The sequence below is a fragment of the Zalophus californianus genome, chromosome 16, assembly GCF_009762305.2.
Source record: "Zalophus californianus isolate mZalCal1 chromosome 16, mZalCal1.pri.v2, whole genome shotgun sequence".
Classification (NCBI taxonomy): Eukaryota; Metazoa; Chordata; class Mammalia; order Carnivora; family Otariidae; genus Zalophus; species Zalophus californianus.
In genome coordinates, this window is record NC_045610.1 from 29,265,073 (window position 1) to 29,335,891 (window position 70,819).

Sequence of the window (70,819 nt, forward strand, 5' to 3'; positions counted from 1 at the left end):
GCCCTGGAGGGTACACAGCAGCCTGAGGGCCACACCTGGAGGTCAGGGATAAAGAGAGTGCAGCAGACCCGGGATCCGGCCTTTTCTGGGCTGAGGATGGGGGCCTCGGGCTTCGTGAGTTCACTCTTTATTGGTGAATATAAAGCAAAGTTCTGAAGATCTAATGCACTGCATAGCGGTTACAGTCAATTGTACTATAAAGTTCAAAGTTGCTAAGAAACTAGATCTTAACCGTTTTCACCACACAAAAATTTGTGACATGACAGAGGTGTTGGTTAACGTTGTGCTGGTAAGCATAGTGCGATATATAAATGTATCAAATCAACACGATGTACGCCTAAAGCTTACACAATATTGCTTATCAATTATATCTCGATGAAAAAAAGAAAAGGAAAAACTTTAAAAAATCAAACATAAGAGTGAGAATTAGAGCACTGGAAGGGAAAGACAGGGTCCCCCACGTGGCCAGTTATGTAGGTCACCCAGGGCTCTCTAAAAGGGGAACTTCATGGATGGGGCGGCCTGGTTCTCTATCCATGTGTGTAGCTGGTGGTACGTTTATTGGACACGGATGTCTTTCAGAGGGATGCCCTGGCAATCCAAGGCTCAGTTAATGGCAGGCACTTGTGTTACGGTCTAAAAAGCTAACTGCCAGGCACTGACTATAGTATCATACAAAGTTTAGTGCAGGAAACAGAAAGCTCTCTAGATGTTTTGGGCAGAAAAGGATTTACCAGGTATTCATGCTTACATCATTGGAAAGACTGGAAAGAGGCTCAAGGATAAGGTCTCCAGGGGTGACATCAGAAGCCCAGAAGAAATGGCCCATGAGGGGGGAGCTGTACCATCTCTGAGCCCTCCGCTGGACTACTGACTGAACGCAGACCCCCACAGTTGCAAGTCAGGGACCCGGAGACCTTAGTCAAGAAGCTGCCACATCAGCCTGTTGATATGCGCCAAAGATGGGCGCTGGAAGGTTGCTGCAGAAAAATCTCATGTTTCCACACCCTGACTTGCCGGCAACGATAACAAAAATCAAAAGGGGCCACCATCAAATTTGCACCTATTTCCAACCGGAACCCTAGCTACAAAGGAGTCTGTGACTACAGTTTTTGGCTTTCTGACCTCTGCAGTCAGGACGGTGTCTTGGAGGGTGGGCTGGAGGTTGGAAGAGCTGGGCCACAGTACTCATCACAGCGGGCACACACACTAGCCTACATTTCTTGACTGGGTAGATCCAATCTGGCACAGGTCCTGGATCTCAGGATTCGGTTTTTCTTTTTCTCTCTCTACTGGGATGAGTGGGAGGCAGTGTCTGCCCTACACACGCCTACCTTTCCCTTAGATGGTTTGGTCCAAGGTCAAGATTGGGGATAGGGGATTTTGACTCAAACACTGAGCTATGTCTTCCAATCTATTTCAGTTTTCTTACCTGCTGACTTTGTTTGTTTGTTTGTTTTTCCAATTGTTTCGGAAGGTGGGTAGGGAAGAATACAATTTATAGGATCCTCCCAAAAATCCCATCTTCTAATATGCTGCAGTGCAAAGAGCTAGGAGTAGAGAGACACCAAATGAGACTGAGGAGGATGATTCTATTAGGCCTTCTGGGTTTACCTAAGTGTTGTGGATTTGAACATAAGGCCATGAGAAAGCCATTAGAGAAGCATATTTGAAGGGACAGTCCTAAAGTTAAAATGTATTAAATGAACAAAGAAGCAAAACAAGGAAAAAACCATTGCAGGAAGTACAATGAGTTGAGAAACAAATGTTTTCTTTATTCTGCACCTCGTGGGCTGTGTGAGCTCTGCTTCTCAGTTTCTTCATCTGTAAACTGGGCATATTTAAACCCTTCTCTCAGGAGAACAAAAAGGGAAAACTGCCCAGGATGGTGCTTGCCAGAAAAAGGTTGAATCTGAATCCAAATCCAACATTGTAATCACTAATGAAGCAAGTTCACAAAATGAATTGGGATGAAAAGAAAGTAACCTAGGCGCCTGGGTGGTTCAGTTGGTTAAGCGACTGCCTTTGGCCCAGGTCATTATTCTGGAGTCCCTGGATCAAGTCCCACATCGGGCTCCCTGCTCAGCGGGGAGTCTGCTTCTCCCTCTGACCCTCCTCCCTCTCATGTGCTCTCTCTCTCTCTCTCAAATAAATAAATAAAATCTTAGGAAAAAAAAAAAGAAAGTAACCTAAAGCACCCTCTCTCTGAAACCAAACCCCAAACAACGAGTTTGCTTGAGAGTATTTGAAACTTTATATGGTGGTTACACACTTACATTCCAGATTTGCCACTCATAGCTATCGGACCCCGGCCAAGTTACGTGATCTTTCCAAGCCTAGGTTTTCGGTCCTTTAAAATGGCAACAAATTATTGTACTTGACTTCAGAAGCCTTCAGGAATGAGATGTGAAAATCCACACAAAGCATCTAGTATAGAATAAATGCCCAAAGGCTGTGACACGGTGTTCATGTTATCTGTTGTTCCTCTGGACCAAACTATCAGAGGAGAAGCAGGTGTGAGACCCAGCTCCTCCCTTCAAGGCAGGAATGCAGTGTGGTATAAAGTGAGTGCAAGCAATTCTTAAGGGTTGCGCTACTATTCCTCCCACTTTTAAGATGGACTTCGAGTCGGGCAGGTGTCAGGACACACGGAAAACAGCCTGGTGAGCTCACTCTTCCACTACAGGAGTGTGGGGAGTGAGGAGAGCCCACAAGGCCACATGTCACCATGCTTTCTCCACGGACCCTGTTCCGGACAAGAAGAGATCTGAGGTGAGGGAAGACAGAAGCAAATACAAGAAGACCGAGTGTCGACCCACCATGACAGCTGGCTTCTAAATGATTCCTGATGACAGTCCAGCTCCTGGTACTCATGCCCTTCTGTAATGTCTTCTGCTTGAGTGTGGGCTGGACATGCTGACTTGCTCCTAAAGAACAGAATAGGCCAAGGTGATGAGAATGCACTTTTGAGATCTAAGATGGGGACCTTGATCTTGTCTGAACTCTGACTCCTCTCTTGCTTGCTCTGATGAATCAAGCTGCCACACTGTGAGCTGCCCTAGGGAGAGTTTCCCAGGGCAAGTAACTGGGGGAGGCCCTCAGTCCAACAGCCTGGGAGGAACTGAATCTCGCAGACAACCTCCTGGATGAGCTTGGAAGCAGGTCCTTCCCCACTGGAGCCTTGGGGTCTCAACTGCAGCCCCGGCCAACACCTCGCTGGCAGCCTTGGGAGACCCTCAAGTACAGGACCCAGGTAAGCTATACCCACGTTCTTGACCTACATAAGCTACCAGATAATAAATGTTGTAAGTCACAGTTTATGGGTACCTTATTATGCAGCAATACATAACTAATACGCCCAGCAAATAAGGAGTCCCTAGGTCTCTCGACTTTGCTTCTTTACCAAAGTGGTTGGTCCATCCTGAAGCAGGAAATACAACAAAATCTGAGTGTTTCTGCTGTTAGTGATCCACAGGGAATACGTTCCCAGTAATTACTGCCCAACCTGCTAGCATCCACCTTCCTCAGGCAGCAGAAAGACTAAATGGATCATATAGATCCACAACATCCAATTTTCCTGAATAAGAACTCAGTGAACAATCTAAGAAATAACCAGATGAACCGGAAAGGGAATTAGGATTCCCATAACCACCCTCATTCAAACAGACGTAGGCAAACACACGAACATGAAAAACACACACAAAAGCCGAAACTCAAGAAGTTAACACGAGATACAAAAGGTAGATGAGGAACATTCCTTCGAAGTTTTGTACTAGGAAAGTCTAAATACTTTGCTCCCTTTTAAGGAGATTAGAGCAAACACGGAGTCCAGGAAATAGGAAATGAAGAAGCAGACGAGGAGACTTCAGTCAGAAGGCGCAACACCAGTTGGCATAACGGGAAAATAAGGAGACACATAATTACAGAAAATAAAAGCACTTTAGAAATGTCAAATGACCAAATTTGGGGCACCTGGCTGGCTCAGCTGGACGAGCGTATGACTCTTGATCTCAGGGTTGTGAGTTCAAGCCACACGTTGGGTGTAGATATGACTTAAATAAATAAAACTTAGGAGCACCTGGGTGGCTCAGTCGATTAAGCATCTGCCTTCGGCTCAGGTCATGATCCCCAGGTCCTGGGATCGAGGCCCACGTTGGGCAACCTGCTCAAGCAGGGAGCCTGCTTCTCTCTCTCTCTCTCCCTCTCCTGCTCCCGCTGCTTGTGCTCTCTCTGGCTCTCTCAAACAAATAAAATCTTAATAAATAAATCTTTTAAAAAATTGACCAGAGTTTACCAAAAACTGAAGTAGTGATGCTAATGTAGTCTTGTTTTTCCCAGCTTTTTTTGAGATACAATTGACACATTGTGTGAATTTCAGGTGTACATTTGATACATGTATAAATTGCAAAATGATTAGCACCATAGTGTTAGCTACTACCTGCTGATGGCAGTCTTGGTTAAAAGTACCCTGAATGGGGGCGCCTGGGTGGCTCAGTTGGTTAAGTGTACAATTCTTGATTTCAGCTCATGTCATGATGTCAAGGTTGTGAGATCGCGACCCCTGTCGGGATCTGTGCTCAGCACGGACATTGCTTGAGATTCTCTCACTCCCTCTCCCTCTGCCCCTCCCTCTTCACCCTCTCTCTCTCAAAAACAAAACAAAACAAAACAAAACAAAACAAAAAACAACTCACTAAAGAAAACCACAAAAAGCTCACTAAATATCAAGCAAAATTAATTAAAAACTAGAAACATCGGGGCACCTGGGTGGCTCAGTTGATAAGCGTCTGCCTTCAGCTCAGGTCATGATCCCAGGGTCCTGGGATGGAGCCCTGCATCGGGCTCCCTGCTCAGCCGGGAGCCTGCTTCTAACTCTCCCGCTACCCCCTGCTTGTGTTCCCTTCTCTAGCTGTCACTCTCTCTCTCTATCGAATAAATAAATAAAATCTTAAAAAAAAAAACTGCAAACATCAATGTGCCACCTGAAGTTACCAATCTATAAGATTAAACAAAGAAGTGTACAGCATCAAGGTATCAAAATTAAGTGTTTATAAAAGTAAAACAAACAAACAAAAAACCCAAAGTCAAGTTGGTTTCAAATTTCTCGGCAACAGTTGATGCCCACAGTGAAGGCGAGATGTGACCCAGGGCTCTGCATCTGATTAAGTTGCTGCTCAATGTATAGAACAGAAAGGCATTGTCATACATGCAGATTCCGGTTGTGGGGAACTCTGCATCCATTAAAGAATAACTGAATCTAATTTATGGTATCAGTCAGGATTCAATCAGAGAAGTGGAACTCTGTGCATGCACGTGCATGTGTGCGCATACGCATGTGTAGGGATTGGACTCATGCAGTGTAGGAGCTGGGTGGGCAGTCCTCCTCAGGCTGGTGCCTTCAAAATGTGATGCTGGGGATTGAGGGACAGAGGGCCGGAAGTCAGAAAGGGACAGTAGAGATAAAGTAGAGAAAGAAGAGCAGTCTGAATCCCGTGAGCTAGAGTCCATGAGGACAGTCCACGGGACAGAAACTCATGCTAGCTGGGTCCTCATCACAGAGCTAAGCACACTCACCTGGCCCAAGAGGCAGAGATGCTCCAGGAGGATCCAAGGGAAGGTGGAGCCGTGGCAGGCCTGGCTGCTAATGGGCTGAGCAGGCAGATAGATGACAGCATGTTTGAGCTAAAATTGGCCGCTGTCTCATTTCCATCCTCCAAATCTCCATGAGAATCTCTAGTCTTGTGGGCCGTTCTAATCAGAAACATACAGGAAAGGTAATTCTGGAAAATATAATTTGGCCTAGGCAAGTGGAAACATTACAAAGACCTCACCGTCCATCCCTTTTCAACTTGGCACCTGTACAGATTGCCCTAAACCAGACTCACTCTCCAAATAAAGACAGTAACAAAATCACGCTTCTGCGCAACACGATACAAAATCCCCCGTACGGCCAAAACCACACTGACCTCCCCAGAGACCCTTGTTTGTCTTTGGAGAATGTGCATTCTTTTCCGAGCTGGTTCATACTCCTCTTATAACTTAAATACTTACACATAAAGTCATTTATTATGAGCACATCTTAAATTAGAAGATAAAGCGTTGAGAGAAGAGATTTAAAAAATTTGGCTAATATTTATTAAAATATATTCGAATCACAATAAGGAAGAAATACTCGTAACTATTACAGTCTTTGTTCTGCAACAGGTCATGAGGTCCTAGCTAGTATTTATAACTACCATCATTCGCTACTTATTTCTTTTGTCCTCAGCAAGCACCTCGGTCATAGTTCCTCGCCTGGTGGAATGACCCAAACCTTTGTGGAGGGTGTAGGCCATTACCAGTATAAATTGGGTTATTATCGTTTTCCTTTGACTTTAATCAGAGGCTATGCGAGTACTATAAGGTACCACAAAGGATCTCTGGCATTCTCTTGACTTATCCCCGCTATGTAGTAACAACCCAAATTCCCTTTGATAGTCAGGATCACCCCAGCCAGTACTTTTGCCTGTTTATTCAGTGCCCAAACACTCCAGATGGCAGCCTCAAGCTCCATTTCAAGACCATCTTTGCTGTGTCTCCTGGTGAAGGCATTTTTCCCTTTGTAACTAAGACTTCTAGACTCGCAGAGGCTAAAGTTGCAGGAATGGGAAGCAAAAATTTCACTGTTGGATCAACAGGGCTGATACGGAGAGGAGTGACTTTCATTTTTATGCCTTGATTCCTGGGCTCCTGGATCCAGGGTGTGGGAGAAGCACAATGCTGATTTAGATCATATACCACATGCTGAAGGATATCGCCTCAGCCCTGCAAGGTATCGCCACCTAGCTGGTACTGTAACCTAATCTTCAAAAACTCATTCAACCATGTGTCAGGGCAGTTGCTTCAAGTTGATGGGGGAACATGGTAAGACCAGTGAATGCCAAGAGCATGAACCCACTTCTGCATTCCGTGTGCTGTGAATACCGTGATGGCAGATGACACATTCTCTAAGGCCACAGATGGCAGTTTTGGCAGAAGCACTGTGGGCAGGGAAGGCAAATCTATGTCCAGAGCAAGTGTCAATTCCAATAAGAACAACTTGCTGCCTTTTTCATAATGAAAGTGGTCCAATGTAATCAACCTAACACCAGGTAGCTGGCTGATCCCTTCGGGCGATGACACCATATCAGGGGCTCAGTGTTGTCTCTTGTGCTGGCAGATTAGGTACTCAGCAGCAGCTGTGGCCAGGTCACTCTTGGTGAGCACAAGTCCATGTCCAAGAGCAAATGTATAACCTCCATTGCTGTCAATATGGCTACTTCGGTTGGCATTGAGTCCCCAGGAGTTGCTGGGGAAGGAGGCTGGCCGATGTCTACAGAATGGGTCGTTCTATCCATTTGATTAGTAAAATCTTCCTCTACCCTTTGGTGAGCATTCACGTGGAACACAAGGTAGCTTCATATTCTGCCATTCAAAGGTCTAACCTCATACCTCTTCCTCAGGCCTTTGGATTTTTCACTTGTGTTCTTTCCAAGTCCAACTACCCAGCCAAATGATGATTTGGTATGGACCCTTTCTTCTGACCATCTCTCCTTCCAGGCAAAATGAACAAATAGGTACCTTGTCCCAAGTTCTGTCCCCCGGGAGGATTTCCACTCTGTCCACTCTCAGGTGATGCATGCCCACCAGTGCAGAACTATTGGTAAACTAAGCCCCAGACTTCATCCCCACGTGAACTGATCACAGGGAACGTCCCATGAAGGCCTGGGTGTGGATTGAGAGTGAATGTAATGTAGGGGGAAGAGGGCTTTGGGCATCTTGGAATTGGTGACAGGAGGAGATTGACTTCCTTGGGCAGGGATGGAAGGGCTGCTTCTAGTGGCAAAAAACGTTTGAGGAATCTGGAATTCACTGGAATCTGCCCATGTGGCCATCCTAATGTTCAAACTCAGATTCCTTCCCAACTAGTACCCTAACTTCCTTTTTTTTTTAAATTAGGCTCTACACCCAGCATGGGGCTTAAACTCAGACCGTAAGATCCAGAGTCACATACTCTACCAACTGAGCCAGCCAGGTGCCCCCTAACACCCTAACTTCTAATGAAAGAGACACTGTGAGGTTGGGAATTCAAATGTGTTGTAGTTCAATGCCAGAAGGACTCACAAGACCCGGTAAGGAGTCATACTCGTGGCTAAATTTTCTTCCAGCAAAGGACACCCCGCAGAAGCAACAGGAGAACAATATGCACTGGTGGGGGGTCCAGCGGGATCCAGCATAAGACTGTCATGTTTTTCCATATCCAGGGGCACACAGGAATGCTTTCTCCCCAATAGCGAACCACAGGTAAGTGCAGGGTGCCTCTGCCCAAGAAGCCTGCTTTAGTCTCAGGTCCGAGGGGGATGGTCATGTAGACATAACCCACTATCTTTTTTTAAATTTAAATTCGATTAGCCAACATATAGCACATTATTAGTTTCAGATGCATAACCCACTATTAACACTCTCCTCAAAAAACAAATAAACAAACCAAAAAAACCCACTCTCCTCACGTTCCACGGGAAGACCTGGGCTTGGTTTTTAATAACTGAGCCCCACAACCACAAGACACAGTGTTTCTTTCAGGGGCATCATAGAAATTATGACATCCCTTCTGCAGACCGTGGGCTGCAAATGAAAACTTAGAAGTCCTGATTTTTAAATTAAAGACATCATTTCAATTTTTAAAGAGAAGCTGTCATTCTTTGACTAAACCATTGTGCCTTTAGGAATTTGCTGTAAGAAAATAAGAAGGATGTGTATAAAATAGAACTGTCAGGATGAATCACCAGAGCACTTTCTACAGCAGACACACTAGACATTGCTCACATGAAACAGTTGCGCATTGTGGTACATCCACAAAATGGAATGCTCAGCAGCTATTAAAAATGTTACAGGAGAATATTTATTGACATGAAGAGGTGTTTAGGGCAAACTGATATGTGAGCCAGGTAGTCAAACAACATACAGTAATGATTCCATTTTTGTAAAAAATATATAGGCATATATAGCAAAAAAAAAAAAAAGGCTTGCAAGGATGGACACTAAACTGATAACAGCTTGTCCCAGGGAAGGGAGGAAAAGGGTGTTTACTTTGTTGACCTGTATTTCTTTTTCTCCCCATACATCACATCCTTTACTTTTGTCATACCAAAATGTCAACCTATTTCAGCTCTTCATTTTGATTAAAGCAAATCCGTTGGAAAAAAAAATGGGGGTTTTTCAGAAGCAGAGATGATTTCCAAGTTGCCACGGAGGCAGCGAGTCTGTTCTCTGGACACACGGGCAGGAACCTTCACGGGTACAGGCAGCTGGGTTCGCGGGAGACCGGTGCTTCCCGGGTCCTCACTCTGGGCCCCCAAGCCCTAGAGCCCAGCAAGTCACCGCCAGGCCGTGCTACTCCTGCTGAGTCACCATTCTCATCATCTTCAGAGCCATGTCCCCTTGGTCAGAAGGAACCTAGAACCAAACAGTATCCGAGTCCACACTCCACGTTCTGGGTTCAGGGGCGACATCCTGAGACCCTGCTCCCAGGAGGAGTGCTGGCTCCACGACACGGCCTAGGAGGACATCTGCACCTGAATGCACCCCTTACGGGAGGGTCCCATCTGAGAAATGACCCCTGCACGGGACAGAAGCCAGGTTGCAGGGGTCTAAAGTAGTCAGCATTTAGGAAAGAACCTACCATTCCATTTGGGGCTGATCTGTTGATTGATTGATCGATTGATTTTTAGAGAGAGAGAGAGAGAGAGAGAGAGAGAGCGAGCACGAGTGGGGGGGGAGGGAGAGAGAGAATCCCAAGCAGACTCCCCACTGAGGGCAGAGCCCGACCCAAGGCTTGGTCCCATGACCCTGAGATCATGACCTGAGCCAAAATCAAGAGTCGGACACTCAACTGACTGAGCCCCCCAAGGCGTCCCTGTTGATTGCCTTAGAAGACCTGTGCTTACGTTACCAGGACCTAGCCTGTTCAAGGAAGAGGGGAGATTCTAAACATTTTAAAGGATTCTCTGGGAATGGAGTACAAAATAGAGGGAAGCTAATAGCAAATCTGTCAACAGATACAACAAACGAACAAGATGCTTTGTTTGGGTGGCACCCCATTTTGGTATTATTATTACTCAATTTTCTTTTGTTTTTCCTTTAAATTTTTCAAATAGGTTCCACATCCAACGCGGGGCTTGAACTCATGACCCTGAGATCAAGAGTCACACGCCCTACTGCCTGAGCCAGCCAAGCACCCCATCCCTTAGATTTTTCAAGTAATTCCTTTATAAACCCCCTTCCCACACACCATCGGAAAGGGGAAGGACAGAGGCCTCAGTTTCTCCTCCATAAAGATGGGCATCCAGTTGACGGCCCCAAATTCTGAAAGCCCATGGGTCCATGATTCTCTATGGCACACTGCTGTCCCCAGTCCTCTTGCCCAGCAAGGTCCCCTGGAGGCACAGGCACAGTGGAGTATACCAAAAAGACATTTCATCAACTAAAGGGGAGGTGGTTGGGGATAATTTAATACCAGTTTCCAGGAGCTATTTTAAGGCTGCCCCAACTGATGTCTCGGTTCTCTCCGTGACAAGCCAGAGGAAACGGGCCTGAACTCCAGCATATGAGCAAGAGCATGTGCTCTCCTTCCCCTCCCCTTCCTCCCTCCCCTCCCACTTGCCCCTGCGGGGACCCTTCTCACAGCACTGTGCCCTAAGACTTCCTACTAGCTTCCTCCCTAGTTGATACCGAGGGTACTCAGAATACTTAAAGCCCCAACAGGGAGTTGCCTGGGTGGCTCAGTCGTTAAGCGTCTGCCTTCAGCTCAGGTCATGATCCCAGGGCCCTGGGATCGAGCCCCGCATCAGGCTCCCTGCTCCACGGGGAGTCTGCTTCTGCTCCTCCTCCTCCTCCTGCTCATGCGTGCACACACACGCTCTCTCTGTCTCTCCCTCTGTCTCTGTCTTCAATAAATAAATAAAATCTTAAAAAAAAAAAAAAAAAAGCAAGCCCTAACAAAATGCCCTCCTAACCCTGGGTCCTGCTGCCTTGTTCATGGTCTCTTCAGATGAAGTTTCTTAAAAGGGCAGATTCCTCCTCCTTCCGGTTCCTGAGGGGAAGTTGTCTTCCCTCCCTCACTGCCCATTCATCTACTGCACCCTTTCCGTGCTGGCTTCCAGGCCTGCCACTGCACCGAAAGCGCTTGCCACGAGCACTACGGATACCACTGTGCCCGAATCACTGCTGGCACTTCGCTCCTTTATCTGAGATGGTGGCAGCTTGCGACACCACTGGCCCCTGGCGACTGTGGATACCCACGTCCCTGGTCTCCCTCCTCCTTTTCTGGCTGCCCTCTCTCAAGTCTCATTTGTAGGTCCTTCTTTCACTTCCTGCCTCTTAAATACAGGTCTGTCCCTGGCCTTTTTCACATTCGACTCCCAAATCTCTCCAAGAGCAAAAATTTGACTCTGGACCATATATACACAGTGTATATATTCAGTTGCCTTATGAGCATCCTACACGGCGGTTCTACCGGCGAACAGGTATCAAGTCCGGCCAGTTCTCCCTTCTGACACTATCAAATTCCTCTACTTCTCTCCCTCCTCGATTACTATAAGAGCATCTTAGAGGGGCGCCTGGGTGGCTCAGTCAGCTGAGCGTCTGCCTTCCTCTCAGGTCATGATCCCAGGGTCCTGGGATTGAGCCCCGAATCGGGCTCCCCCTGCTCAGCAGGAAGCCTGCTTCTCCCTCTCCCTCTGCTGCCGCTCCCCCTGCTTGTGCTCTCTCTGTCAAATAAATAAAAAAAATCTTAAAAAAAAAAAAAAGCGATTTAAATCGGCTATTTGCCCCGGTCTCATCCCCTGTGGGGGCGCCCCATCAGTTGGGGAAGCAGACCAAACCTTTGTTGCTAGAATGCCATTTCTTAGACAAATCTGGCAATTTCACTCCTTTGCTGTAAGACCCTCAATGGCACGCCGTTGCTTTCGGGATACGTGTGAGCTCCCTAACAAGGCGTCCCCGGCCTCATCTCTCCCCAGGGCCCCTCCTGAGGCTCCGTTGGACCTGCCAATGCTGTTTTTCTTGCTCCTACACCTCCTCCTTGCCTAGATAATACCCCTAAGGAGTGGTTTCTGGAGAGGGCACTTTAGTTCCTGCTGAAATCTCTCTTAGCATCTCCTCGGCCATCCAAGTAAACACGCTATATGTGCTTGATGTACAAACGGAGCTTAAAGACCAGTTTTCTAGCCAGACCACCACCCCTCAGCCCCTTCTCTATGGAGATTCTGTCCTAAGCACCAGGGGACCAAGTGGAGAGAGCCGCCCACAGGGCACCTTACCACCCCTCCCAGTGAATCTCCTCCAGGAAAGCACTGTCCTGGGAAGAAGAGAGAACCTGCATGTAAGTGGCCAGACCAAAGCCTAACTGTGAGGGAAGCACCCAACCCCTTGGGCGCCTTTGCAGGTGTCTGCGTGCGTATGTGCACACACGTGTGTGTTTACAGTGGATTTATCCCTCCAGAATCTCCCTTAGCCCATGGATAGCCACTCAGTCAACCTACGACCTAAGGGGAGACAGTGTGTTCGCTTATCAAGTGCAGGAGTGAGACAACCTCATCTTTGCACACAAAGCCTCTTCCAAACTGGAAATCTGGAAGCTACTGCTGCTCGAACACTCCCCCTACCTTGTACCATGCACTGCGACTCAGCTTTCCAGAGCGCTAACTTTGGTTTTCGCTCCCCAAAAATGTTAGGGAAAGACAATTTCTCCCTTCTTCCCCCAAGACAAATGATTAAGAGGAAAGTAACATTAAACTCATTTAAGCTAAAGAGTAAAAGATAGAGCCCAGCTTAATGCTCTCAGAAGGATTTAGTTTTAAATGAGGATCTCTAGATTCAAAGGACTGAAGCACTAATAGCAGGATTTCATTAGAGAACTGGAAACACTCCCTAAAACAAATCACTTCTTCTAAGGCCAGTCCAGGCAGTGCACTCAGCGCATAATCAACTGCCCATGGCTTCACCCTCAGAGCAGCTGAGAGCCTGCCACAAAGGCTGAGGGACGCGGCCTCACCATGTGCCCGGCTCTGAGGATCCAGTAGAAAGCCAGGTTCTTGTAGGACTTGACGAAAGCAGACGTTTCTGAAGACTTCGGGTCACTGTACAAGGCCTTCCACTTCAGCTGATTGAATTTGGGCAGCTCTGCCCACTTCAGTTTCCGCACCCAGGCCTCCTGACCTGGCGAGAGGGAAAGAGCAGGGCCTGGCATCAATAGCTGGGTGGGGTAGAAACAAAAATCTAGATCCCATCACTTCGCGCCCGTTCCCAAACTGTGATGCGCATAGAACCCATCCCGAGATCTGGTTAAAATGCGAATTCAGAGTTGGTAGGTCTGGGTGGGGCCTGAGACTGCCTTTGCAGCAAACTCCCAGTGATGCCCAAAGATACCTGGGAGAAACCTAAACGCTGAGAAGCTTGACTGCTTTTGCCTCTGCCTTTCCCACCGCCGTTCGCGCTGAAGCAAGGCAAGTGGGGACCTCTGGAGGTGGCAGGACTCTCCGGAGGACTGAGAGGTCTCAGGGTCGGAAGGTGCTAACGTGGATCACTGGGCAGGTCATGGAAGAAACACAGAACCATTTCAAAGTGGCCTTAGTGCCCTTGGCTTACAAGTGGCGGAAATATTCAATCCCGGTGACCTCAAGAGGTGCATCATACCTGTCAGACTGTGTGCCTCGATTTACCTGCTGGTTCTGAGAACCTGCCTCTCAGTCTTTACCTAGTCTTACTGAAACAGAACCCCAAAGGCCATTTCCCCTGGGTCCTCACGTGTAGAATCTGCAGGGTTTAGTTTCAATTCAGCTTGCAGAGCTTACCACCTACTGGGACAGTGACAAAAACTCAACTCAACAGTGCATTGACCCCATGGCCAGGAAAAGGTCTCCTTTTCTATTTGTGGTGGGAGTAGGTGTTGTGCATTTCTTAATCATACGTAAGGGACTCAAAATCTGGCAGGCCCAGGCTTCTCTAAGGGGTCACCATGATGAGGGCGCAGAAGGCTAGCTGAGGGCAAGCACAAGCTGACACCCTGCAAACTGGCCCCCTACCCCCAGGTGGGATCTGTGTGACATTCCTCAGGTACTCCCCGCTGCCCTAAAGCTAAGGGAAGGAAAAACAAATGTTTAACTAACAGAGATCACAGTCTAGCAAGACCAGCGCCTCCCTCAGTTTACAAATGTCTTCATGATTTACAAGAAAAAAAGCATTCTTATCAATCACCTAACTTGCAGAAGGAAACTCCCAACTGTTTTAAAATTATTGCTTTACCAGAGGGAGAAACCACCTTAACTTGACAATGGCAAGGCCTCCAGTATGTTGTAGGTCCTCTTTAGCATACAAAAGTTCTTTTGAAAACCTCCCTTTTTCCTTACCCCCAACTCCAGCGTATATAATCAGTCACCCCTCACAACCCTGAAGCAGCAGCTCTTTCTGCCCACAGGGCCTGTTCCTGTGCTTTCATAAAACCACCTTTTTGCACCAAAGACGTCTCAAGAATTCTTTCTTGAAAAAAACAAAAAACAAAAAAGAATTCTTTCTTGGCCGTCAGCTCCGGACCTCACCCCATCAAACCTCACCTACATTCAACAACTGCCTCAAAAGCTCCGTCCTCTTCAAAGAGGTCAAGGTCGGGGCAGATGAACGTAACAGGAAATGGCCTTCCTCCAGGCATTTCAATGTCCACAGCCCCAAGACTGGCATGTCTGGCCAGGGCCAGTTCCCTTCCAGCTCACCCCACGGAACTGCCTCCAGGTGCCCCTCGGAGCGTGTTCCTTACCTATGGTGTCCACGATGAGATCGAGTTGTCCATTATAAATGGTCACATTGACCCCTGCTTCCAGCAGCTCATCCACAATGCTGATGACCGGCTTCATGAAGTCCCCCTCCATGTTCTGGAAGACACTGGCAGACTGGCCTGCACGTGAGGAAAGAGAAAGAGGTAAGAGCCTTCAATCTGCCAGAACACGGGGCACCTTTCAGACCAGAGCCTCCTGGGCTCTGGCACCCAAAGTAACCACTGTGCTTCACCAACAGGTACCGACCACCCAGAAATCCAGGCCCGGAGCCAGTCTCCTGAAGGCTAATGGCCAAGCAAACAGGGAGCCTCACAAAATACTCGTTAGGCCGGTCCTCTCAGGGAACAATCTCTGCATTGGGGCAGGTGTTAGTTTTCCTCCTTTGCTAAGTAACACCAGGGCCACAAGTGGGGCTACCCTAGTGATAAACCAAATCAGACCTAAACCGGTGCAGAGCTAGCCCTCAGGAAAGCCACGGGGAGGATGAGGCCGATAAGCCCCAGGCAAGAGAAGATGGTCGGCACCGCACCCCTGGCGGATTCCTGACTGTCATCACCGTGACACTGAACCCCACAATAACAGTAGCTACTAGGGACGCCTGGGTGGCTCAGTCGGTTAAGCGGCTGCCTTCAGCTCAGGTCATGATCCCAGTGTCCTGGGATCGAGTCCTGCATCGGGCTCCCTGCTCGGTGGAGAGCCTGCTTCTCCCTCTGCCTGCAGCTCCCCCTGCTTGTACTCTCGCTCACTCTTTCTCGCCTATGCTCTCTCTCTCTAGCAAATAAATAAATAAAATCTCAAAAACAAACAAACAAACAAAAAAACAGTAGCTACTATTCATTTCTGTCCGCAAGCACTTTACAAACAAGATCGCATTTCCTTGTCATCAAGGATATATACTCCCTCTATATGCTCTGGAGTTGGGGGTAAGGAAAAAGGGAGGTTTCCAAAAGAACTTTTGTACACTAAAGAGGACCTACAAGATACTGGAGGCCTTGCCATTGTCAAGTTAAGGTGGTTTCTCCCTCTAGTAAACTGGGAGGTACAGAGTCCTAACATGTGCAGTTAGGTTAAAGCGAATGAGGCTCCGAGAGGCTGAGATACATGGCCAGGGTGAACGAGCCAGTCAGTGGCAGGCGGGGTGTGAGCACGGACCGGCGGGCTCCACGTGCGGAGGCTTAACTGCACGCTGGAGCTCAAGCCCTGGGTATCGGCCGGCAAGTTTGTCCTTTCCGGACCAGACACAGCTGGGGCCACGGAGCTTTCTCTATCAGTCATGGTCTGCCAAACCATGGGTAAGGGGACTACACTGGGCAGTGCCCCTTGCCCCCCACAATTCCTAATATGGTCCCCAGAACAGAATACAGTAGACCCTGGAACTACATCCAGCATCAGGATTGGGGGGGAGCCGGGCTGGGGAGCTGGTCAAAACCTGCCCCAAAGGACCTTGGTCTGGAAGTCATACCCATAACCAACTGTGGCTTTGGGCGTGACTTTTTTTAATCTTGATTTTTTTTTTTATTATGGAAAACCTCAAACTGATAACAAGTCAGAAGAGTAAGAGGATTCCCAAGTGCCCATAACCTGGCTGCAACAAGATTTATCAACACCTAACCCATCATTTCATTTCCCTCCCCACCCACTTCCCTACCAACCTCTTATTCTGAACCAATTTGGGCACATTATGTTTGCTCATCTATAAAATGTGGCCAGTAATGCTGTCCTACCAGCAACCTATCATCACCACCGCCAAAACCCATCATTCTTCAAACTTAGGCCTTTGAACTGGCCCCTCTACTGCCCTGCAACCCCACAAATGGCCCTTAATTAGGTCACAGAAGTACCTCCCCAGGAGCAATCCTCAGGAATAATTTTGAGCTTCTTTCTGATGGGACCGTTCATGAGCTGACTTAAGGTATTCTGTTGTAGGTGTCTCACGTGGCGCTGGTAAAGGTGAACTGAAACAAACTGGTACCCAGTGAGTCAAAGGACTGGAAATACGACCAAGAGCACACCTTTCCCAAGCGGTCGGGAAAGATAGTGTCTAAGAGGGAGGTTTTCAGCTGGAAAACGAAAAGCGTCACCTTCGTTCACCCCAGATGGAGGAAGAAAGCCAGAAAGACATTGAAAGTGGAGATGCTTTATTAATTTTGATTGCTGCACTTTATGTACTTTGGGGCCATTGAGATTATCCAGCACGGCCAAAGGAAATCAGCTGAGAAGTGGAATCTAGAGGCTCCTGAAGCCTTTACAGGCCTCCTACGGAGGGAGGACACCAGGCATTCAGCATCCACGGTGAAGCTGGGTCAGCTGAAAGACAGCTCAATCCAGCCTTCAGAAGGACTGTAACGTGTAATGTGCAGAAGGTGGTTTCCAAACTTCAAAAACACTATGGTAAGCGAAAGAAGCCAGATGCAAAAGACCACCTGCTGCATGGTTCCATTTATATGAAACGTCCGTATCTAGAAACACAGATTAGTGACTGCCTGGGGCTGGGCGTGGGAACGGAAACTGACTGCCAGGGGACACGGGATCTTTCTGGCATGGTGGAAATTTCTAGAGCTGGATTGTGGTAATGGCTGTGCAGCTTTGTGAATGCACTAAAACCACGGAATCATACACTTAAAATGGGTGAGTTTTGTGGTATGTAAATTATGTCAATAAAGCTAAAAGAACTGATTCCCTCTTGCATGGAGACAGAGACGGGGTCTAGCAACGTCAAGGTTCACTTACCTAGGGGGCTCTGGGTGAATTCTAGGCTCGACTTCACTGCAGATGTGGGAGTGCTTTTAGTTAAGATGTTATAGAAGTTCACCCCATCCGTGTTCTGAAATACAGAATGATATTTGGCTGTTTGTTTTATTTATCCATTATCAAAGCTGCCTAACAGAAAGGCGACAGGCTCTCCATCTTATCCAAGGACAGCTTTAACTTTGTAAATGTGCCTGGACCAGAAAGAAATGCAGCTCTGAGACCAGCTGTCAGCCCGATCTCGGGGGGTGGGGGTGGGTAGTGAGCAGCTCGTCCAAGTGGATCTCAGATGCTGGAGAAAACCAAGGGCCCACGTGTTAATTTACAGGGAGAAGAGGGCTAAGCAGGGTCCTGCACACTCGTCCTCGACTGTGCATTCTTCCCTCCTGGCTCACTGCGGACATGTTGCCTGGTGAGGATTCAAACATTTCCTTCTGCAAGACATATTGTTTCTTATAGTGTCCATACATTTGGTCAAGGGACAAGTGGGTCTTGCAGGCCTGGGCCGGCTTTCTGAGCTTGTCACTGCTCAGACTCGTCGGCTTTATCATTTAGCACGTGATCATTTTCAGATCTGAGGGGAGTCTCAGGAGAGACCCAAGCCCTGACAGCACCAACCAGGGGACCCTGGCTCCACGGGAACACGGCAAGCGGGCTGCCCCCGAGCGTGTCTCCTTACCTGTTCAATGACCATTTCTGCTTTCCCCCACAGCTGGGTGGCCTCTTTGTAGAGCCCCTTATTCACAGCATCCAGGACATCCTCTGCAACCTGAGACACCTCTGCCAGGCCTTGGTCGTCGAGAAGCGACTGGAATGCAAACCAAGAACGAAAAGCTCCACATTGCTCAGAGACACAGATCTGGCATCACCACAGCCGGGGACGGGTGAGAGAGAGTGGGAGGGTAAAGACCTATAGGTGAAAGTGTACGGTCAGTCACGTTGTCACTGGTGAAAGAAATAGAGCAAAACGTGAGCGGAGGCCAGATGGTGGGTATATGGGTGTTCACAGGGATCTTTCAACTTTTCTGCACAGGTGAAAATTTTTATCATAAAAAGTTGGGGAGACTTTAAACATTGTGTTTCTTAGACCCAGAGCAATGGGGAACTGGGCTGACGGTTCATTAAATTTGCCCACAGGGAGCAGTGTCAACCTCCTAGGCAAACCCAGCTAGGCTGTTTGTCCTGGGCACAGAGCCAGGAGAGATCAGCTGCGCGGCTTACCACGGAGGGTGCAGAGGTGGGAACTCATCTACTCACCATGCTGTACAGGAAAGGTCCCCAGGAGAGCACCGAATCTAAAGGAAACCACAGGTGTACAAAATAAGTCCGCAGTGGCTCTGTCCTCCCAAAGAAAAACCAAACTAGCTTCCCTCCCAAAGCGGAGACAGAAGCAAGAAAGCTGGTGGCTTCAGGTCTATAGGCTCCTCCCCTCACTGATGTCCCTGCAGGGCTGACGGCTCAGTGGCCAGGAGGTGGGATGATGTGGGGGCCTTTCTGTTGACTCAGGGCTAATGACACGTTAATTTGGCCTGATACTGGAGCAGCGAGTGTGTGTGTGTGTGTGTGTGTGTGTGTGTGCGCGCGCGCACGTGTGCACACAGTGAAAATTCCTGTTAGACCTCTAGGCTTTTTGACAGCTTAGAATATTTCCCCTGCCCTCACATTTCTGCTCTGTATTTGCTCCTCCAGTTTGGGGACACTTGCTTCTGCCAAGGAGCTAATTAAGGAAGGAGACTAAGGATTTTGTAATTCAAGTGCCTATGACTATACTGTCAACCAATTCTTTTTTTTTTTTAAAGACTTTATTTATTTGACAGAGACAGACACAGCAGAAAAGGGAACACAAGCAGGGGGAGTGGGAGAGGGAGAAGCAGGCTTCCTGCCGAGTCGGGGGCTCGATCCCAGGACCCTGGGCTCATGACCTGAGCTGAAGGCAGACGCTTAACGACTGAGCCACCCAGGTGCCCCTCAACCAATTCTTTTCTATTCCACAAACATACTGAAAATTTACAAAGCGTCTGAAGCCAGCAAGGAGTTAGAGCGATACAAATGAGTAAAACAATGCCTGCCTCAAAGAGAATAGTTGCACTCGGTTTGACAGATTCGTAATTCCCGTAACTCTAGGTAAGGCTAGGACCACTGAGATGTGCCAACAAAGTATCAAGGACCGCAACTTGCACATTTGAATATGTCACTCCTTTGCTTAAAAGTCTTCAATCGTTCCCTAAGGCCAAGCATCTCAAAGTGTGTTTCAAGTAACCTCAGTACTGCAGGAGGTAAGCCTAGGTATTAGAGAAGAAAAAATGATTCTTCAGTTAAATATCTTTGAGGCTATGCAAAACAGAATATTTCTCCCCCCCCGCAGGACTTCCCAGAGCCTTTAACATGCCTGTGAAAGCTTGAGGTCTTTTGTGGTATGTAATTATGTCAATAAAGCTAAAAGAACTGATTCTTTTAGTATTTAGCCAGTATTCACCAGTATTTAGCCCTGGCAACTTATTTAACTACGAAGCCCTTTGTACAGCACCTGTTTTGGTGTGGTATTCGTCAGGGTACGCTCGGAGACATGCAGGCATACCAGGTCCTCCGGAACCTTGCTATCGTTCACCTCTCCAACTTAACTATCAAGCTTGTGCCTTAGTTTCTTGAAATAGAGAATCGTCTGCAATTCTCCAATGCACCCCATTCCCTGCTTGATCTAGACCAGGGAGGGACAAAACTTTTCTATAAAGGAACAAACAGTAAACATTTTTAGCTTTGCAGGCCAGGCGGCCTCTGTTGCAACTACTCGACTCTGTTGTGGCAGCCTCCAGGCAGCCACAGACAACATGTAAATGAATGGGCATGACTGTGTCCCAGTAAAAAAACTTCTCTACCAAAGGAGGGTGGCAGATGGGGCGCCTTGGGTGGCTCAGTCGTTAAGGGTCTGCCTTCGGCTCAGGTCATGATCCCAGGGTCCTGGGATCGAGCCCTACATCGGGCTCCCTGCTCCGCGGGAAGCCTGCTTCTCCCTCTCCCACTCCCCCTGCTTCTGTTCCCTCTCTCACTGTGTCTCTCTCTGTCAAATAAATAAAATCTTAAAAAAAAAAAAAAGGAGGGTGGCAGGACAGACTCAACTTGTAGGTTGTAGTTTGCCAACCTCCGGTGTGCAACAGAACTTTCTGTAATGATGGAAATACTCTCTATCTATGGGGTCCAGAACAAGTCAATAATCACATGTGGTCACTGGGTACTTGAAATGTGGATAGTGCAATTGAAAGAGTTAAATCTTTATTGTATTTTAATTAATTTAAATTTAGTGGCATACGGCTATGGCTACCATCTTGAACTGTGCAGATCTTCTTGAAGACACGGAGCATGCCTGTGCATCTTTCCTAGCCCCTAGCACAATGCCTACTACCTAGCAAATAATAATTGTTCATATAAATTAACAGTATCTCTCTCTCAAAAAAGGAGTATTCCTGGGGTGAAGGGGTAGAACTTAAGTGGTTCTGAAAGGAGGGATTCAGATCTGGGCAGAAGATTTCTTTTTTTCTTTTTTCTTTTTTTTAATTGAGAGAGTGCACATGCGCAAACAGGAAGTGGGGGTTGGGGGCGGGGAGGGAGGGGCAGAAGGAGAGGGAGAAAGAGAATCGTAAGCAGGCTCCACACCCAGCGTGGAGCCCGACATGGGGCTCGATCTCACGACCCTGAGATCATGACCAGAGCTGCAATCAAGAGTCGGACACTCAACTGACTGAGCCACCCAGGCACTCCTGGGTAGGAGGATTTCTAAGGGGAAGTTGGTCACAGTAAGGTGAAGAAAGGTAGATTTTACAGACAGATGAATAGCACTTGCGAAGCCTTGTGTCTTGCGCAGGCAGTGAGGTGTACTGGGTGAGCGCAGAGATTATGGAGCCTGCTTCCTGGAGATGAATGCTGACTCTAGCTGTGTTGACTTTAGGAAAATTGCTTAACCTCTCTGAGTCTCAGTTTCATCATCTCCAAAACTGTGATGATGATAGCAGCCATCCCATGGAGCTGTCGTAAGCATTAAATGAAGGTAACATATGCAAAGTGTTGAGTGCTGTTAGGAAACTGTGATGAGACCCCAGAAGGCAGCATGAGGCCCATGGCTGTGATTTTGAGTGAGCCAGGGGGACTCACGCCTCTGATCGAGGCTTCTGAAGCTTCATGATGTCCTGGGAGGTCCACCCAGGAAGGAAAAACAAAGAGGAGCCTTTCTCCCAGTGCTAACTCAAGAGCTCCCACTTATGCCATTTCAGCCCCGGGTGATGCCAAGAATAAGGGCAAGAAATACCATTCCCAGTAGCATCGGAATATCCCAAATCCATTACGGACATGGCTCTGTACCAAACTGAATCCCTATCTTTTAGGGGAAAAATATTACTTTATATAAATTACTATTTTTAAAAACTGAGGCATCATCATCCATCAGAAATCATACAGGCAAACTGAGACATTTTGATGAATGCATATACCCATGTAACGACCAGCCCAATGAAGATACAGAGCATACACAGCCTAGAAAGTTCCTTGGTACCCCTTTCTGGCTCATTCCCCTCCCTCCTCCAGAGGTAACTTCTCTTCTGATTTCCTACTCTGTAGTTTGGTTTTGCCTGTGAAAAGTCACCTTCTGTTAAGTTCGAGTGGTTCTCAACCAGGGACATCTGGAGGAGTCTGTGTGCCACACCAGAGTGGGTATACTGGCATCTAAAGGGTAGAGACGCTGCTAACATCCTACAACGTGCAGGACAGCTCCCCCAACAAAGAATTATGTGGCTTAAAATGTCAGTAGCCCCGAGACTTAGAAATCCTGTGTTAGAGTTAACCCCACCAACGTGACTATCTCAGATGTCAGAAGCCACACCCCAGATGTCTGCATCACAAACAACTTTGATCTGTACTCCCAAAGAGGACACTCTGGTTATGAAACTATGAACCTGAGCGGCAGGACCTAATGGTAACCTTGTCTCATCACCACGGTGAGTAACACACGGCAATTTCCTCCCAAATGCTCATTCTAGTGGCGGTGACAAATAACCAACAGACTGGGGTTTGAATCCTGACCAGGCCACTCATGCTGTGTGTCAGAGGGCAAATTCCATCACCTCCCTGGTCTTTAAAATGTTTTCATTCTCCCTCTCCCACTCCCCCTGCTTGTGTTCCCTCTCTCGCTGTGTCTCTCTCTGTCAAATAAATAAATAAAATCTTTTAAAAAATAATAATAAAAAAATAAAATGTTTTCAACTGTAGGGGTGCCTGGGTGGCTCAGTCGGTTAGGTGTCGAAATCTTGATTTTGGCACAGGTCATGATCTCAGGCTTGTGAGATCGAGCCCTGCCTTGGGCTTGTGTTGGGCAGGGAGCCTGCTTAAGACTGTCGGGGTGCCTGAGTGGCTCAGTCGTTAGGCATCTGCCTTCGGCTCAGGTCATGATCCTAGGGTCCTGGGATCAAGCCCCGCATCTGGCTCCCTGCTCTGCAGGAAGCCTGCTTCTCCCTCTCCCACTCCCCCTGCTTGTGTTCCCTCTCTCGCTGTCTCTCTCTCTCTGTCAAATAAATAAATAAAACCTTTAAAAAAAAAAAGAAAGACTCTCTTTCCCCCTCTGCCCTTCCCACTCTTAAAAAAAAAAAAAAAAAGTCTTCAACTGTAAAATGTGATTCTTTTGGTGTGAGAATCAAATAAGAGAATTCAGTCTGGCCAGCAGCAGTCCATGGTAGGGGCTCTATAAATGAGTTCTCATCCCCAAATTTCTTGGACAGTCCTGGGGTAAACACTTTCTGTGTTGACATCTCTAAGGACCCAGAAAATTCTGTTTCCCTGTTTTCTGATCTGGACCACACAGCCCAAAGTCCCAGGCAAGGATGGAGAAAAGGAGTAAAGAAGTATCTGAGGATTGTGTCCTTACCAACAGGGGAGATCCACGAGTCACCCAAAGCGATGCCGGCGAAGTTGCACTGGATGGTTCCTTGCTGAATGGCCTGAAAGAAGAGCCCAGAAACATTCTTGCCAAGGGAACCCAGGGACCTCCGTCCCTTCTTCAGCAGGAGGGAGCCAAGCCTTTAGGCACCACCTCTCCCAACCATAGAGAACTTCTGCCCATCCTTTCTAAGACTCCCTGGGTATCCGAAAACCAAGAGACCCAGTAAAGAGCAAGAGTAACTCTTTCCTGCTGCCATTTGCAAAACGAAGAACAGCTCAAGTTTTTCTCTACTGTTTTTAAGAGTGCTGGCACGATGTGCATGGGGTCTGGTGCAGCCCTCGCTTCTTTCCCAGGGTCACTGGCACTCTTTCCCCTGAGGTCTGGGATTTCTAACAAGGTGCTGGGGGGTTGAGTCGGCGGGGGGAGGACCAGGGTACAACGCTCACTGTCCACATGGCAGTCACTGAAGGGTGGCGGGCCTCCTCAGGAGGTCCTTGAGGGAGAGATGGACGCCTCAGGACTATACTATCATTTGTATAAAATGAGAAAAAAGAATATATAGTGGACCCCTGAACACAGGTTGGAACTGCACGGGTTCACTTATACACTGATTTTTTTCCAACAAATACAATACAGTAATGTAAATGTATTTCTCTTCCTTACGTTTTTCTTAATAGCATTTTATTTTCTAGCTTACTTAATTGTAAGAATACAGTATGTAATACACATAACATACAAAATATGTGAATCGACTGTTTTATGTTCTCAGTAAGGCTTCTGGTCAACAGTAGGCTATTAGTAGGTAAGTCTGGGGAGAGTCAAAAGTTATATTTGTATTTTCCATGGCATAACTTATATAGAGAACGTGAATCATATGATACACGCCTGAAACTAATGTAACATTGTGCATCAACTGTCCTCAAACAAAAAAAAGTGTTTAAAAAAGATGTATGTGTTGGCGCCTGGGTGGCTCTGTCATTAAGCATCTGCCTTTGGCTCAGGTCATGATCCCAGGGTCCGGGGATCGAGCCCCGCATCGGGCTCCCTGCTCCGCGGGAAGCCTGCTTCTCCCTCTCCCACTCCCCCTGCTTGTGTTCCCTCTCTCGCTCTCTCTCTCTCTCTCTGTCAAACAAATAAAAAACCTTGGGGCGCCTGGGTGGCTCAGTCGTTAAGCGTCTGCCTTCAGCTCAGGTCATGATCCCACTGTCCGGGGATCGAGCCCCGCATCGGGCTCCCTGCTCCGCGGGAAGCCTGCTTCTCCCTCTCCCACTCCCCCTGCTTGTGTTCCCTCTCTCGCTGTCTCTCTCTCTCTCTGTCAAACAAATAAAAAACCTTGGGGCGCCTGGGTGGCTCAGTCGTTAAGCGTCTGCCTTCAGCTCAGGTCATGATCCCACTGTCCGGGGATCGAGCCCCGCATCGGGCTCCCTGCTCCGCGGGAAGCCTGCTTCTCCCTCTCCCACTCCCCCTGCTTGTGTTCCCTCTCTCACTGTCTCTCTCTCTGTCAAATAAATAAAATCTTAAAAAAAAAAAAAAAGATGTGTGTAGGGGCACCTGGGTGGCTCAGTTGGTTAAGCGTCTGCCTCTGGCTCAGGTCAGGATTTCAGGGTCCTGGGATGGAGCGCTGCGTCAGGCTCTGCGTTCAGTGGGGAGTCTGCTTGTCCGTCTCCCTCTGGCCCTCCCCGCCCCGCACCGCTCCTGCTTTGTCTCTCTCTCAAATAATCAAAATCTTTAAAAAAAATAAGTATATGTGGATTTTCCACTGAGCAGGAGGTGATAGCTCCTAACCCCCACGTTGGATTAGTTTATGGAGGCATGGAATACCTCTGGAATGATACGGAAGCAACTAATATCAGAGGCTGCCTTAGAGGAGGCGGACAGAGGCAAGAGGGAGATTTTTTACAGAACACCTTTTTCATTTTTTGAATTTTAAATTATGTACCTGCACAAACTAGAGATCTAAAACGAAACTACCTGGCTTGGAGCATCAGTAATTATAGAGAAGGAATTATGCATTTATCTGGGTTTTCCAGAAGGAACTTAGTTCTTTTCATTTGTTTTATTTTTAAAATTTAGGTGACTTCTACACCCAATGTGGGGCTCAAACTCAGAACCTGGAGATCAAGAGTCACACACTCCTCTGACTGAGCAAGCCAGGTGCCCCCAGGAACTTATTTCATAAGTGACCTAAGAAGTCCAGACGATGAGGGAAAGTTCCACTTTATAGAAGAATACCAGCTAATGGGTGTGAACAAAAAGATAGGAGGAGAAAACCAACATTTTGAAACTCCTAATGAACTTACGGACTTACAGGAGAATTAAAAATGATGCTAAAGCCATCAGGTGAAAGATGGATGAACTGGACATCCATACAGGGTTAAGAGAACACGACTCATAACTTTCTGCCCAGACAAAGGGTGAGACAGTCCAGTGGAAAAATCAGACTAGATCTAGATACTATGTCCTTTCTGATTTGAAGCACAATGAAGTGCACAACATCACGGATTATTAGAGGCTGGCAATTTATTCTATAAAGGGCCAGAATTTAAAATATTTTAAGCTTTCTAGACCAGTCTATGTTGTAATTACTCAGCTCTGCCACTGTAAGGCTAGAGCAGTTATAGGCAGTATGTAAACAAATGAAGAGTTCTAATAAAACTTTATTTGTGGACACTGAAATCTGAGTTTCATATAACTTTCATGCATCATGAAATATTATTCTGCTTCTAATCCCCTCCCCGCACCCCCACCACTTAAAAATGTAAAAGCCATTCTTAGCTCACAGGTTGTATGTAAACAGGTGGTGAGCTGGATTTGACCTCTGGGCCATAGTTTCCCCAAACCTGACCTATTATAATATATGCTATCCAAAACTTTTACCTTGAATGTATTAGACCATTATATATAACTGATAGTTTCATAGGAAACGCAATAAAGAGAGAAATAAACAAAATAAATAAACACCATGAAGACGTTACCAAAGCCTGAAAAGGAAACAAGCCAAGTGGTCTGGTTTCTTCACCAAATCAGAGTCATAATAAAGGGGCTGTGCTAGATGGAAACAGACTTTAGGGACACCGCAGCCAGACGAATTCCTGCATCTGGTCTGATTAATGGCTTAGACTAACCAGCTATCAAGGACATGCCGGGATCATTAAAGAAATCTGCATATTTGAGACGAAAATGTACTGAAATGGGAAGGTGAGGACTAGTGACTGAAGAAAGCAGGCTGCAGACATTATGTCTAAGATCATCTCATATTGGTTTAAAAAAGCCTTTTATAAAAGTGCAGGAAAAGATGTAAAGGCCATCCACTGAGGCGTTAGGGAGCTCTCCAGCTGCTGGGAAGGTGACATTTTCAGCTTTAATTTGTACTTGCCGTATTTTCTAATTTTCTGTTATGCACATGTACTATTTCTTATGAAAGGTTTTTTTTAAAGAACTTATAAATCTTAAAAAAGTAAAGGGGGGCGCCTGGCTGGCTCAGTCGTTAAGCGTCTGCCTTCGGCTCAGGTCATGATCCCAGGGTCCTGGGATCGAGCCCCACATCGGGCTCCCTGCTCGGCAGGAAGCCTGCTTCTCCCTCTCCCACTCCCCCTGCTTGTGTTCCTGCTCTCGCTATCTCTCTCTCTGTCAAATAAATAAATAAAATCTTTAAAAAAAAAAGATTCTCAGGCGCCTGGGTGGCTCAGTCGGTTAAGCGACTGCCTTCGGCTCAGGTCATGATCCTGGAGTCCCGGGATCGAGTCCCGCATCGGGCTCCCTGCTCAGCAGGGAGTCTGCCTCTCCCTCTGACCCTCTTCCCTCTCGTGCTCTCTATCTCTCATTCTCTCTCTCTCAAATAAATAAATAAAATCTAAAAAAAAAAATTAAAAAAAGATTCTCTCTCCTCCCTCTGCTCCCCCACCATCCCACACTCTCATTGACTCTCTCAAATAAATAAATAAAAGTTTTTAAAAAAAATCCTCTGACACACACACACTTAAGAATGCCCAAGGACGGGTTCCTGGAACTGAAATTATTGGGTCCAAGGGCATATAGATTTTAAAAGTTGACAGAGACTGCCTAATTGCTCTTTTAAAATGACTTAGCAATCTCCATTCCCATCAAGAGTGTAGGAGAGCACTTATTTCCCTGACTTCTTACCAAAACTGGGTGTCATCAATCTCTAAATATTTATAAGCCTTACAGATTTAGCTACTAACAAAAGTTGAGGGCTCCTGAGTGGCTCAGTCGGTTGAGCGACTGCCTTCGGCTCAGGTCATGGTCCTGGAGTCCCGGGATCGAGTCCCGCATCAGGCTCCCTGCTCGGCGGGGAGTCTGCTTCTCCCTCTGACCCTCCCCCCCTCTTATGTGCTCTCTGTCTCTCATTCTCTCTCTCTCTCAAATAAATAAATAAAATCTTTAAAAAAAAAAGTGGAGCATTTATCTTATCTTCACGGGCTGTTTATTTTTTTCTATAAATGGCTTGTTTATACTCTTTGTCAATTTACTACTGGGATATTGTCCTTTTTTATAGTTATCACTACGAATACTTTTTCTATCATATGTTTGTGTATGTATATACATACATCTTTTGAAATTATCTATGGAACTCTTAGGTTTTAAATTCGAATGTGGTCTAAATATGTCAACCTTATCCTTTTTGTGTTTTGGGTGTTCCATCGTATGAAGGAAAGCTTCAGGGGCGCCTGGGTGGCTCAGTCAGCTGTGTCCAATTCTTGATTTAGGGTCAGGTCAGGATCTTGGGGTTGTAAGACGGAGCCCCGCGTTGGGTTCTGTGCTGGGCATGGACTCCGCTTGAGATTCTCTCTCCCTCTGCCCCTCCCCCCTCCCCGGCTCACGAGCACTCACCCTCTCTCTCTCTCTCTCTAAAAAAAAAAAAAAAAAAAAAAAATTATTTAAAATGAAAAGAAAATAAAAAATTTAAAAAATGAAGGAAAGCCTCAGGTTTTCTTACAGTTTTGATTTTTATGTTTGGATTTTTAATCTATCTAGAACTGATGTTTTATGAAAGAAAGAACTCCACGTTATGGTTTTTCAAAGCGAGAGCCGTTCATTTCCATACCATTCATTGACTATTCTATCTGCTACCCAATGATTTGAAATGCCATCTTATCATCGGATATGACAATGCCATATGATCATATGCGTGACACGTTATTTACATACACATATGTACACATCATGTCCTGCTGCATTTAATCCTCTAGTCTGCTGCTACGTTAGTACCACACTGGTTTACATGCTGTAGCTTTCTTTATAGCTTGTACCACATCTGCTAGGGCAACCTTCACTGTTCTCTTTGAAACTTTTTGTGGTTATTATTACAGACTTTATACAAGGTCCCACTCAAAGTACATTCAGTATCAGGTGATACAGAAAGAAACAGAATCAGTGTCTATCTGAAACCAAAGCAACAAAGTCATTTTCCCCGTTACCTTATAAAGTTCTAGACCAATGCCAGCTGCCATTTTGCCTCCGTAGGACTCTGAGAAAATGTAGAATGGAATCGTCTAGCAAGAAAAGGAATTTACAAAGAATAAATATCCCGGATGCCTTCTTTTCCCCCACATGAGTTAAGTTCAAATTTCTACCGCATGTAATGGCCAAACAAAACAAATCTGCTTTTCTTGGTCTTTTCCCCCATATCTGATTAGAATACTGGGTTCTAAGGTCATTCTTTCAAGCTCAAAACCACTTTGAGATGATAGAAACAAAAGGCCACAACCTGCTCTCGGGTGCAGAAAAGTTTTCTCTGATAATGGCTGGACATTGAACTCTTGGGGAAACAAGTTAATTCAGATGGCTGTAGCAGGGTGACTGCTAGCCCCTTTGCTCACCTGTCCCCAAGTCACTGCTCACCTGAAATTCCTTGTGGCAATCAAAGAAAGTCTTCAGGAGAACCATCATGTCTGAAGCCACTGTGGCGAGGTCTTTGGCATATGCGTCACTCTTGTTCACATAACTGAACCCACTGCCCACAGGGTTATCCACAAATAGGAGACTGGCTGACTGGAGCTATACATCACACAGGAAAGTCAAGTGGTACAACCACTCAGTTAGTCACCGACTATCTTTCCACCATCTTTTTTTTAAATTTATTTTTATTTATTTATTTATTTTAAAGATTTTATTTATTTGAGAGAGAGAGAATGAGAGATAGAGAGCACAAGAGGGAAGAGGGTCAGAGGGAGAAGCAGACTCCCTGCTGAGCAGGGATCCTGATGTGGGACTGGACCCCAGGACTCCAGGATCATGACCTGAGCCGAAGGCAGTCACCTAACCAACTGAGCCACCCAGGCGCCCTTTATTTTTATTTCCACCATCTTCTATGCGTGTTAACCCATGCATGTGAAGATACCAGTGTGCTTACGATCCTACTGCTAAAAGGGATTTCAAAAAATAAGGGTCAGGAGGGGCCCCTGGCTGGCTTAGTCGGTAGAGCTTGTAACTCTTGACCTCAGGGTTGTGAGTTCAAGCCCCACATGGGGCCTGGAGCCTACTTAAAAAAATAAGTAAGAAGGACCAGGAACATAGACTACTAAGGCAAAGAGAGGCAAAGAAAAGAAGAGGCAAGAAGGAAAGATTAACATACACACAGGGACCAAAGCATCTAAGCTGTCACTTTTCACACAATATGGCATCCTAAACATAATCCACTGGCTCAGGTAGAGCCACGCAGCATCCGTCGGAGCCACGGCTCAAAGCAGTGACGGTACCACCGAGGTCTGAATATCACGTATCAGTTTTCTTCAAGATGAATCCAATTTCCACAGAAGCCTGGCCTCCAGTACACCGCAAGTACAGAACTTACCCTAATACCTTTTCCAAAGAGGCTCAGAGCTATAGAATCCTCTGTCTGGAAGGATCCTCACTGGTGACACAGTCCAGCCATGTCCTTTACTGATCAGGGAATTAAAGTTGAGAAAAGACCCAGGACTTGTCCAAAGAAGGTCACAAAGCTGGACAAGTAATGGCAGCATCAGCACTCAGGCCTGGGCCTCCTCACTTCTCATTCAGGCTCTCTGCCTGAGTTGCGCTGTGCTCTGAGTTCTGGAAAACTTGCGAACAAGCCAGTGTGGCGCTCTGCTACAGCACGTAGCAAGTTCAGGAATGTTCCAGGCTAAGGGAACGGCATGTGCAAAGACCCTGAGGCAAAAGTAAACTGCACTTAAGAAGGACCAGCAGGAGACAAAGAGAATCCAAGGGCTCAGAGGGGACCTTAAGGAAGAGGTGGTCCTGCAATGAGTCTTGAATGGTAGATGTGAGTATAGGAAGCTAGATGTGAATGAGGGGCCAAAGGAATGAGGTCCAAGCCAAGGAACTGGCCAGGCAGGGCCTGAAGGGAGTGTGTACATGGACAGACGTTGGGAAATGGGGCAGGAGGTAGGCAGAGACCAATTTAAGCCCAGGAATCTGGCTCTGATCTTCTGGGAACTGAAAGATATTAAACTAAGGAGTGATTTGTATTGGAGAGGCACTCTGAAAGCAGCCACTAGAGAGGATGGAAAAGGGATGGATGAAGAATCTTAACACGTGGGTGTTAAACACAGAGTTACCATATGACCCAGCAATTCCACTTTGAGGTAGATTCCCCCCCACAAAACCGAAAATAAGAACTCAAACAAATGTTTGCACACCAGTATCCTCTGCACTCGTCATCAGAGCCAAAGGGTGGAAACAACCCAATTGTCCATCAACAGATGAAGAGACAAACTGTGGTCTATCCACACAATGGACTCTTATTCAGCCTTACAAAATGGGGACTAGTGGCACATCCGACATGGATGAACCTTGCAAATATCATGCGACATGAAAGAAGCCACACCCCAAAGGCCACATACTGTATGACTCCATAGTTATAAGATGGCTAACACAGCCAAATCTGTAGAGACGGGAAGTTGTTAGTGGTGGCCTAAGGAGAGGCTGGTGGTTAATACTTAAGGGGTATGAGGTTTTCTGGGATGGGAGGGTAGTGAAAATGTTCTGAAACTGATTGTGGTAATGGTTGTAAAACTCTGAATATATGGAAAGCCACTGAATCGTATACTTTAAATGGGTGAGTCGTATGGTATGTGAATTATATTTCAATAAGGCTATATTTTAAGAACTCATTTTTAGGGGCACCTTAGGTGGCTCAGTCGGTTAAGCATCTGCCTTTGGCTCAGGTCATGATCTCAGGGTCCTGGGATCGGGATCCCTGCTCAGCGGGGAGTCTGCTTCTCCCTCCCCCTGCTTGTGCTCTCTCTCTCTCTCTCTCTCAAATAAATAAAATCTTAAAAAAAAAAAAAGGATTCATTTTTAGGTCAAACTGATTGGATGAGCGGGGTGAGGGGCAGAAGACAAGGATGGCTCTCTGGTTTCTGGCTCAGGCACCTGATTGGGACACATGGAGTTCGCTGGTTTTGTGGGTGGACAGAGGGTCTGGTGTACTAATGAATATAGTTTGGGATATGCTGAATAGGGGATGTATGAGGGACATCGACATGGAGACATCTCAGAAGCAAATGGAGAAATAGTTCTGGGGCCAAAAGTTCTGAGCTGGAGATACTGACTTGGGAGTTCATCATCACCTTCTATGTGTCCTTAAAGCAGTTTGAGAGGACAGGGCTGCCCAAAGAACACACAGAAGAGAATGTTACCAAGGACAGAGTACGGGACACAGCAACGTCCAAGGCACGGGAATGGCCAACAGGGTGGCAAAAGAAATCCATGAAAAAATCCCATGAAGGATCTGCTGGACTTGGGATTGGGAAGCCAGCATGCCCCTGGGGACAAGAGCTCCAGCAGAGTTACGAGGAGAGAGCCAGGTGGGTTAGGGCAGGGCTGCCCAACCTCATCACGGCCATGGAGGAGATCCTTGTATTCCATCCTAGAGCTAATGTGCATTGGATTCCCTAGCACCCACTCTCTCCTGCCCTCAGCCCCAGCCCCCAGCCCAGAAAGCTCTAGGTGAAGGCATAAATAGGAGGTAAAGACTAGACAGCGGTAAACAGAGGCACACCTCATTTTACTGCACTTTTTATAAATCGAAGGTTTGTGGGCAGCCCCGCATCAAGCAAGTCGGCCGCTACCATTTTCCCAACAGCATCTGCTCACTTCATGTCTCTGGGCCACACTTTAGTAATTCTTGCAATATTTCAAATTGTTTCATTATTACTGTACTTGTTACAGTGTTCTGTAACCAGTGATTGCCACTCACGGAAAGCTCAGATGATGGCTAGCATTTTTAGCAATAGGGTCCTTTTCCCTTAAGGTACGTACACTGTTTTTTTACGCAACAGGGTCCTTTTCCCTTAAGGTACGTACACTGTTTTTTTACACATCACATCAGTGCCTGTGGAACAGACCACAGTATAGTGTAAGCATAACTTTTATATGCCCTGGGAAATAAAAAAAGTCATCTGACCCGCTTTATTGTGGTGGTCCAGAACCGAACCCGCAGTATCTCCGAGGTTTGCCTGGATAAAGAATTCTTTTAAGAAAGGCGGGATTGGAAAAAAAAAAAAAAAAGAAAGGCGGGATTGGGGTGCCTGGGTGGCTCAGTCGTTAAGCGTCTGCCTTCGGCTCAGGTCATGATCCCAGGGTCCTGGGATCGAGCCCCGCATCGGGCTCCCTGCTCCGCGGGAAGCCGGCTTCTCCCTCTCCCACTCCCCCTGCTTGTGTTCCCTCTCTCGCTGTCTCTGTCTCTCTCTGTCAAATAAATAAATAAATAAAATCTTTAAAAAAAGGAAGCGCAGGAGCTGGAGGGGCTGGTGTAGTAAGCTGGGGAAAACCTGTGCATGCCCACATCCCAGGGAGAGCCTAGAGATGGCGTAAGGATAGAGAAAGTTAGTAACTGAGTGGACTATTGGAGGAAAGGACATCAGCAGAGAGGAACCTCAGGTGTTGTTCTGGGAGGGAGGCTGAGGGGCAGAGGGGTAAAGCACTTACTAGCGAGGACAGGGCATACCACAGGAGACGGCTCTGTTCTCCCGGGAGGCAGGTGGACAGGTCAGACACGGGGCGGGGGGGGAGCAGAGTCTCAGCACACGGCAGAGGCGGCCCTAAGCCCGGGCAAAGCCCACAGCCGGGCAACAGCCCCACCCGGCTACGGTGTCGGCCGCCAGTGCTGGGCACCTGGGAGGAGGAGCCAAGCAGGTGAACAGTGGGGCTGACCCAAGCTTAGGGGTGGCAGGGCTGTTTCGGGAGATGGAGGAAGGAGCCAGGGGTTGAGCAGCGAGGGGTTACGGCAGGAAGTGAAACTAAGAATGAGGGAGGGAGGGAGACAGAACTAGAGAGACACCAGAAGGGCAGAGGACAAGGGGTCTGAGGTCTTGATGGAGTCAAGAAGCAAGGCAGGCGAAGGGAGACGGGACAGGATTGGGGGTTGTGGCCGGAGGCGGGGACCCTGCAGTTGGGCTAGAGAGATGGCCAAGATGTAGGAGGTGTCAAAGTCCAGGGTGTCAGCTAGAATAGGCTTCTGCCACCAAGTGGAGAGAAAGCTCCTCGATGCGGCACGGCCAAAGAGGAAGCCTGTGGACAAGTGCGCAGGCCCCAGGACACACGGGGAAAGGGATGGGGCAGGATGGCTGGACTTGTGACCCCACCCGGAATGGGGGAGGGTCGGGGGGGGGAGGGCCTCAGCCCTGGGGATGCCACAGGGCGCTTGCACTTAGGGGCTGTGCGCACTGTACCCAGGTACTTCTTCGTGGTTTGAGATCACTATCAAGGGGCCCAATTTCCTCGAAGTTTCCAAATCCAGTGCTGGAACCGCCTGGACCACCCTGCAGAAGAGAAAATAAATATAAACCCAGAGAAAACATCAGTCAAATCTTAAGTCATTATAACGGCAACCACATTCACAATAAACAATTCATGATTTAGCAACGGCTGGGACAACATTATACAAAAGACCGAACTGACCCGGTGAACCGGGGTGTCTGTACCAAAAGAGCCCCTTTTAAAGGGAAGAGACCCAGGGACACCTGGCTGGCTCAGTCCGTAGAGCATGTGACTTTTGATCTCAGGGTTGCGAGTTTGAGCCTCGTGTTGGGTGCAGAAATTACTTGAAAATAAAATTTCAATTTAAATAAATAAATAAATAAACAAACAGGAAGAAAAGACGTGGCCTAAGAGCCCCAGAGGGAACTTTCCTACCTCTGATCCTCTGAGATTGAACCCTGGCCTGCCACGGGGCTCGCTGGCCTTCAAAACACCTTGTCCACCTCCTCCCATTTCTAGGATGAGCAGTTAAGGCTCAGGGAAGGGGCACAGCAATTAGGGGTCTGCCAGGCCTGGACCTGGGGCCCTGTCACCCTCCACCTCATCACCCTCTCCTCAGTGTCCCTGCGGACTGACAAGGGATGCAGATTGAGGGGCAATTTGATCACGAGGATCCCCAGCATAGAATTCAACAAATGCAAAAAAGTCTCCAGAGCAGGGAGGACCCAAAACCGCGCACACCCAGGACCAAGGGCGGGGCAGCACTGTGACCAGAGCTCGGTGCTGGGGCCCAACCATGAGAGGTGGCGGTCCTGTGAGCTGTGAAGGGCTAAGTGAGGGAGGGAGGCCCTTCAGAAGATGGTCAGGGGAAAGCATGGTCAGTACTCTTCGGGACAAAGTCTCGGGGGCCAGCTGAGCCAAGGGGATAGGCCTTGAATAAAAGGATATTGCCTCCCAGTGCATGAGCAAGATGGGCAGGAAGGGAGATCCACAAACATGGAAGGAATAGCTCTGGCAAAAGAGAAGCCAGGGCTATTTGTATAGGGAAATCTAAAGGGGAAAAAAAAAAAAAAGCCGGGGCGCTTGGGTGGCTCAGTTGGTTAAGTGGCTGCCTTTGGCTCGGGTCCTGATCTCGGGGTCCTGGGATTGAGCCCCGCGTCGGGCTCCCTGCTTTGCGGGGAGTCGGCTTCTCCCTCTACCTGCTTGTGTACTTTCTCTCTCTCTCTTTATGTCGAATAAATAAACAAAACCTTAAAAAAAGGAAAAAAAGACAACATAGGGTCAGGGCTTAGGGGTAACTGGAGGACCCCAACAGGGAAAGACTGATGAAACTATGTAATGTTTTGAACCTACACCAAACTATTACAAAACTGGGTGGCTATAAATCCCTCTAATTATATGCACTCTGTATCTTAAGCTTTCCTAATAGCATGGTAAAAAGCTCACCAACCCGAGGCAGCTATTCATCACAGTGATATTTATAACAGCGAAAGGATACACCTCCAGTGTCCCTCACTTGGGAACAGGTTAGTAAGTTATGACACGTCTACAAGACGGACTATGAAACAGCCACTGAGAACCACAAACTATACAAAACTATGTGGCAACACTGAAAAATGCTTATAATGCAACACGCAGTAAGTTAAGAGCAAGTATGGATCCCTGGGTGAGTGCTGGGCCCCTTTCTCCTAGCTGACTGACTGGGAGACAGAACAGGACCAGAGCTGAAGGAGGGAAGCTGGGAATCCTAGGGGGCTTGACCTTGCTGGCACAAACCCCAATTTCCTGTCCTGCTTTTGATAAACTGTGGCTGGCAGCAGGAGAAGACACTCCCCCGCCCCCCCCCCCCCCCCGCAATGGCAACAAGAAACTGGCTGGAGGATGTTTCTGTTCTATTTGAGAACATTCCACTGCAAAATCCTTTTTCCTTTAGAACCTTGGGATGGGGTGCTGTCATGGCCCAGGACTACCCAGTGACTCTGAAATACGGGAAGTGTGTCAACAGACCAACCGAAATGCTTAAATGACTTGAGTGTGTACCTAAAATAGCTCTCTACTCCACTCAGAGTTACTTCACTCAGGTGACATGACCTCAGTTCTCAAAGACCTGCCCACAGAAGTCAGTACGTGCATCGTCAGTAGGCTGCTAAGATAGATCTCCTTTAAATCTAAATTAATTATTTCTTCCCTAGTCTTTTTCCTTCTCCCGTGGGCTTCTGGGGAACTGAAGGGCAGGCTGGTTAGTTAGCCTGTTGATAACCTTCATATAGTACCTCAGCTCAGAGGGTCAACCTAACCAAAGGTGACAAACGGGGCGGCCTCTGGGGGCCACGAAGTGTACGCACAGAGCAGAGAACTCGGCTGTGGGCAGAGGGATCCCCTCCTCCATAAGCTCCTGCCCTGTCTGAAAGGGGGTCACTCCTCTGGGAAAGGAGGGTCAGGCCCCAAGTTGCCAAGTCTCCTGATTTTTGGGAAAAGGAATGTCTTGAATTTAAAATGTTGGCAACTGGGGCACCCGGGTGGTGCAGTCGGCTGCGCCTCTGACTTGGTTTTGGCTGAGGTGGTGACCTCAGGGTCATGAGATCGAGCCCCACGCTGGGCTCCACGCTCAGCCCAGAGTCTGCTTGGAATTCTCTCTCCCTCTCCCTCCCCGCCACTTCTCTCTCTAAAATAAATAAATAAATCTTTTTTTTTTTTTTAAGATTTTATTCATTTATTTGAGAGAGAGAATGAGATAGAGAGCATGAGAGGGGGCGCGGGTCAGAGGGAGAAGCAGACTCCCTGCCAAGCAGGGAGCCCTATGTGGGACTCGATCCCGGGACTCCAGGATCATGACCTGAGCCGAAGGCAGTCGCTTAACCAACTGAGCCACCCAGGCGCCCAAATAAATAAATAAATCTTAAAAAAAAAAAATGTTGGCAACTAATTCAGATTGAATCACCACCTCACGCTGCAATCAACCAAAGGGAAGGTTTGGCAACTTCTGAACCTGAACAGTTTTTAAATTCCTGAGGGCCCAGAAAGTGCCTCAGGGCAGCACGTGACAAAGGGAACACTGACTGGGCAGCACCTGGCCTACACGCCAGCACTTCTGCTTTGGCTCTGTATGTCAGCTCTCACTTGAGTGTGGAAAAAGTCCTGCTGATTAATTAATAAAGACGTTCAAAACCCTCAAAATCCCTCAGATTAAAAACCAAAGCTCGGAAAATGGAACCCTGCTGCATCTCCACCTCCGGCAGCCCGGGGGCGGACAGAAGTCCCGTGGGGTACACATGTGGGGTCTTTTCTCAGATGTTTTCATATCTGCACCCTCAGGCTGGGCCTCACCTCCAGCCCTCGAAGGAGACAACTGTGATAATGCTACAAGAGAAATGGCCCTCCCTGCAAAGGGCAGCTCCTCTGAGCTCTATCTCACCAGAAAAGTCTGTAGGGGCGGGCTGAGGAGGCCAAGCCCAGGGCACTGGCAGGTTTCCTGCGAATACTGACATTCCGGGAGGAAGTGACATTTGCATCCCATGGAGAGGAGTAGCAGGACACCCTATTCACCGGTGAACAACCTGAAGCCCAATCTCAGCCACACGTCCAGTTTCCAGAGGCTGAAGCAAGTTTCCTCAACCCCTCCCTAGAGGCTCGTCTTCCAGGTGGGTGTGGGCCACCTCTGGACAGGTATTTTAGGAAGGCAAGAAAGGATCCTCTGCCTGCCCCCAGATACTCTTCAACCAGCTCCCTGCCTTCCATCCTACAATCAGAGCTCAAGATTAAGATGCAAACACACTCAGGGAGAAGGATAGGGTACATTTAACACTAAGGTACAAAAGGCTGAGTCCTTTCAAAAGATCAGCTTTTCTAGGGGCAACGAGTTAGGGTCGAGGAAGGACCGGGAGAAAAGGGAGAGGGGGGCGCTGCTCAGAGTACCTCAGCCTTTGCTTTGGAATCTTTCAAAATATTTCTGTCAGCACAGAGTCAAATGTGTCTTTAGGAGCTTCCACGAAGGCATCCTGCCGCTGACTGGGCTCAATATAAGAAAAGCCCTGCAAAGGCTAGAATCACTCTCTGATTTGGCCCCCTTGGTATACCATTGCCTTTGCCTGCCTCAGGAGGACACCAAAGCCCCAAGCTTCGGAGACCCCCCACTGGCCGCTGGATCAGATCAGTCCTTCCCCGCTGAACTGTGAGTTCTTAAGAGCAAGCAAAGTGGTTAAGTGGGGAAACCTGACCAGGCAGCCAAGCCACTTTTACCTGAAGCCACATGACCAGGGGCAGTTCTGAGAAGTTCTTGCAGGGGTTAGTGGCATAATAGAGCCACCAGAACATGTGGGCATCCTTGCGGATGGTCACATAATCCCATACTTCCTTTCCCTCCTCTGTGGGCCACTCCGTGATCGCTCCTGAAACAGAAGCACAACGTGATTGTCCCAAAGAATGTGTAACGTCCAGGTAAATTCCAAGCCCACAGAGACGGCCATGATAAACTGGAGATGATTTCGTTTCTATTTTAGGCACTCTACTCACTCTAATATATTGTGGAGATAAGGAAAAGCACTTCAGTTATGATAAAGCAAACCAGGAGCGCCTGGGTGGCTCAGTCAGTTAAGCCTCTGACTCTTGATCTCAGCTCAGGTCCTGATCTCAGGGGTGTGAGTTCAAGCCCTGCATCGGGCTCCATGCTGAGCACAGAGTCAGCTTGAGATTCTCTCCTTCTGCCCCTTCCACCCATTCTCTCTCTATAACAGATAAATAAATCTTAAAAAAAAAAAAGGCAAACCAAACTTAAGAGTGGCATAGGAGGTCAGGGCTTTCACTTTTTCCTCTGCACCCCCTGTAATATTCGGATTTTTAACAATTAGCATGAAACACTTTTGCAATTCTGTTTTAGAAAGACAGATTCAGGGGCACCTGGGTGGCTCAGGTGTTGAGCATCTATCTGCCTTCGGCTCAGGTCATGATCCCAGGGTGCTGGGATCGAGCCCCACATCGGGCTCCCTGCTCCACGGGAAGCCTGCTTCTCCTTCTCCCGCTCCCCCTGCTTGTGTTCCCTCTCTGTGTCTCTCTCTGTGAAATAAATAAATAAAATCTTTAAAAAAAAAAGAAAGAAAGATTCACATTTCTGGAAAAAAAGAAAAATCACACAATGCAAAATGCTAGCCTTTATATCTCATTTAATATATGATTAAAGAGATATCCCAAATGAGAGGGACCAATATTCACTATCTTATGCTGGGGCAACTGTTAGCTTTTGTGAAGGAGAAAAAAAACGTAGGTCCTTACTCGACACTATAAACCAAAATAAATTTCAAGCAGATCAAGTATTTCAATTTTAAAATTTAGATATTAAAAATAATATAAAAATATAATTGAGGATGCCTGCGTGGCTCAGACGGTTAAGTGTCTGCCTTCGGCTCAGGTCATGATCTCAGGGTCCTGGTGTCGAGCCCCGAATTAGGTTCCTTGCTCAGTGGGGAGCCTGCTTCTCCCTCTGCCTGCTGCTCACCCTGCTTGTGTTCTCTCACTCACTTTATCTCAAATAAATAAATAAAATCTTAAAAAAAAAATATATATATATATAGGGCGCCTGGGTGGCTCAGATGGTTAAGCGTCTGCCTTCAGCTCAGGTCATGATCCCAGGGTCCTGGGATCGAGTCCCGCGTCAGGCTCCCTGCTCCTTGGGAGCCTGCTTCTCCCTCTGCCTCTCTCTCTCTCTCTCTCTCTGTCTCTCATGAATAAATAAATAAAATCTTAAAAAAAATAAAAATAAAAATAAAATATATATATATATATATTTGAATGTTTTTTTGATCTCTGGATGGGGAAGTGATTTAAGCATACCCCAGAGACTATAAAGGAAAAGATCAGAAGAGTTGAGGGCAGGGACTTGTTATATTTTCTGTACAACAAAATTTATGTACATCAGAAATAAAATTAAAAGGCATACAACAAAGTAAGATCTGCAACAAATATGAAAAAGGGTGATTTTTCTTACTTGTGTAGATCAATTTCAAAAAGGAAGATCCTAATAGTTAAAATGGGTGAAGGCTCTGAGGAAATAATTTATGAAAAGGAAATCTGAATGTCTGATAAATATGTGAAAAAAGGGTTAACATCATTAATATTCAGCTATGAAAATCAAACCAATATGGTCACTAAAAATATCTTTGCTTATTTGATAGATCAAAAAATAATGGCAAGTGCCCAATGGCCACAAGGACACAGGAGACCAGTCCTTGGCACTGCTGGCAAGAGTGCACACTGACATCAGTTTTGGGGAAGGCAGCTTGGCTTTCCAAATATCAAAAGAAATATATGGAGTTTTGCAATTCTGTTTTAGAAAGACAGATTCAGGGGCACCTGGGTGACTCCATAGATCAAAACCTATATATATATATATATATCCTTTAATCCCACAGCTCCAATTTTCCCTAGTTAACTTTGTAGCATCTGCAAAATATGTATCTGAAAAGAGGAGGTTCAATACATTTTCCATGTCACCTTTGCGAAAGTAACAACTCTTGAGTTACAGTTGTTTTTCTCAAATATCCCTCTGCGGGTAAGAAAAAGCTGCTGTTCAGAGATGATGGGCTCCCCATGATGGGAGTTTCCTGCCTTCTACTTCCTCTTTTCTTAAATTTCAAGACCCCGTGGCAAGGAAAAGCACAAAAACTGGTCTCAAAAAGAAGAGAAGGGAGTAGAGGAGGAGACAATGAGGTTTTGTAAGTGAGAAGGATATAGATTAAGAAAACCAGAAAGTGGCTTGAAGAGCAAAACAGAGTGGCTAGATCATAGATGTGGCTGGAAGATTCTCTGTACAAGTGACCCAAGATTACATGACAGATATGGCTCGGGTCCCTTTTGACTTAACCGGTGGCCCTCCTCCCTTTCCTGGCAGTGACCGCTGTTAAAACTGGGGGGGGGGGGGCATATTTGACAACATTTCCCAGACCCAAGCTGAAGGGCCAGATGATCCCCAGTTTATAAATGGGAAGACGGGAACTCTTAAGCATTCTGCCTAAGATCACAAGGAAGTTGGTGGCCAGTTCGAATTCTCGGATCTTGATTCAGACCAAGAAACATTTTGCTGAAAGACTGAAAATCGATTTGCAAGTCATCCTATTAAACACGATTTTGTTTTTGTCAAAAAGAACGGCAGTGAGGGGAGATGTTATGCTGTTTGTTCTGTAAGAAGAGAGAGAAAGACCTCATCTCAATGAAACGTCCCAATCGTGGTAGGGTTGGTTTTTCAGGGTCCTTCGCACCGCATGTTTCAGCTCAAAATAGAAAGTCCTCATTAATCCCGTTTAGCAGCCAATCACCGCAGGAAAAGGGAGGGGGACTTAGGATCGTGGAAACCTCATCGATCAGCAGTTTCCCCAAGTCATGTATTTTGCACAACTGCTTCTACCTAGGCGTAGGGAAGAGAGGAGTACCAGAGCACTCAGGGCCAGAAAGGGGTAGAAAAAGCACTTAGCATTAAAAAAAAAAAGAAGAAGAAGAAGAAAGAAAGAAGGAAAGAGAGCGAGGTTCTAAAGCAGTATAATTACGCAAGGTAGAAACTAGGGGAAAGAAATTTGCTTTCAAAAGCACAAACCCACTAACAGACGCTCATCCCTGGAGAGAGACGGAGGTGCTGGCCGCTGATGCACCTTTTGCCCGAACCTACCGGTGCTCAGGCCCAGAAGCAGCAGCAACAGCAGAGACACGGGAGAGGTTCGGGGCGCCAGCTCCATGGCGAATACCGGGCGGCAGCATCAGCCGTAGGCTGGGACTCGCACCCCACCACGTGACAGCGGTGGGTGGGGCCTGGCCGGGCCCGGGCCGGGGGCGGGGCCTGTCTGAGGGGCCCGGGCGGGGGCGGGGGCGGGGCCTGGGCGATGGGCGGGGGACCGCTGCCTGTGTCCTGGGCGGGCTCTGCTGGTCTGGCCCACCCGGAGGCGAGGGGCGGCGCTCGGGGTATGCTCTCTGCCCCACCACGTCCTCCTCCGCCGTTTTGGGGACGGATCAGAGAAGTTGAGGCGTTTAATGCATTTGTTTGATTAGGTCGGGTCGTGGTACAGGACTGAAACGCTACGGACTAATAACCACGAGAACCGTCCTTCCTGTCGGGCTCATCTCTTCCTTCCCCCAAAATAGGCCTGGCATTTCAAAAGCTGCCTTTCCCCCCAAGAAGATGAAGCCTGAACCAACTGGTCGTAGAACACTGCGATTCCATTTTCACAGATTTAGCTTCAAAATTATTTTAACTATAAAATTACATATATCGTGGACATTTTGGAAATTACAAAAAAAATTTAGATCCTACAAAACCGTTGTTGGCATTTTGGGATATATTTTTCTCTGTTCTTCATCTTTTTAAGTATAATGATTAAAAGTTTTATTGTTTTTTTTTCTGTGTTGATAATTTGTCATTCACATAATTCTGTGTTAACATTGTCTTCACAACAGTCCTTTTTTAAAAAAATATTTTATTTGAGAGAGAGAGAGAGTGAGCACGAGCAGGGTGGAGAGGGAGAAGCAGACTCCCTGCTGAGCAGGGAGCCCTCTGTAGGGCTCTATCCCAGGACCCCAGGATCATGACCTGAGCTGAAGGCAGACGCTTAACAGACTATACCACCCAGGCGCCCCCACAACAAGTCATTTTAAAGAGGGAATTGTAGGTTTGGGTAGGAGAAGGGAGGAAATGAATGGTAGAGGGGTGTGTGTGTGTGTGTGTGTCTAACGGTCTTATTTTTTTCCTTGGGATATCCTGCACAACTCACCTCGTAGAACTAGGACACAAGATAATACAAGGACAGTGTGAGGGTCAGATTATTGCTGAATACTCTACTCAAAAAGTGCACGTGATAGAAAACGAAACAAAAACAAAGTCCATGCGACAATGACTCCTTTCCTGTTCCCCTCTGTATCCCTCTCCTCCGGACCCTTGTAAATGGACAGATGTTTTTATCGGCAACCTTATGAAATGACAGAGTCCTGCCGGTGAAGGGCAAGGGCACTGAGATTTGGGCCAGAGAAAAGAATTAGGCCAACAGGTTCTCTTAAGCTTGAGCTTGGGTTGGTCCTGGAATGTGTTAAATGCCATAATGAGGGTACTGGGGATAAGCCTCTTCTAAAGGAATATTTGAGAAATATACATACAGGTTACCCCCTTAGTTAAACATTAATAACTATGTCACAAACATTGTCTAAAGTTTTTCCTATCTAAGTAAAGCAGCCAAGTTGGTCTGTGTCACCAGAGCTTCAAATACTCTTAACCATTCCACTATAGCTAGACTTTCAGGGTTTTGTGTTTTCATGGCAAAAATAACACTATAGTAAATATATTTTCCATAAGGTATTTTTGGGATTATTTCTCTAAGATAAAATAGAAGTGATCCTCTTGTATGAAAGTCTACAAATGTTATATAGCTTTATTTTATTTTTTAAAAGATTTATTTATTTTAGAGAGAGGGGGGAGAGAGAGAGAGAGAGAGCAAGCAGGGGGAGGGACAGCGGGAGAGGGGGAGGGAGAGAGAATCTCAAGTAGAATCCCCACTGAGCAGGGAACCCCACTCAGGGCTGGATCTCACGACCCTGAGATCATGACCTGAGCAGAAATCAAGAGCCAGACTCTCAACTGACTGAGCCACCCAGGCTTTATTTTATTTTTTTAAGATTTTATTTATTTATTCATGAGAGACAGAGAGAGAGAGAGAGAGAGAGAAGCAGAGGGAGAAGCAGGCTCCCAAGGAGTAGGGAGCCCGACGCGGGACTCAATCCCAGGACCCTGGGATCCTGACCTGAGCCGAAGGCAGACGCTTAACCATCTGAGCCACCCAGGCGCCCTGGGCGCTCCAACTTTAAATCATTGGATGGGCTTATTCAGTACGGGTGATGGAGATACAGGCAAGGGCCAGGGTACTGCCCGATAAAACAATGGTATGGGGCGCCTGGGTGGCTCATTTGGTTGGGTGTCTAACTTGACCTCTGTTCAGGTCTTGATAGCAAGAGTTTGAGTTCAAGCCCCACATTGGACTCCACGCTGGGGATAGAGCCTACTTAAAAACAAACAAACAAGAACAATGGTGTAAACATCAACTACAAACTATGGTTGCCCCTCAGGGATAAAGGGCAGACACTGACAGGGGAAGGGGAGAAGGTAATTTCCTGAAATAAGAGTAATGTTGTATATTTTGGTAGGTGTGTTATAAAAAAATAAAACACAACTGAGTAAATTTTATTTTTTTAAGTTTTATTTATTTAAGTAATTTCTACACCCCACAAGGAGCTTGAACTCATGACGCCGAGATCAAGAGTTGTACATTCCTCCAACTGAACCAGCTAGGTGCCCCTCAACTGAGTAAATTTTAAAGATCTTATTGGCCGTATTCAATGATTCATGAATCTGGCGGGATACCATCTAGCAGACAGAAAGGGGATCTAAGGAGCTGTACAAAATTTAAGGCTTTTTATAGGCAGAAACCTCTGATCAAGGAAGTTATTAACAAAAGAAGAAAATATATTGTTTGTTTCAGGCAAGATCCCCTTTCTTGGGGGCAGAGTGGGGAGGTGGCATTTATCATGCAGATTACTTAACTAGTGCTGATCAGGAGATTTCAGATTGACTACTAAAGGGCACATACCTGGGGTACCTGGCTGGCTCAGTAGAGCATGTGACTCTAGATCTCAGTGTCGTGGGTTTGAGACCCAAGTAGGGTGTTACTTAAAAATAAGATCTTAGGGGCACCTGAGTGGCTCAGTCAGTTAAGTGTCTGCCTTCGGCTCAGGGTTGTAAGTTCAAGCCCCACATCAGATGTAGAGGTTACTTAAAAATAAAATCTTTAAAAATAATAATTTAGTGGGCGCCTGGGTGGCTCAGATGGTTAAGCGTCTGCCTTCGGCTCAGGTCATGATCCCAGGGTCCTGGGATCGGGTCCCGCATCGGGCTCCCTGCTCCTTGGGAGCCTGCTTCTCCCTCTGTTTCTCTCTCTCTCTCTCTCTCTCCCCCGACCTCTGTCGCTCATGAATAAATAAATAAAATCTTTAAAAAAATAATAATAATAATAATTTAGTTCAGTAAGGCCATGGGACACAAGATAAACATATATAAATAAATCATATTTCCATATATTAGAGAGCACATGGACATCAAAATTAAAAACACAATACCATTTACAATTGCTAGAAAGAACGACAGGTGTAAATCTAACAAATGTATAGGGTTTCTATGCAGAAAACCACACAATGCTAATGATAGAAATCAAAGATCTATATAAATGGAGAGACATACTGTGATCATGGATGGGAAGATTCAACATAGTAAGCATGACAATTATTCTTGAATTGATATATAGGTTTAACACCATTCCTATAAAAATCTCAACAAGACTTTTGTAGATATAGACAGAGACTATTCTAAAATTTATAAGGAAAGGCAAAGGCACTAGAATCACCAAAACAATTAGAATAAAGCATAAATAAAGTGGGTAGATTTGTCAACCCAATTTTAAGATTTATTGTGTATTTACCACTGTAGATCAAGACTGTGTGGTATTGGTAGAGCGCCTGGCTGGCTCAGTCAGAAGAGCATGAAACTCTTGATCTTAGGGTAATGAGTTTGAGCCCCACATTGGGCATAGAGATTATTAAAAAAAAATAAACTTTAAAAAAAAATTAAAAAGACTGTGTGGTAGGGGCACCTGCGTGGCTCAGCTGCCTAAGTGTCTGACTCTTGATTTCACCTCAGGTCATGATCTCAGGGTTGTGACATCTAGCCCCATGTAGAGGGCTCTGTGCTGGGCATGGAGCTTGCTTGGGATTCTCTCTTCCTCTCCCTCTGCCCCTCCCCGCTCTCTAGAAAGAAAGAAAGAAAGAAAGACGAAAAGAAAAGAAAGGAAGAAAGAGACTGTGCAATATCGGTAGAGGAATAGACACATAGATCAACAGAACTAAACAGAGAACACAGAAATAGGCCTGTCAACAGATTTTGGACAATGGTTCTTTTGGGGAGCAAGGATTCCTGCCCTCTCAAATGGCTTTCTAGCTGGACTAAGAATCAAATTGATATAATACAGGAGAAAACCAAATGTAATAGCATACATATGGGGAATCCACATAGACATGGAAATTCAAAGACAGGCAAAATGAGGTCCATATGTCATCCTGAACTAAGGAGAAAGGGGTAAGGGTCAGGGACCTCAGAGAAAAGGATAAGAGCCATAAGAAGAGTAGATGTTTGGTAATCAGGTGTTTGCCCCACCATACAGATGGGTCCCTCAGATAAAATTGATCTCTGCTACTAACCCTTATGAAGACATTGGATCACTTCATACATTGCAAGGGGGAATGCAAAATGGTACAGCTACTCTGGCAAACAGTTTGGCAATTTCTTAAAAAACTAAACATGCAAGGGGCGCCCAGGTGGCTCAGTCAGTTAGGTGTCTGCTTTGGGCTCACGTCGTGATCCTGGGGTCCTGGGATTGAGCCACACGTTGGTCTCCCTGCTCAGCAGGGAGTCTGCTTCTCCCTCTCCCTCTGCGCCCCCACCTTGTGCTCTCTCTCAAATAAATAAAATCTTAAAAAAACACTAAATTAAACTAAACATGCAATTATCATATGACCCAGCAATTGCACTCCTGGGCATTTATCCCAGAGAAATAAAGTCTTATGTTTACATAAAAACCTGTCAATGAATGTTTATAGCAGCTTTATTTGTAATAGCTCCAAACTGGAAACAACCCAAATGGCGTTGAACACGACCAACGGGTCTTCGATGCAAATGGTTAAACAGTGGTTCACCCATGCCACGGGATACTGTTCAGCAATAATAAAGAACAAACTATGGATACACAAAACAACCTGAATGAATTTCCAGAGAGTTATGCTGAGGAGAAAAAAAGCCAATACCGAAAGGTTACATACTTTATGATTTCACTCATATAACATTCTTGAAATGACAAAATCACAGAAATGGAAAGCATCATGGTGGCTGTAACAGCAATAGTGAAGATCATTATGATAATGGAACTGTTCTGTGTTTTGACTGTATCAATGTCAATATCCTGGTTATCACTGGGGGAAATTGGGTGAAGGGTACATGGGATCTCTCCGTATTATTTTCTAAAACTGCATGTGCATCTATAATTATCTCATATTTAAAAACCTAATTTAGGGGTGCCTAGGTGGCTCTGGTCATAATCCCAGGGTCCTGGGACTGAGCCCTGCATAGGGCTCCCTGCTCAGCGGGGAATCTGCTTCGCCCTCTCCCTCTGCTGCTCCCCCTGCTTGTGCTCTAGTGCTGTCTCTGTCAAATAAATAAATAAAAGCTTTTTTTTTTAAAGAAACCTTAATTTAAACATGCTTAATCTAATATTCATTCATTCGCTTATTTAAAGTAGGCTCCTCCTCAATGTGGGGCTCGAACTCATGACCCTCAGATCAAAACCTAAGCTGAGATCAAGAATCAGACGTTTAACTGACTGAGCACCCAGGTGCCCCTAAAAAAAAAACCCAAAAAGCAAAAACAAAAAAACCCTTAATTTTAAAAAGGAAAGCAAATAGAAGCATAAAACATACACTGCTCTGCTCCTTCTCTTTTCATTATATCCTAGGCACATTTCCATGGCAGTATATTTGGAACTACCTCAATAGGGATTTAATCGCATAAATTTTGATACAGTGGAATTCTATACAACTGTTGGATGTACACTAATTGTATTCAATTAAATCTCTGTTGATGGGTATTTGCTTTGTTTCTTGTTAGTTACTTGCTTTTTCAACGTTTTAGGAAACATTGTACAGGAGTCTTTGCTCATAGTATTTATCTCTAGGATAAATGAATGCCTTAATATGCAATTGGTAGGTCAAAGGGTACATAAAAAAAGGGGTACATGAATTTATGGTTTAGACAAATGTTGTCAAACCGCCCTTTAGAAGGTTTTAACGGGTCATTTGACAAAAGAATAGGTCCTGTCTATAAATTTTTGCAGTCATGAACATTGCAAAATACATATAAACACACAGAATTGGGTACCTACCACCCAGTCTTTTTTTTTCTTTGAGAGAGAGAGAGAGAGAGAGAGAGAACGAGAGAGAGAGAGCATGAGAAGGGGGAGGGTCAGAGGGAGCAGCAGACTCCCATCCAGATTTACAATTTAGAATCAATCCTTTGTCATCACTCTAGGTCCCCATAGTAAAGGGAATGTAGCATTTCACGAATCTCCAGGAAGGAAACAAGAATAGGCAGGCAAGTACTTAAAAGCCACCTGCTGCTTAGGTAACTTTCTACTTTTTTTTTTTTTTTAACTTTCTACTTTTGGAGTAGCAGTCTTCACACTGGGGGTAAGTCAGTCCTGAAGAGTACCCAAACACTTTTAAGGAGAAAAGGGCATGCACAGTTTTAAGAAAATCAAGTTATACATCCTCTTTCACTTGAACTTCTTCCTAAAGCTGATTGCCTGAGAATGTGATTGCACTTTCTGTTCTCCCAAAAGAAACGTGTCTCTCTCTCTCTCCTGTCCCATCCATATAGCCTCACTGGCACCTACTATACTTGGTTATTTGTTTCTACCCAGTATTATTAAATTTATATTAACTTTAGGGGAAAATGTAGTGCATTCTACGGTAAATAATGCACATGACAGCAATCACTGATACATAAAATCTATTAATGCCCTGAACTTGAGAACAGCTTCATTCTATTGGGATTAACTCCTTTCTCTTAGATATTGGTATGCTCTTTCTTTCTTTCTTTCTTTTTAAAGATTTTATTTATTTATTCGACAGAGAGAGTGAGAGAGTACAAGCAGGGGGAACAGTAGAGGGAGAGGGAGAAGCAGGCTCCCCACTGAGCAAGGAGCCCAATGCGGGGCTTGATCCCAGGACCCTGAGATCATGACCTGAGCCGAAGGCAGACGCTTAACCATCTGAGCCACCCAGACGCCCCGGTATGCTCTTTCAATTCAAATGCGTGCTTATAAACATAATTGATTTCACCTATCAGATTAAATTGCTGATACATCTACAACAGTTCACAAATGTCCATCTCCCTCTCCGTGAACATGCAAGTCTTTGATTACGACTCCCATTTTTAGGGAATTGTTATTTTTACCCCAGTTTCATCTAATGTTAGCTCCAGAAACCAGGCACCTCTAAGTATAAGAGTAAGTATAATCATCATTTAAGTCTTAGTGGAGCCTTCCCAGATATTGAGAATGTAAATGACTCTAGTGACTTGGTAAACACTCCTTTGGGAAGTCAGGTGTTTGCTTTTAACTTTTCTTTGTTACATTTTCTTTTCTTTTTTTTTTAAGATTTTATTTATTTATTTGAGAGAGAGAGAATGAGAGATAGAGAGCACGAGAGGGAAGAGGGTCAGAGGGAGAAGCAGACTCCCTGTTGAGCAGGGAGCCTGATGTGGGACTCGATTCCGGGACTCCAGGATCATGACCGGAGCCGAAGGCAGTCGCTTAACCAACTGAGCCACCCAGGCACCCCCTTTGTTACATTTTAACAATATTTTGTTTTTAACATTATTGAACATAACTGAATTGTTGGCTGATGGAGTACTGAAAATAATTTTTAAAGGAAGATCTCTAGGTAACTTTAGCATGTAACTTGGCAGGAATTGGCTGACATTGCCAACGACGTTAGCCCTTCTAGTCTTTTTTTTTAAGATTTTATTTATTTATTTGACAGAGAGAGACACAGCGAGAGAGGGCACACAACAAGCAGGCGGAGTGGGAGAGGGAGAAGCAGGTTTCCCGCAGAGCAGGGAGCCCAATGCGGGGATCGATCCCAGGACCCCGGGACCATGACCTGAGCCGAAGACAGACGCTTAATGACTAAGCCACCCAGGCGCCCCAAGTCCTTCTAGTCTTATCTACTTACATAATGAACACGTTTTCTTAGGACTTTACATCTATAAAAACAAAAAATAGACCCAGAATCCATGTGGAGCCCTGCCTCATTTAGGAATATTCATCCAGAAAGACTTGGACTAATTAAAAAAAAAAAAAAGCACACACCTCCATTTATTTCATTAATAGAATATGTTTCCATGTCCATTTTATTTTCCCTGTTTAATAATTACCAAAATGTGTGCTATTTTGATCTTAATAGTAATGATAATTCAATCAGAAGACCTACAGCATAAGGTTACAAGAAAATAAAATTTACAAAAACATTTTTTTCTCAATGTTTCCACTGACTACAAAGTATTAGCACTTACTAGTCCAGTGACCTTGGGTTAGTAGCTTCATCTCTCTGAACCTTTTTTTTTTTTAAAGATTTTATTTATTTATTTGAGAGAGAGACACAGTGAGAGAGGGAACACAAGCAGGGGGAGTGGGAGAGGGAGAAGCAGACTCCTGTTGAGCAGGGAGCCCGCTGTGGGACTCGATCCCAGGACCCTGGGACCATGACCCGAGCCAAAGGCAGACGCTTAACGACTGAGCCACCCAGGCGCCCATCTCTCTGATCTTTTAAAAAATTCTTCAACATGGGAATACTAATAGTTTATAATTCATATCTTTCTCATGAAAACTAAAGGAATTAATATACTATGGTAGAGAATGGAAATTTAAACGATATACAATTTATCATTTACTTAGCTAGGGGCTAATGAGAGGGCTTATTTTTATATTTTAAAATATGGATGGTGGTAGGTATTGTATTGCTCAGGTCTCTAAATTCCACGAGGCACATGTAAAGCTCTGATTAATGGTTTTATTTTTAGATTTTATTTATTTGACAGACAGAAACACAGAGAGAGAGGGAAGACAAGCAGGGGGAGTGGGAGAGGGAGAAGCAGGCTTCCCGCGGATGTGGGGCTGGATCCCAGGGCCCTGGGATCATGACCTGCGCCGAAGGTAGATGCTAAACAACTGAGCCACCCAGCCGTCCCTAACGGTTTTATTTTATTTTTTTTTATTTGTTTGAGAGAAAGTGAGAGGGAGAGCATGAGGGGTGGTAGGGTCAGGGGGAGAAGCAGGCTCCCCGCTGAGCAGGGAGCCCCATGCGGGACTCGATTCCGGGACTCCAGGATCATGACCTGAGCCGAAAGCAGTCGCTTAACCGAGCCACCCAGGCGCCCCCTAACGGTTTTATTTTAAAACGTGGATATTTACAACACACTAGGAATTGTATCTTTTCCAACTCTTTACAATGAAAAATTTTGTCAATTAAATGTATCGAGAGTTACTGTTTTTTTAAAATTCTCTTCCGTCTAAAAGCAAATATCTTAGAAGACAACTACTGAAAAGTGCATGTTCATCCAGAGAGCTGCCTAAATTCGGACCCTGCGCAGAGCTCAGCGGGAAAGTAATTCACTTAGACTCTTCCCTAGCCCAGTGATGAACAGAATTGAATCCAATCAACCCCGCTCGGCGTTCTTGCGGGTCACGGAGCCTGTAGTAGCCACTTGGAGCCAATAGGGGGCATACGTTAAAAGGCCCCAGGGGGCGGGCCGCCGAGCACGCCTCTCGGTAGCCCAGTGGTGTCTCTCGGCTTCCGTTGAGCATCGGGCAAGATGGCGGCCTCCGAGACGGTTAGGCTACGGCTTCAATTTGATTACCCGCCGCCGGCTACCCCGCACTGCACGGCCTTCTGGCTTCTTGTCGACTTGAACAGATGCCGAGTGGTCACGGATCTCATTAGTCTCATCCGCCAGCGCTTCGGCTTCAGTTCTGGGGCCCTCCTGGGCCTCTACTTGGAGGGGGGGCTCTTGCCCCCAGCCGAGAGCGCGCGCTTGGTACGAGACAACGACTGCCTCAGGTGCGCGCTGCGGCGGGGTTGGCGGTGGCTGGGAGGGCGGCGGGCCGGGGACGCGCCTGCGCACGCCCGGGGCGCCGCGGCCCCTCGGGGGCCGCGCGTGGGGTGGGGGGTGTGGGGTGGGGAGTGGGGGCGGGCGTGGGGTGGGGCTGTCAGGCTGCGCGCTCGTGAACCCAGGAGATGCTGATTGGGCTAGGCAGGTTTGGGGCTCAGGGAGCCGCAGGGTGAGGAGCATCCTTCCCCGGAGTGCTTCTGAGCCGGGTGATTGGTGGACCAAACTTGGAAAGACCCTGATCCTGTGCGTGGGCTGGGCGTGTGTTTCTTTCAGCCCTGATTAGGCGGGCGCTCAGCGGGACACTGTGAAGTGCGCTTGGTGCAGATGTGCCTGAGACCCGGCCTTCCCCTGGCGGCTCTCGGGGTCAGGTGCAGGGGACCCAGGCAAACAGGAACAGTCGCGTTTTCTTCAAAGCGTGTGGTTCGTCCTACCGTAGTGCTCCTGCGAGATCTTCTGAGACTTACGGTGTCATTCTTGTCATAACGTGGGTGTTTTGTGGTTCTTTTAAATAGGTATTTGGGACCCTTTGGGTTGTGAATTGGGAAATAAAATAGTTTTTTTTTTTAAGATTTTATTTATTTATTTATTTATTTGAGAGAGAGAGACTGAGAGAGAGCATGAGAGGGGAGAGGGTCAGAGGGAGAAGCAGACTCCCCACTGAACGGGGAGCCCGATGTGGGACTCGATCCTGGGACTCTAGGATCATGACCTGAGCTGAAGGCAGTTGCTTAACCAACTGAGCCACCCAGGCGCCCTAAAATAGTTTTGAATATGCTTCTGGAAATTAAAAAAAGTGATACTGAGATGAGTATTAGGGAGCCGTTGTGGTATGACTTGCCCATGTGTGGTTGATTTGTCTCAATAAAATGGTAAGACATGATCATGTCGGTTTGGATTTTTTGACTAATTTATTTAGGGCTTTTATTTTATTTATTTTTAATATTTTATTTATTTGAGAGAGAGAATGAGATAGAGTACATGAGAGGGGGGAGGGTCAGAGGGAGAAGCAGACTCCCCGCTCAGCAGGGAGCCCGATGCGGGACTCGATCCCGGGACTCCAGGATCCTGACCTGAGCCGAAGGCCGTCGCTTAACCGACTGAGCCACCCAGGCGCCCTCAGGGCTTCTTTTAAAGCTCAGCTACAATGAAAAAATTCTGGAGTTATGAACCAGGCTACTTCTCTGCTTGCTCTTTGTTGAAAATTCTGTTCCTTAGAACATGTCAGATTTTGTAATCAGAATATCCAGGAATTCAGTTTGGAACAATAACTACATCTTTGTGTGTGTGTCTCTCTCTTAAAATCAGGAATGCTGTGATTTGTTAAGAGTGTTTTAGCTGTTTCTAAAGACAATTTGAAATAGTCCAAATTTCAAAAAGAGTTCTTTTTCCTTTTTCTTCACTGTAATGGCTCTCCATTATTTCTGCAATTCAGGGACTACTTATTACAATTCAGTTGCAAGGACTGCCTACCCTCCTATTAAGTTTACTTTCTGAACTATTCCCTGCCTAATGAATTAATAACTTGCTGCTCACTAACTGCAGTTATACCTCAATTAATGAATTATCTGGGAATTATACTCTTTATAATGAAGTTAATGTCAAAAGCAACCCATGACAGCTGTCATAGGAAATAAATACAGCACAATGGCAGGCAGAATTTCTCCTAAACACTTCAAATGCACAATTGTGTGTGGTAAGAAATACCTTTGCAGCTGGCTTCGGTGGTGAATGGGGCAGACCTTAGGAAAAAACTGAATTTGGAAAAATTCTTGTATTTTTTTTTAAGATTTTATTTATTTATTTGACAGAGAGAGACACAGTGAGAGAGGGAACACGAGCAGGGGGAGCGGGAGAGGGAGAAGCAGGCTCCCCGCCGAGCAGGGAGCCCGATGCGGGGCTCGATCCCAGGACCCCGGGACCACGACCTGAGCCGAAGGCAGTCGCCTAACCAGCTGAGCCACCCAGGCGCCCCGCCATGTAGTATTCTTTTACATGACCGTGTCAGTTTCTTTAACCAGCCTCTTACTGATGGACCTTTTAGGTTGTTATCTTCGTGCATTTGGGCTGCTATGATAAAAATACCATAAACTGGTAGCTTATAAACAACAGGAATTTATTTCTCACAGTTCTAGGGGCAGGAAGTCCAAGATCAGGGTGCCAGCAGATTCAGTGTCTGGTGAGGCTTGCTTTCTGGTTCTTAGATGGCACCTTCTCACTGTGGAAGGGACTAGCTAGGGAGGGCTATAGGGTCTCTTTTATAGGAGCACTAATCTGGGTCGTGAGGGTTCCACCCTCATGACCTAAGCACCTTGCAAAGCCCCCACCTCCTAATTCCATCACCTTGGCGGTTAGGGTTTCAACATATGATTTTTACAGGGACACAAACATTTAGACCATGGCATCTTTGTTTTTGTTTTGTTTTAAGATTTTGTTTTTAAGTAATCTCTACATCCAGCGTGGGGCCCAAACACAACCCTGAGATCAAAAGTCACACACTCCACCGACTGAGCCAGCCAGCCTGCCCCCCCGCCCCCCCATGATGGCTGTTTTGTTTTTCAGTGGTACATACTGCTGTAGTGAACATACTTGTATGGCCTTGTGTACTTGGGCAGTGGTTTAGCAGGATACGTTCCTAGAAGAGGTACTTTTTGGTCAGATTTTAAAATTTGGTAAGTACTGTCAAATTGGCCTCCAGAAAAGTTGTACGGGTCTGTATTTATGCCAACAATATATGAGTTACTTTTGTTCAGTATCGTGTGAAAGGTAAGAGAGCAAAGTGATTAAGAGTTCAAGGTCTGGAGTCAGAACCCTAGGTTTGAATCATGACTCATTAGCCGTGTTCCCTTGGTCAAGTACCTTAACCTCTCTGAAGGTGATAATGCAGCAGCCAGGCAGGAGGGAGGCTGCAGGGAACTGAGGGGACCCAGAGAGGGTGCAGCTCTACCTTTTCACTCTCCGTCTTGAATTTCACCTGCATTTGGTGGGACAAATTCATTAAAAACCCGCCAGCTCCTGTCCTCACTGGATTAACGATTATTGTGTTGATAAAAGTTAGAGTTCACATTTGGGGAGTACTTGCTCTGAGTCTGGCACTGCTGTAAACATAGATGATAGCTCATCTGAGTGTTGTAATTATTATCACTGTCCCCAGTTTTACAAATGAGAAAGGTTGAGGTAATATCTAAAAATTCTACTTAAAGTGGGAGAAGAAGGATTTGAATCCAGTCTCTTTGGCCTTGGCAGGCAGTGGGTTTGGGGTCTCAGGCTGTGCAGCTGGGCGTGGCTGTATTTCCGTATGACAGAATCCTAGAAGTGAAATTGCACATTTAAAGGGAGTGCCTTGCCTTTTGGGGTGCCTGGGTAGCTCAATCGGTTGAATGTCAGTCAGACTCTTGGTTTCTGCTTAGGTCGTGATTTTGTGGGTTGTGAGATTGAGCCCAGCACTGGGCTCCGCGCTCAGTGGGGAGTCTGCTTAAAGATTCTCTCCCTCTGCCTCTCCCCCCACTTGCTTGGGTGCGTGCTCTCTCTCTCTCTCTCAAATAAATCTTAAATAAAGGGAGTGCCTTGCATTTTGATAATACCACCCAGCTTGCCCTGCAAAGAGTTTGCCTGAACATTGAAGAGTCTGTTTTAAAAATTTCTTGGAATTAAATCTCTTTTATTGCTAATTACATAGGTAATTCTTTTTTTATTTTTTAAGATTTTATTTATCTACTTGACACAGAGAGAGAGAGAGAGAGAGAGCAGGAACACAAGGAGGGGGAGTAGGGGAGGAAGAAGCAGGCTCCCCGCGGAACAGGGAGCCCGACGTGGGGCTCGATCCCAGGACCCTGGGATCATGACCTGAGCCGAAGGCAGTCACTGAACGACTGAGCCGCCCAGGCGCCCCTTACATAGTTAATTCACTTCTCTTCATCCAAGGACAGCTACATTTGTTATCTGTGATACAAGTAGAGAAATGAAGGACGTTCCCAGGGAAAGTGTACACCCTGAAAGGAATGGTAACTCAGCAGACCCTAATGAACCATTTCTTATCCTCTGGATGGCAGTTTGTCTCTCATTCTTACTGTGTTCCAAACGGAAATGATTCTCCTCAGGAATAGCATATAGTGAGTGAGGCTGTAACAATCACAGGACCTTTAAGCCAATATCCACAGATCCGATGTCTTCAGAATAGGTGAGGTGATGCCAAGGGCTGCGTTTTGAAAGCGTGAAGGTATTGGGGGCTCGTGAATGGCAGCAGGTGCTGTGTTCCAGTGATTTAGTAAACCACAATGACTGAACTGAGAGTCTTGCAACCATTTTCAAAGTTTGATGGGAAATTTGGTCCTAACTGGTTGCCTCAGGATTGAAGCTTGAATCATAACATTGCTAGAAGTAAAAGCAATTTATCAAGAATGTCAGGGGACAGTCCAATATACTACAAGTTCCTCAGTAGTTCTTAGATTCATAGGCTGCCAGCCTACTTTTTGCCCATTTGAGAATTACTTCCTTGCTGCTAGATGCTGAGGTCCATCTTGGGAGTAGAGAGCCATGTGTTTTTATAAATTAAATCCTTGATCTTGCAGACTTTTATTTCTCTCTTTATCCTGATGTCAGTAGCTTTGATTTTACTTCGATTTGTATGAGTCTGTGTGTTTGTGTATTCTGAAGAATAATTGTGGATGTTTTTTTCAGCTACCACATTGTGATAAATCACAGGATTACTATCCCATAAAAAATTGTTTTTAAATGCCTGTATCTTCTTATTCCCCAATTATACCCTTTTTTTTTTTCAAACATGATTATCTAATCTTTCTATGGTCACTAAAAAAACTTGATGAAATATATAGCTGGATATAAGTGTATTAAAAGTATAATGTCTGTTTTTAGCAGGCAGTTTTAAGCACCCTCTATGTATTTGACACTGGGGACAGTCCATCATTGGACTGCACATAACAGAATTAGCTGTTGCCAGTTCATGGAACAACAGAGTTTCTTTGCTATGATAATAATTTTGGATGGAGTGTGTTAGGGTTCTCCAGAGAAACAGAAACAATAGGCGATAATAGATATATAGAGAGATAGATATGAACTTGTTATAAGGAATTGGCTCATGAGATTATGGAGGCTGAGGAGTCCCAAGATCCACCGTTAGCAAGCTGGAGACCCAGGAGAACCGATGATATGGTTGCAGTCCAAGTCCAAAGGCTTGAGATCCAGGGGAGTTGATGGTGTTAAGTTCCAGTCTTAGTTTGAGTCTGAAGGCAGGGGAAGGCTGAGGTCCCAGCTCAGACAGTTGGGCAGAGAGAGGGAATTCCATACAGGCCTTCCGTGGATTGGGTGAGGCCCACTCACATTGGGGTGGGCATTCTGTTTGACTTAGTCTACCAATTCAAATGTTAATCTCATCTAGAAACACCTTCATAGACAAACCCAGAACAGTGTTTAACCAAATCTCTGGGCACTCATGGCCCAGTCAAGTTGACACATAAAATAAATGATCACAGAATTGAATTTTACAATGGCTTGTCACTGTCCCAGAGAACATAACTTGTTAGAGCATTTTTTCCTAAATTTCAACAGAATAAAAGTAAAATCTGATTTTAAGAAAAAGCAGCCCACATTTAAAAACAAAAATGGATACTCTGCATTATCACCATTTGGGATAGGCAGTCTAATAGAGTGGAAAGATCGTGAACTTTGAAGTTAGACAAACTGCAGTTTGAATCCCATTTCTGCTGCTTATCCACTGTGGATCTTGGGCGAGTTACATGTCTGAACTGTAATTCTGTGATCTGTTTTAACGTGAAGGATACCTACTTCATGGTGGCATTTAGATTAGAGAAAAGGTCTAGAAAATATTTGGGATGCAGTAGATACACAATACATAAAACTAGTCATTTGAAAGCTGACCATAAGTGATACCATATACGCCATTTTGTCAAAAAGAGTCTTTTGTCCTTAAGTGATTTGACGTTTTTTCATTGCCTGGCGGCAACGATAACACACAACCATCCCACTATATAACTGTGTCCTGGAGACGTGCTTATGAATTACTTACTCACTGCGGCTTTTTCTCTTGTTGTTTTGGTAGAGTTAAATTAGAAGAGAGAGCAGCTGCTGAGAACACCGTGACCATCAAGAATGGTGGTGATAGTCATTTATTACCTAAAAAAGCAAAGAAGAGGGCATTTAAGTTGGAGGAGGGTGAAGAAACTGAACTAGATTACAAGAATTCAAAGAAGCATTGGAAGAAGCAAGAGAATAGTAATGATGAGAAGACCTTGGATCTAGAACCAAAAGCTGTCATAGATCTGAGTGTGAGGAAAAAAAGCAAGAGGAAAAACAAAGCCATGTGTAGTGTGGTGGATGGTGATGACGAAGAAACCAAGAGAAAATCACCAAAGAGAAAGGAGAAATGTGAATATAAAAAGCAGACAAAGAACTCCAGGTCTTCCAAAGCACAGACAGTGAAGGACTGGGCCGCCCCGAACTGTGGTCCTCCGAAAGGCTCACCTGCTAGAAACAGCCTGGTCAAAGCCAAAAGGAAAGGTGGCACGGCCATTAGTACAAAAGATAGTCCCATTTCCTCCTCAGAGTCCGAGTCCTACCATGAATCAACCAGCGATGGTCTCAGGCATGTCATCTTGGAGGTCAGAAATTCCTCAGAGAGAATATCAACTGAGTCATCAAAGGAGGGACCCTCTACCAAAAACACAGCTGCAAACAAAGTGGCCGCCAAAACTGGCTTTAACTCTACCGCCGTCAAGGGCAAGACAACCAGAACGTCGTCTTCTAGTTCAGACTCTAGCTCAGAGTCAGATGACCAGTGCACGGTGTCCAAGAGCACCCCGGAGCGCGCTGCCGGGTTCCTGAAGCCAGTAGGCCTCTTTGCAGGACGAGGCTGCCCAGGCCCGGGGCCCTGCTCACAGACTCCCAGTGCTGCCGCGTGGAAGCATTCTGAAGCCAACGGTGCCAGACCCACCCCTCCTGCCCCTCCTCCCAACGTGACTCTCCCCGCCAGTTTGGGAAGAGGTTGGGGGAGAGGAGAGGACCTTCTTTCTTGGAAGGGGGCTAGGGGCCGGGGGATGCGGGGTAGAGGCCGAGGCCGAGGGCAGGCCATTTCCTTTGTGTTAAATAGAAACGCCGAACATCAGAAGCACCAGCAATTAAATGAAATGGTCACAAACTCATCTACTATTATCCAGGCAAGTATGATTTCTCCTAAGCGTACCTCTTCCCCTTCTCCCACGGGGTGCGTCTGGAGTGGGTGTCACGGGTTCGCTTTTTTTCACCAGTAACAGAGTCCCATGACTGATGCTGTTTTTCAGAATCCAGTAGAGACACACAAGAAGGACTACAGTTTATTACCACTGTTAGCAGCTCCTCCTCAAGTTGGAGAAAAGATTGCTTTTAAGGTATATTTTAAAACCACAACAATTACAACAAAAAAGATTATCCTCCCTCCAAATAAACTTACTCGTGAGCAGCTCAGGATTATATATGTAGATGTATATAGACCCTTTCCAGATCATATCTCTCCTCTTCTTGTGCCTGGTACATAGTAGGTGCCTACTTGTGCCTAGCATCCAGTAGGTGCCTACTTATTATTTCATGAATGAATAAAAATGGCTTAGCCCAATGTCCAGAATATAGCAAGTACTCAAAAAAGGCTCTACATATCACCAAGCCCCCCCCAACATCCTCCCCCAAACCAAAGAAACCTTTCCCACTGGAACCCCTGTTTTGCCATAGGTTCATGGTAGGGCCCCCAGAGTGGCGGGGTGGGCACCCCAACCCGGCACATTTTCTCAGGGGCGGAGGAGAGGAACCACAAAGTTTGTGTATTTGTGGGCTCTTTATTCTTTTGTAGCTTTTGGAACTAACGTCTGATTATTCTCCTGATGTCTCTGACTATAAGGTAAGGCTTTTTATTTAAAACTAACTGTTAGTATTTTGAAGAAGCTAAAGTTGTATTTAGTACTGCTAATATGGATAATTTTGCTTTTTTGGAGTAAATGTTGTAAAGTGGAAAATGGGAACATTGTCAAAATGTAAACTTTTTAATAATATCACTGTGGAGCCCCCCAGTGTTGTTTTCCTTGCACTTGGGGATGAATGTAGGACAATGACGAGGTTTAATTTTTTTAAGTCATTTTTTTCTAACCAGCTTAGACATTTGCAAGCTTATTTGAATGCCACTCCCCCAGGATCGTAAACTTTGAAAGGAAATAATAAATAGCTCTCAGCCAGAAAATTTGATTATTTTCATCATAGGAATCTATTTTATATAATTGTGAATTACTGCAGATTCTTATGGTCTAACATGGCCCCTTTTGCATTATCCATTAACCACAGGTAATTCACAAATATCATCCTTGGAATTTATTCACTAAACATCTGTGTAGGACTTTACGTTGGTATGAGCTTTATCATAGTTCAGTAAAAGCTTAACTCCAGTGGGATTACAGAATCACATGTTTCTTTCCCTTTTTCACCCATTCAAAATTCTGTTAAAATGCATAATTTCTTATTTCGATGTAATATATGGAATATAAGTCCATTTAGAAAGTAATAATTGATAATGTTAACAAATAATACAGAGAAAGTACAAGGAGATTTGATTTAATCTGAGTTGATACCTTGGAAGACTTTTTTTTTTTTTTAAACCTTGGAAGACTTTTAAAATCCTGGTAAGAACCTTTCCTCAAAAGCAGACTAGAAGAAGAATCAGTTCATGAAGGGGTTTGGTAGGTCAGTTGGAGGTAATTGTTTTTTTATCACATTTTTCATCTTAGCCTCTTATTATAGGTGACATATAAGTTATCATCTAAAGCAGGATACTTGTGAATGAAGAAAAGGATTAATATTATATTAATAACTGTCCTGGAAGGAAATATAAATGGACCTGTCTTGGGCAAACTGGGATGTTTTGTCACCTTACGGTAGAAAAGGACTTTAATTCTGTGATATATGGGGAGATAGATAAATATAGAATTCATATGTCCTACAGCCTCTACAAATTATAAGTCTAGGTGATACTTATTTTTTAAAAAATGCATATTAAGTCAAAGTTGGTCATCACAGTTACTAGCCTGGAACGCTATTTGCTTACTTTCCCGGTATTTTTAGAACTTTCTGGAAATTATTTTCAAAACCATTTGCAGAGTAAAAATCAGTCCCAATTTTTGCTTTGACCTCAAGTGCTGCTATCTAGCTTGATCACTGGCTTTATTCCTGAAGCTTGTCTTCAGAAGTCAAATCTGTCTTCAAAGAATGTAGTCTCCTCTGCTCGGACCGTCTCACGTGTACGCACCTACCTGCGGGATTTTAATCAATGGAGGAGACTGAGCGACTCCGCAGAAGTCAGTGCAATGAAGAAAGAATTTCTTTCTTTTTTTTTTTTTTTTTTTAGATTTTATTTATTTATTTGAGAGAGAGAGAATGAGAGATAGCACGAGAGGGAAGAGGGTCAGAGGGAGAAGCAGACTCCCTGCTGAGCAGGGAGCGCGATGTGGGACTCAATCCCAGGACTCCAGGATCATGACCTGAGCCGAAGGCAGTTGCTTAACCAACTGAGCCACCCAGGCGCCCTGAAGAAAGAATTTCTTACTTACATTTCCCGAGGGAGCAGGGAATGCATGTCATGCGGGCCCCTGGGGGAAAGCGTCCCTGGGGGACGTCATTTGGAGGCAGAAGCAGGAGTGAGGAGAAAGCCTGTGCCAGGGCCTTTATTGGGGTTTCCTTGGGATAAGGCAAGGCAGGATGGGGGAAATAGTTTAGGATTGGCTAGTTTGAAGAATTAGCAGGCTTTGGGCTACAGGGACTGTCCCTAGTTGCGTGGTACTTGCCTCTGGGATGATTTAGACCAGGGAAAATACTGGCTTGAGGTGTGGGAGTTTTATTTCTCCTACAGGTTGATTTATTTAAAAAAAAAAAATTTTTTTTTAAATTTTATTTATTTGACAGAGAGAGGCATCAAGAGAGGGGACACAAGCAGGGGGAACGGGAGAGGGAGAAGCAGGCTTCCTGCTGAGCAAGGAGCCCGATGTGGGGCTCGATCCTGGGGTCCTGGGATCATGACCCGAGCCAAAGGCAGAACGACTAAGACACCTAGGTGCCCCTAAAAAAATTTTTTTAAGACTTTATTTATTTGAGAGAGAGAGAGCATAAGTGGGGGGTGAGGGGGGCAGAGAGAGAGAGAGAAGAAGAAGCAGACTCCCTGCTGAGCAGGGAGCCTGATGCAGGACCCTGGGATCATGACCTGAGCCGAAGGCAGACACTTAACCAACTGAGCCACCCAGGTGCCCCTAAAAAAAGTTTTAGTATTGAGATAAAATATATATAATGTAAAATTCACCATTTTAACTGTTTTAAAGTGTATAATTCGGTGGTTTTAGTATATTCTCAATGTTTCACATGTCGGTTTTTGACTTGGACTTTTATTTTTGAAAGGAAGGAAAAATACTAAGCCACAATCCAGAGACCCAGCAAGTAGATATAGAAATTCTTTCATCCTTACCTGGTGAGTCTTCTAGAAAAGAACTTGAAAATTTAGGCTCTTCATATCTACGTTGGTTTCTAAATAGCTTTTATACCCAGGAGCTGCTCTCTGCCTTGGCCTGTGTGACTAACTCTCTCCACTACCCCTGTCGGCACAGAGCAGCCCTGGGGACCCACGCTCCCTCTAGTGGAGGTGTGTGTCCACTAAGGGTTGTTGGAGTTGTTTCCAAAGCTGTTAGGCAAGTTGTTCTTTTTCCTGTAATTATGTAATTTCATAAAAATTACATAAACTGATGAGCACTGATTGCAAAAAGAATTATTTCTATGAAACCCAAACTGAATGCTGACCCAAGAGTGTAACTAAGAAATTTATTGAATTATGGATCTGCCAAAAGAGATTGGGAGGAATCTGGTAAAAATCTAGGAAGATTGTGAACTTAGACTGCCTTGCTAGTGTTTGCATTCTTTCATCCTTTAAAAAAAAAAAAACTCAGAACATGTAATTGTAGAAATTGCAGACATATATTAAGTATATGGTTTATAAAAGAAAGCTAACTCTAATCAGCAGGCTCCTAAGACCTACTCAGCTCTATTTTAAAAGAATTGGTTTCTTTTAAAAAACATACTTTTGTGTGTTAAGTCAAAATAAAATGTCTGAAGTATATGTACATGCATACTCTCACATATTATTTCAAATGTTTCCCTGCTTTATCCCTGATTCATCTCACCTGTTATTGGTTCTAAAATCTGGGAATAAGAGAGCTTTTACTGTATATGGCTTCACTTGGGTTGTGTTGTAGGGGTCCCTGGCCAGAGAGCAGGGGAGATCCCTTTTATTAGCAGGCCCTAAGGCAATTAAAATGTTAAGTAAATGATTAGATATAACTTAAATTGGTTTTCCAGCTTTCTTCTGATTAGGTTTTATTTGAAGAAATCTCCCTTCCTAGGAATGGTAGACAGAGAAGTTTGTCCATGGTCAGATTCCATGGACACAGCCTGATCACTGCTTGTCAGGTGATTGGCAGTGAGAGCATCCAGTTAGAACTTTTCTTCTTTGGAGCATCTAGAAGTGGCTTTATCTGTTCACTAATAGAAATACAGGTAGTCCTCGCTTTGCATGGTTCTGATATATATATCTATAGAATCTTTAGTTACCATGGTTTGGTTAAATAACACCAGTTCCCAATGACATTAGGTATGGTGTTAGCTGTGAATAACTGCTAGCTCTTCAGTCCACAGACGACTATGTCAATAACAGGTGTGCATCGTGATCAGCGACCAGTCACGTTGTTTCCAAGTCTCCTGGTGACTGGTCGCCGTGTGTCTGTTACTCCATCCCCAGACACACTGCAGCGCGTGTGATTGTGCTGCCTCCTTGTCTCTCAAGGATAAACCCACATGGCATTTTACAAAAATGGATGTTGAGGTAGGGAATTGGTCAACAAGGCTGAAAGTACAACAAAGAAACAGAAAGTGATGATTCCGGAGGTGACATCCAAGTGGAATTCAGGTGAAGTGGGGTCAGAAGAAACAGCTGACCGTGCGGGTGTTGGCACTGTAGTTCATGTGAACTTCTTGACATAAATGAGGAAGGATGGTGGTGACAGAGGGATGAAGAGGTCCCCAAAGTGACATCAGCAAAAACGTCACACAGTTGCAAAAAAGAAGCAGAGAAGCTCTAAGAGCTATTTCATGGTGATGATAAGAGCTCAAAGGGTAAAATACTGAAAGCTGATGCACACTTAGAAAGGAGTCTGCTGCTTCTGCAAGGTGTGGAAAAGATTCTCATTCGGTGTTGTCGTTACGTGACAGGAAGGCAGGCAAGCACTGTTCAGACCACCTTGATAATAGCATGTTCTTTTCTTTTTTTTAAGATTTTTATTTTTAGGGGTACCTGGGTGGCTCAGTTGTTAAGTGTCTGCCTTTGGCTCAGGTCATGATCCCAGGGTCCTGGGATCAAGCCCTGCATTGGGCTCCTGCTCAGCGGGAAGCCTGCTTCTTCCTCTCCCACTCCCCCTGCTTGTGTTCCCTCTCTCGATGTCTTTCTCTCTCTGTCAAATAAAAAAAATAAAATCTTTAAAAAAAAACAAAATGATTTTTTTTATTTTTGTGTCATCTCTACACCTAAGGCGGAGCTCGAACTCCTGATCCCAAGATCTAGAGTCGCATGCTCTACCGACTGAGCCAGCCAGGTACCTGGATAAGTTTCTTAACAAAGAAATAGAACACTAATTCTGTCTTTTTGGTGGTTTAGATTACAGTGTACTATGTAAGCATTAGTTTTGCTGCTTTTTATCTCTCAGTACAGTAGAGGTTTTAATGTTTCAACAATTTTTAAAATGTCATGAGACCATCATAATTTTCCCCGTTGATTATTCAGATTGTTCTGCATAATTTCAGCCTGCATGGTCATTTTTATGACCCCACACTACCATACAAAGCGAGGACTGCTGTATTACCAAGTAGTAAGTATGTTTCATTTCTGAGGACAGAGCAAGATAGACAAATTTTGCAGATTCAGATTACCTTTCCCAGCTGGAACATATCAATTATCTTTTGGATTATCTAATGGTTACACATAATCTTTTTTGAGAGTACTAATAACAGTGTATCAAGCTCATTTCTTTCTTCGATGAAAGAGAGATTGTCTCTGATAAATGGCCAAGAAGCTCTTGTCTGCTGTTACAGGGTTTCCTGAGGGTCTCCTGTCACTGAGCACTCCATGCTTTCATGTGTGTACCCGGCCTCCACATCAGTGGACAATTTGTGGTTGTTTTTCTATTGATATAAATTCTCTGTAGAGAAACATTTTCACTACTGGGAAATTATTTATTGTCTCTCTTTCCTACCGTCTGGTTTCAGCCATGAAAGAACCTGGGAAGTTTGATTTGGTTTATCACAATGAAAATGGAACTGAGGTAGTGGAGTACGCTGTGACGCAGGAGAAGAGGGTAGGTGCGCTTCTCTTCTTGGGGTCGTTTGGTTGTCTGTTCGCTCGACTGGCTGCTGGTGGTCTGGAAGGGGACATGGAGGCTTCCTGAACTGCCTGTATTAAAGTCATAAAAGACCTCGGCCCTGGGATCTCTGGTCTGCCTACAGGGTGGCAGTTTCAGTGCCCAGTACCAGGTTAGGGTGCCATCTTGGATCTCAAAGAGCCTACATGACGAGGTGCACAAATAACGAAGTTTTATTGAAGACTGTAGAGTTGCATAAAAACATAGTTATGTAAGGGCTTCAGTAGAGAAGAGTAGCGTATTTAAAAACCTTATTGATATATACATTGAGAAAAGTATGTATAGTATATAGCTTGAAGGAGTGTCATAAATGAACATACGCATGTCATCGGCACCTGGGTCAAGAAGCAGAACATTAACAGCCCCCCTGGAAATCTCCATCACGTCTCCTTGCAGTCATTACTATCTTCCAAATGTTACCGTGATTCTGACTTACAACGGCATAGATGGTTTTGAAGAATGACATAAAATGATGATTCTGTCTTTTGACTTCTGTTTAAATCCTTAAGTTGCCATTTTAGGAAATAACCTGGTTTAGGGCTTTTAGGCAGCCGGACTTCCAGAGTTGCTGGCACGGCTATGCTAGCATTAAACGAAATAGAATTTATATTCAAGAAAATGCTTCCTCTTAAGGTGTTTATCTTTGAAATGTTATGGATATTATTCTGTAACTTTCAGTATTGCAAACTAACATTTTAGAAATGTAAACTTGTAGAAACCCTAACCAGACTATGTTTTCCTTTGTCCTTAGGATAGATGACACTCTTAGGGATTTATTCCAAAAACACATTTTTAGGGTCTGTGCTAGGATCAACAGATTTGGCCAAGTCTCCTGAACTTCTTTATTTGCAGCGTATGCCTCTTCACTTTTTTGTTGAAATGTATTCTTGGAAACTACATTGGAAAATTAACCTTGGAATCCTTTCTCTGCCTTATTAAACAGGGCCTTGAAGCAGAGCTACCGTTCTCTCACACTAGATGGCCCTCATGATTCGTCCACATGGCCGAGTGTTAGCATTTGTTCGCTCTTGGTAAAACATGAACCGCCTCCGAGTTTTAGGCAGCACAGGATAGAGCTGTGCAACTGAGCTTAAGGAGTCCACTGATAACCCTTAAAGGCCACCTCTGCCTGTGAAGAGTCTGTGGGCCGCTGAGCCACAGGGTCCTGTTGAGCAAATCCTATTGACCCTGGGTAACCAGCTGCCCCACAACCCAGCCCAGCCCATCCCTACCCTGCTGGAAATGAAGGAAAGGTGCAATGTGTTTAATGTAAAGTGTAGTTGCATTCTAGGTAAACAATTCTTTTACCTTAATTGAATTCAGCTTAGTAGGACTCAGATCATTCCAGGTCTTCAACCATTCTGCACAAATGGAAATTTACTTAACTGACGTTTTTAACTGACTGAAACCTGTATGATCTCCAAATGAAGCCTCTAAACCAAATATTTTGTGTTTTTTCTCAGATCACTGTTTTTTGGAGAGAGTTGATTGACCCAAGATTGATTGTTGAATCTCCGAGTACCATACCAAGTACAGAGCCTGCTTGAGGATGACCTCTCCGCCTCATAGTTTATGAATGTCTTGTTCGTGAAAGTGACTATAACCTGAACTTAAAAAAAAAAAAAAGATTTGAAAGGTGTATGCATTTTTTGTTCACTTTACTGCATAGGAAAAAAATCTACCTCATCATTTAAAATAACGTGGGTGTTGCTTTTTGTAGATCTTTTTTTTTTTCCTTCTTCCAGGCTTAATTTCAGGAACAAAATTTAAAACATGACATTCCCTGCAGGCATTGTTACATATCAGTATATTTGGTTTCTTCTCTTTTTTATTTTTTGACCGTCAAGTAGCCATCGTCAGTAGGAGTTTATAACACCAAGTACAAGAAAATGCTGCATATCTTGTCTTAGTAAGTTTTATTAAGTAACGTTTTAAAACATGAAAGCATGTTACTTGACCTAATTTTTTAACATTCGGGTTGTTCCATTAAATATGGAATATCTTATAAATTGCAAGTATTTTATAATTGTAACTGTCAAGGATTAAAAAGTAGCTGGGTTTGTTGGCAGGCAATGAGTTAAGGTATCCTTTCACATTTTTCTCAACTTTAAAATTGAGGATTTTCAGAGCCCTGTGTAGAGCAGTGAAAATAAGACCTTGTGTGTTTGCCTGGGATGAACTGGTGTACCACCTGGGTGAGGGGATCTCCTATGAGTTCAGACCAGGGAACGTGTTACCTTGCTACAAGATCCCAAGCACCTGGCTGAGTGTGCTGGAGTGAGGACTGAACAGAAACTTCAGTTTCTGTTATTATTCAACACAAAGCTAAAATGACTAAATCTATACTGTGAAAATTGCTTCTTTTTAACAAAAGATCAGATTCCTCCTTCAGCTTCGCAGATTTTTAAATAAAACCATATTGAACTAAACTTCCATGCTGAGTCATCATGTTTAGTTGAGTATTGCAAATTGCTGTCTTGTTTCACAATAACGCAAGAGATTGAAATGTTCTGGAGAGGAAAAATTTCGCTTTGACTGAAGAGTTTGGTGTTGCACAGTTTAGTCCAATGAGATTCATTAGATCTAGGAGCTGTTGGGCCGGTGATGCTACTTTTAACCTGCATGACATTGATGTGTATCAGATGTGGATTTATTGATTTTTTTCTTTTAAAGATTTTATTTATTTGACAGAGAGACAGTGAGAGAAGGAACACAAGCAGGGGGAGTGGGGGAGGGAGAAGCAGACTCCCTGCTGAGCAGGGAGCCCAGTGCTGATGTGGGGCTTGATCCCAGAACCCTGGGATCATGACCTGAGCCGAAGGCGGACACTTAATGACTGAGCCACCCAGGTGCCCGGATTTATTGATTTGTAATGAGAAGTATTACTCCAGAAAGTGTGAGATCAATGTGAATGTTGGGATCTTGGCACTGGGGTTCTTGCATAGCACACTTTCTTTCCAGGGTCTGAAAAACAAATTAAGGTAACTAGTAAGCGCCAATAGGCATATGAATAAATGCTCAACATCATCATCAGGGAAATGCAAATCAAAACCACAATGAGATATCACCTCACACCTGTTAGAATGAATATTAAAAAGACAAGAAATAATGAGTGTTGGTGAGGATGTGGAGAAAAGGGAATCCACTGTGCAGCCACTTAGGAAAACAGTATGCCCTATGTTCATTGCAGCATTATTTACAGTAGGCAAGATATGGAAACAAGTGTCCATCGATGGATGAACAGATAAAGAAAATGTGGTATATATATATATGTATGTACTTGTTATTCAACCATAAAAAGGAATGAAATCTTGCCGTTTGTGGCAACATGGATGGACCTTGAGGGTACTGTGTTAAGTGAAATAAGTCAGAGAAAGACAGATATTGTATGATCTCATATATGCAGTCTAAACAATCCCCCCCCAAAAAAAGGAACTCAAATACAGAGGACAGATTGGTGGTTGCCAGTGGTAGGGGGTGGGGGTGAGCAAAACGAGCAATGGGGGTAAAAGGTACAAGCTTCCAGTTATAAAATAAGTCATGGGCATGTAACGTATAGCATGGTGACCGTATTTGAAAGTTGCTAGGAGAGTAGATCTTAAATTCTCATCACAAAAAGTTTTCCGTAACTATGTATGGTGGTAGATGTTACCTGGATTTATTGTGGTTATCGTTTTGCATGAGTGTGTACAAATGAGTGTATACAAATACCGAGTCATATTGTGCACCTGGAACTAATGTTATATGTCAGTTTTACTTCAGTTAAAAAACAATTAGTAAACATTGACTAGATCAAAGGGAAGTGTTGACCTCAGGGTGTGTTTTCTTCACATTGTAATCAATTCATGAGTCCCCTTTTTCCTCTGTAGTGGTGTTTTTCAGACTACAGATAGCCTACTAGAAGGGTCATGATGTCAAATTGGGGGTCATGACCTCTTTGAAAGATGCACTAGGATAGAAAAATACTACATTCAGTAAATTTCAGTTTTCTTTATAAAACAGATTGAACCACTGGGTGGCTCAGTTTCGTAGCTAGCTGCCTGCAGCTCAGGTCATGACCCCAGGGTCCTGGGATCAAGGCCCCTGGGGTTCCCTGCTCAGTGGGGAATCTGCTTCTCCCTCTCCCTCTGCCTCTCCCCTGGTTCATGTGCACACGTGCGCTCTCTCTCAAATAAATAAAATCTTAAACCCCAGAATTTACATATAGCTGTGTGTGTACTGGACCACCACGTAAAATGTAGCTGTATTTATTCCTTTTTTTTTTTAAAGATTATTTGAGAGAGAGTGAGTGAGAGAGAGCACAAGTAGGGGGAGCACCAGAGGGAGAGGGAGAAGCAGACTCCCCGTTGAGCACGGAGCCCAATGTGGGACTCGATCCCAGGACCCTGGGATCATGACCTGAGCCGAAGGCAGACACTTAACCAACTGAGCCATCCAGGCGCCCCTTGCTTGGAATCAGATCATTGTCCAATGTGGAAACTCTAAACCATACAGTTTATTCCAGGAGTGAGAGAGAAGAAGAGATGAGGAAAGATGCTGGGCAAAAAGCACCTGGCAGAGACTAAGTCTTTCTTTCTTTCTTTTTTTTTTTTTAAAGATTTTATTTATTTGAGAGAGGGAGAGAATGAGAGATAGAGAGCACGAGAGGGAAGAGGGTCAGAGGGAGAAGCAGACTCCCTGCTGAGCAGGGAGCCCGATGCGGGACTCGATCCTGGGACTCCAGGATCATGACCTGAGCCGAAGGCAGTCGCTTAACCAACTGAGCCACCCAGGCGCCCCGAGACTAAGTCTTTCCCTCACTTGTCCCGGGCTGGTGGTCCTGTGCTAGATGAGGAAATAGCAAGTACTCAGTGGCCAGCCCTGAATATTACAGGATTAGTCTGTGGATTTCAAGTAGTGACGCATCTAACTCCTGTCAACGTAAGATTGAGTAACTTGCCAAAGACCACACAGTTAGAGGAGAAAGCGTCTAGTGTAATTTCAGAGCAGTACTTTTCCCTGAGGTTTTTCAGTGGCTGTCCCTAAAACTCTTGTGTCCTGGACTGACCGTAAGCAGTAGGGTGCTCTCCACACCCTTCCCCCAGGGCCTGTGTCATTGGGAACAGGAAACTTCTGGCTCCTGACCTTTCTGCCCCACAACTCAGTTTGGTCTATCTTCAGGTTGTCTGCTCACCATTAAGTTCTTTTTTGTTTTTTGTTTTGTTTTGTTTTTAAAGATTATTTATTTATTTGAGAGAGAGAGACACAGCAAGAGCAGGAACACAAGCAGGGGGAGTGGGAGAGGGAGAAGCAGTCCTCCCGC

The 70,819-nt window shown here is 45.4% G+C and overlaps 2 protein-coding genes across 4 annotated transcripts; one reads left to right on the forward strand and one right to left on the reverse strand.

Moving 5' to 3' along the window:
• Positions 1–8,897: 8,897 nt before the first annotated feature.
• On the reverse strand, positions 8,898–42,004 carry SCPEP1 (serine carboxypeptidase 1). 2 transcript variants are annotated; one of them, XM_027567693.2, is made up of 13 exons: positions 41,879–42,004; positions 38,464–38,612; positions 34,197–34,286; positions 29,383–29,538; positions 28,959–29,033; positions 23,506–23,578; positions 18,855–18,892; positions 18,277–18,405; positions 17,580–17,673; positions 16,691–16,804; positions 14,831–14,968; positions 13,073–13,236; positions 8,898–9,474 (listed from the first exon to the last, which is right to left on the reverse strand). In XM_027567693.2, exons 1-13 carry the CDS (start codon positions 41,943–41,945, stop codon positions 9,412–9,414), a joined length of 1,350 nt encoding a protein of 449 aa, XP_027423494.1. In that variant the 5' UTR covers positions 41,946–42,004; the 3' UTR covers positions 8,898–9,411. The 2 variants fall into 2 exon arrangements, with proteins under 2 accessions (XP_027423494.1, XP_027423495.1); XM_027567694.2 differs by lacking the exon at positions 16,691–16,804.
• Positions 42,005–51,441: 9,437 nt separating this feature from the next.
• Positions 51,442–67,947, forward strand: COIL (coilin). Of its 2 annotated transcripts, XM_027624775.2 has the most exons (7): positions 51,458–51,966; positions 58,095–59,208; positions 59,332–59,418; positions 59,874–59,921; positions 62,456–62,525; positions 65,366–65,454; positions 66,981–67,947. In XM_027624775.2, exons 1-7 carry the CDS (start codon positions 51,722–51,724, stop codon positions 67,062–67,064), a joined length of 1,737 nt encoding a protein of 578 aa, XP_027480576.2. In that variant the 5' UTR covers positions 51,458–51,721; the 3' UTR covers positions 67,065–67,947. The 2 variants fall into 2 exon arrangements, with proteins under 2 accessions (XP_027480577.2, XP_027480576.2); XM_027624776.2 differs by lacking the exons at positions 62,456–62,525; positions 65,366–65,454; positions 66,981–67,947 and adding an exon at positions 64,884–65,320 and having other exon boundaries at positions 51,442–51,966.
• Positions 67,948–70,819: the final 2,872 nt, after the last annotated feature.

What these genes read in the sequence shown, in the direction of transcription:
- SCPEP1 (XM_027567693.2), bottom strand. Translation starts at nt 41,945, where the DNA reads ATGGAGCTGGCGCCCCGAACCTCTCCCGTGTCTCTGCTGTTGCTGCTG. An exon ending in CAGAAATGGTCATTGAACAG is followed by an intron (nt 17,674 to 18,276) that starts GTAAGGAGACAC and finishes TCTGTATTTCAG; the next exon opens with AACACGGATGGGGTGAACTT. An exon ending in TCTCATCGTGGACACCATAG is followed by an intron (nt 13,237 to 14,830) that starts GTAAGGAACACG and finishes CCCTCTCGCCAG; the next exon opens with GTCAGGAGGCCTGGGTGCGG.
- COIL (XM_027624775.2), top strand. Translation starts at nt 51,722, where the DNA reads ATGGCGGCCTCCGAGACGGTTAGGCTACGGCTTCAATTTGATTACCCG. An exon ending in GAGAAAAGATTGCTTTTAAG is followed by an intron (nt 59,419 to 59,873) that starts GTATATTTTAAA and finishes ATTCTTTTGTAG; the next exon opens with CTTTTGGAACTAACGTCTGA. An exon ending in AATTCTTTCATCCTTACCTG is followed by an intron (nt 62,526 to 65,365) that starts GTGAGTCTTCTA and finishes GTCTGGTTTCAG; the next exon opens with CCATGAAAGAACCTGGGAAG.